Here is a 61,028-nt window from a genome sequence, read left to right as displayed (position 1 = left end):
GGGAGTTTTCAACATTTCACTAACTCCAATGGGCCAGCTCCAGCATAAGTATTATTTTTATCTGTTTCTACCAAGAGAGTACAAAAATTCTAACACTTAATATGTTTAGCAAAGCAATGCTGTAGCTGGAAGCAGCACAAAGGACATAAGGCTTCTCTGTGCTATCCAGGGATTAAAATTGGCAAACGTGTTTCACTAGCCTGGTTTTCCAATAGAGTCACAGAGCAGAAACAAGAGAGGCACTCACTGCACCGAGGTATCTCCCTCTCTGAATGAAGGCTTGCTCCTTACAGAGCGCTTTATGGTGTCAGGGTGAGACCTCACGTAGTGGGATGTCCACCACCTCCCTGGGCGACTGCTGGAGTGCCGAGGATGCTCTACAGTCTAGTAGAGAACTACCTCCAAAAATAAAACCTGGCTTGTGGGTTAGTACAAGGACAGCTTTCTGCGTTGCCTGGGGTACGTAGCCAGGCTCAGCCCGCACCTATGAGGATTTCTAACCACCTCTTCCTACAGTCCCATTAGTGCAGCTAACGTGTTGTAAATGCAGTTTTATGAATCACTCCCTGAAGCTTTTTGGATGTCACTGAAGGGTCACAGTAACAGAAAATAGGGACCATATGGCTTACTCACAACGGCTTACCCTCCTCAGCCCAGAAGAGCAGAGCTGAGACCAACCCCAAACCCTCCAGCGTTTCACAGCCCACACAGAGCCCCCAGGGAGCTGGAGGGGGGGGTCAGAACATGACTTGTCGCCTGTGCTTGTGCCTAAGCTGCCTACTGCAGCAGGAGCTCCTGGACTGACTTTAATGGTACTTATATATGTCTCTGTGCAAGATGTGGGCTGACTCCAAACCCCAGATTACAGCTCTGCAGCATAGCCTCTCATTTGGCCCTCCTTGAAAATCTTCCCCCACAGCCAACAGGTAAGGATCTTCAATGGGATAATAATCCCGGTAATGGGATCTAGGCAGCTGCAGCCAAAAACTAACCCTCTGCTGGCACTTCAGAAGGATTTTCAATAATCTGGAATACAGGTTGAATTTTCTATGTATAAATACTGGATGCAGCGATGTGACTAATGACAAAGTTATCTCCCGTGATGAAACAGGAAAGTTTGGTCCAGAGCCAGCGCTGGGAGGTGAGGGGAGCTGAAGCTCGGGCAGGGAGAAGAGCCATTACAGCTCCTTCTCCCCTGAGCTTGCAGGTCTGACCGAGCACCACTCAGGTCTCAGCGCTTTTTTTAGGCTTTGCCGGTCGAGTTTAGGTCAAATCTCCCTTAGTCCAGCCCAGCATTAGTGGTCGGAGATGGTAGTAGAAGAGATGCTATGGAGAGGCACTACAGAGAGAAACCCTCAGAAAAAACCCAATGCCAAGTGAAGAGTTTCAGAAACTCACGACGATCTTTTTCTAACATATATCAGGCACCTCACATCTGATCCCACAGCAGAGAAAGAGGATGTCACAGCAATTGCCTTCAGACAGAGAGGCTGTCACACCAAGGACCGCCCTTTCCAGACTAGCAATGCGACATGCCCTCTGGTGAGAAACCGGTGGAATAAAACAGAAAAATCCCCAAATTTTGCAGCCCTCCCAGATTCATCAGCCCACTGTTAGGACTGGTGATCTTTTACCCATTTGGTGGAAGACTTAAGGCCAGCCTCTAGCCAGAGGAAGACAAGTCCTTTGGCTGAGCTGGCATGGCACGAGGCTATTTCGTACATCCATGTCACTCTGACCCTGGGGCTCTGCATCTTCCTCTCTCACCGGTTTTTCCCACGGGATCTGCTGAGCCACCAGCTTCTCCACTTGCCTATGTACAAAGAGCTTTCCACCAACCAGGTTCTCCACTTCCTACGTACAAAGCGCTTGCCACCAGCCCTCATGTTTCCTTTGCAACTGTAGAGCCTCCCTCATCCTCCTCTGCTACAAACAACTCCTTTGTGGCTCTGCCACGCCAGGGCAACAGCCTCCAGCCCCAAAAATGGCCTGGTGTGGCCCAAAGCTTCTTCCTAGGCCACTCTGCTCATCTGGTGGCACGGGGGAAGCTGAAGTATGACATGATAAAACCTGTTTGCCAGGGTTGCCAAAGGTAAGTCTGTTTTGCTTCCTTGTTTGCGGCACCTTGACAAGGTCAGGTCGAAGCATCTGGCAATGAGTGACTAACTCAAGGCCGCCTTGTGAGTCTGCAGCGCAGCCTGGCAGGGCTCAGGAATGCCGATTGCCGGGTCTTGCAGTCATCACTAGATCATGCTTTCCCTGTGGTTGCCCTAGCAAAGCTCTCATGGGTGAGTACAGCGCAGAAATATCTCCTGTAATGAGGATTTCCCACTGCAATTCTTGGCAAAGTTGAATTGCTGCAGATTTATGAGCCTCTGTTCAGATCTTCTCTAATTCCTCTTTTGAAACCCCATTACCTCCATCTGTGTTGCCTTTTGCATCAATCAGCCATTTTTACTTGATGGGCTGTTTTTGTGTTTGTTTTGTTTCTTGCAAACTCTGATGGAATTTCGTCAACTGAATTTTGTAGACTCCTTCATTACTCACATCTTGTGTGCAAACAAATGCAGCCTGCATAAGGAAAAAACACAAATCAGCACAATTTTGTTTTTCTAAGAAAGCAGAGAAGTTCTGAGTTCTACCCAAAGCAAAGCAGTTTCATTGCAAAAAGCAGTATTAACTAAGAAAGATGGCAGTACAATATCCAAACAATTCAGAAACATTGCCCAGAAAATCTTTTTCAAGCCCCAGAACTGATTATTTTGCAGCTTCCATTTCAACTGCATTCAATGGCTGAGGGTCAAATTCAGCCTGATGCTGAAGAGTGACCAAACTTAAGCCTAGCAGGGCTGCTGTGGGCCTCCATGCAGGTTAGCGCCCTCTCCTCTGCGCCAGCGCAATTGCTTACATGATTTGGGGGCTAAGTCGGATCATTTCAGTGACCAGCACTGATCTTAATAAGCACGTGTGATGGCACACCCGAGAGGGCGGTGAGCTGAAGTGCGGTGGTGCAGGTGAGGGCTGAAGCGGAGGGGCAAATTTCACAGTGTCAGACAAATATTGTATTTCTTTCTGAAAAATCTTTACTTTATTGAATTACTGCCTATTTTTAGAACTTGCAGGACTTGGTCTATTCATCCAGCAAGTTACATATTTGTTTATTTATAAGAGATGCTGACATCTAGAATAAAAGAAAAATTATGATGTGATCACTTTTGAATTAATTTTGTCTGGTGACATGACTTTTCTGAAGTGTTTTTGTCACCAGACATTACATGGTAAAAATATTCTCGGTCATTTCAGATTATGTGGAAGTGTTAACTTTTGATTGTGGCAACTTTAAACCCCCTTGACAAAGAAGATACTTCTTTTTTTTTTTTCTTTTCCAATTTACAGCAAAACAGTCTGATCACAAAAGCTCCATTCCAGAATCTTTTAGCCAGATTTGATCATGAATTATAGAAATGCATCTCTTTCAAATCAGAACAAAAAATGTAATAGAGTTTTTGTCATGTGTTGTAACAGTAAATGTTATTTTATGATAACTATCAGAAAAAATAATGTCATCTAATGGTCACAGGACATCACTCAGCATCCTGCAGTGCTGCTACTAGTTGTCATCCCTTTTGGGAAGAAGTAACAAGTTGAGACTGAGGTTGAAATCTGAAAGAGCCAAAAAACCTCTCTTTCAAGATGGCTGTGTAGCAGTACCACCATTGTACCCCTTTGATTACACCCTCGTGTTGTAACCACGTGATCATTTGATTCCTTCAGAAAGCACAGCTTAACTAATGCATTTGTCTGTATGCCGCATGAGTTTTGATTGCTTATCCGTTACATTTCTTATGTGCGGGGAAGGGGAGGGACAAGTTCGACAAGCAGTGCCACTTTACTTCATGGGTGCAGTGACAAATCCAGCTTGAAAATGTCCAACATGATGTGTGAATGCATTTTTTTCCTCAAGGATGGCTCCCAGGCATGACAAGCCTTGCTTTCACTCCATAGTAGCAGGCGTTGTGTGGCTCCTACTGATTTGCTCTCTTTGTGTGACTGCTTTTCAGGGCCAGCTTTTCTCTTCCCCTGCTCCTTGGGGTACTGGAGCTACGGGAACCGACTGCAGCCAGCCTTGCACACCACCAGCCCCACTGGAAGCAGTAGCAAAGCCTGGTAGTTTTGCAAAGCTTTGGTCCTTCTCCCTGTCTCTTCTTCCCATGGGTGAAGGGGAACTGGCATTACTGACAACCAGGACTGGCAATGCAGTATTGGAGAAGAAATCTTGCCTTTGCCCTTCAAGCACATAGTAGCGTAGTCAGCTCTGGGTACATCCTTTCTATCCAGCTAATGCAGAGCATCAAGATTTTCACACCTGAACAAATTAAAGAAGTTAGTCAGAAGCCATCTACAGGCTCATCTAATAGAAGTTGGATCCTAACTGTGTCCCAATCTGGGTTCAGGACAAGACATAGGATAGAAAGAGTTTAGATTTTAAGTCAGCGTAATCTAAGAAGCCCCAGCTAGCAGCACTCCTCCTGCAGCTGAGGAGTTGGTTACTCAGCAGCTTTACGTTGGTACAACCTTGAAGTCTGTCATATCATATAGCCCAGCATGGGAACAGTGTCAGGCTGTTCACAAGAGTCACGGGCTGGCCACCCTGGCTTAGATAAATCGGTTTCCATCAGTGCCTTTTGAGCAGACATCCATCCCCCTCCTCTGAGAGTCTGTGCTGATACTGTCAGCAATGAGATGCTGTTACTCTAACTCAGGGAAGCAGCAAGAGTCTTGGTTGCACCAAAACAGTGTAAGCTGTTCCTTGCGAGATGCATCAACTGTGTATTGGTGTGAAACCACACTTCTGTCATTCAGCCCTCCATTTTTTTGCATTCCCCCAAAAGCCAGTGCACTTTACAGCTTTATCCAGCTCCATATGTGGATACTACCAAATTGGACTTGTATGTCAGCAGCGCATTTACATAAAATAATTCTAACTCTCTACAACAGTACCATTGCCATCAGCTTATTCCCACGTCTTGAGAAGAGCAGGTGGAGATAGTTACAAGTGAGTCCTACAACAGAAAGACGTTACGCCATTGTGTGAAGGGAAGAACTCCAGGGACTTTCGTGTAGACTTTGGTTGAAGTTACCAAACCACAGCTGGCACACTGGGTCAGCTGCCTGCAAGAGCTCCAAGGGCTCCTGACAGATGCCAAGCTCTCACTTCCTACCAGACCCCACCGCTTCCAGTTCCAGGACACTTCCTCCCTATTCTGACAGCTGATGACCTGTTCCCCATTATACAAGCTTTTGTCAACTCTTGTCTAGACTAAAGCAATGCCATGTATGTGAGCAAGAAGCCATGAGCCCTTAGGAAATTCCAGCAAGTACAGAAGGCTGCAACACTCCTCACCAGCACAGACTAGGACAAGTACCCTCCTTTAGTGTTTTCATACAATGCTGAGTCCAGCCCAAGTCTCTTGCCTCCAAAGCACTCAGTGGCCTGGGTCCCAAATTCACCTAAAGTTCCTGTGTGAAGACTGTGACAACCAGCTTTGCTCCTCACTTGAAAGAGAACTTCCCATAATGACAAACCTCATCTTACGGGGAATGAACTCCCCCAGGAACTACGAACAAGTACAAGCCTGCATCTTTTGTGCCAAGTGCAAGACCTCTGCTTTAAGCCACACTTTTTCTACTGTACACAAATAGCAGCACGTGCATTTAAAACAAAAATTCTGCCAAAACAAAGTAGTGCACTGCTGGTGTAACTTTCACCTTGGGGAAGGGACAGGAGAGAAAGCACATCGCTCATGGTACGGTTGTCATGATGCTCAGTGTGTGGCTGGAAAACCCGTAACTACCAAACTGCTCTCTCAATAAAAGACGCTAGAGAGCACAGCGCGTGCCCATGCAGCCTATGCTTTGCTATTTATAAGAGCCTAGATTTTGTCGTTTATAAGCATTCGTGGTTATGACATTGTCTCTCGTGAGCTTGATATGAGAATGCTTGAAGGTCGAACAATTATTTTGGTAAGCCAAGTAGGTCCTCTCATCCCTCGTCTGCTGTAGGTAAATGCACGGCAGCCCTATCCACATGGAAAGCTAACCTTAGCAGGGGTCAGTATTGTTCCAAGCAGGGCTCAGGCAGTCAGAAGTCAGCAGACCCCCAGTATCCAGCAGCCTCTCCGTAGATTAAAAGCAGGTAAGAGTGTGGTGTTAACTGCCTTTGTTCACAAGTGGTAGCAATGTTTCTGATTTAGGCCCTGGATAGTCTGATCCATATTCAAATACTTGTAATGTTAAAGTGTGGTGACAAAGCTTTTTTCACATGTGCTCCTGCATACGTCCATGCAGCTGTGACCAAAAGGCACAAGCAAAGGTAACCACTTACAATCCGAAAATTGTTTGCCGCAGGAAGAAGAACCCGTTCAGGGATGTAAAAACAGTTTTAGGTTGTGACCTAAAAGGGATGTGCTCTTTTCTCTTTCTAAAACCCTGGATATCTGGCCCAGTCCTATGGAGACTCCCAAAATACATCCTCCTATTATCCCTACTATTAAAGGGGAAGGGGCAGTTCTGAGAATTGATCATAGAGTCATTAGGGCCTTGTGTTTGCTGAATTAATTTCCCCTACTCAAAGCTGTAGCACCATGTTCTATAAGTGGATGGGCTTTCAATATGTAGCAAAGGAATAAGGGTCAGCATTATTTTTGACCAAAGGAAAAAAATACTTCCTGCTCCTTGATTTTCTGTTTGTATTGTGTATTTTTCCTCCACGGTCTCAAAAGACAAATGTTGACTGAAACCACGAGTGTAACTGAAGATACTGTTCTTAGGATGGGGATTCCTCCGTATTAGTTACTTTAATCAGCCAATTTGATATAGATATATGTGAGGGACAAACAGAGCCAAAACCCATAAATCTTTGCATTTCAAGAACCCCAAAGGCTTGAGCAAGCAAAATGGCAGTCAAGTCTCATTCCCTTCAAATAATCTTTGAACTCTGACCACCATGCAGAAAGATATATTTCATAATATGAGAGATAAACAGTGATATAAAATGGCAGAGAGGGACATGCAGAAGAGCAGCAGGAATGGCTTTTCCGGGGGTAGTTCTGTCCACAAATTGTTATGCTCTCAGCTGTACAATCTGTGCTTCACAACATAATATAATATTTCACGACCAAGAGGGGGTTGATTTTATTCAAATCCCTCCTGTACTTCCATTGAAAAGGAGGCCTTGACAGACAGAAGTAAACATTATCCCACCACTGAAGCTGTTTAGTAAAGCTTGGATTCTGATGATGAAGAAGGATTGGCAGGAAATGTCATTTCATTACGTGTTGGGCTCAAGTTTGCCAGTCTTATACCATTGTCACTGGACAGGGACAATCTCCTCTGGCACAGCAGGGGTTACCAGGCTTCTTCACTACTTAGCACAGATTAGGAAAACAACCTAAGACTAAAGAAACCAGTTGACGAATAAATGCCCTGGCGGTAAGATACTGAAGGTCAAATTCTGAGCCTAGTCTATAGCTCTGTTGTATTTGGATATCCAAGCAGATAGCTGAAGTATGCATGAGTATGCATTCATTCATTAATAAGGGGTTACTGTAGTACATTTTCTCCTGACCCTTTTTTCTCCTCAGCTCAGTACTTTCGCCCATGGTGAGGTCCCCAGAAAGGTTACGCTGATGCAGAATGATAAAGTCGCACTTAGATAATGATGATGAGGCTTTCCAAAGAGCTCAGTTTCATTATGGGCTCATACGTGAAACAATCCAAATTTTGCTGAGGCCTCACCCAGAAACGCTGGCTAAACCCAGTCTCTAAGAGTTGCCAAGTTCTGTGTACTGACAAAAGGACAACTATAAGGGCCTGATTACAAAAACATGGCAAGTCCCAGTTGTTTCAGACCACCAGAAGTTAGTGTAAGAGGCTGTGATTAAAAGCTACGCTGGCTTTGCAGGATGACTAGCAGCACCACTGATGAGGCAAGCATTGAAACTGGCCACAGCATAGGCATTTTATCCTCTCTGCTTCAGAGGCATAAGAACCATTGCTTTTGGGGAGATGCACAAATAGGTCGTTTTTCTCTGCGCTACAAAGCTTGTGGCTAAACCACACTGAGCTGAAAATGTAAAAATCTCGCAAGCCTGCAAAATACTTTTCACTGTCACCTGTAGAATTAGCAACAGTATTTGTGAGGAGGGCTGAACAGACAAAATCTGATGTTGTGTGCGCTGATTATTTCTGCCCTTGAACAAAACTTCCCGGGTCCTTACGCTTCAGGCTTCGTGCTAGAGTTGAAAGCAAGTCTTTTACATCTGTGTTAAGCTGCAGAAAAGTCTTTCTACTTTAGGAGCTCAAGTGGACTTTCCTGTTTTCAACCAAACCTGGATATTGCACCTAATAGACAACACCACCTCTCTATTTATCCAGATATTTTTAATTTCTTAGAAGCAGTCATCCACATTATTAGGTGTTTTATAATTAAAATACACAAAAGAACAGGAATAACTGGCAGAACATGAGCGGCTACCTACCCAACAAAAACAGACAGGGCAAAATACCGCATTTAATAATATTACTAATAAAGAAAAATTACTTTAGATTTAACCATGCACAGCTTATTGCCCAACCTTTTATCAAAGGGCTAAGGGTTTTTAGCATGCACTAATAGTTAACAAATTGGGCTTTGGGAGACTGAAAAAGCTTTGTCATATACACGCTCAAATGATCTTCCTTTCTTTCAAACTAGCAGACAGTGAATACTAACCCCTCTGTCATGAATGTGTTCATCCCTCCCTTATTTGAGGTTCTTCCTAATTCCTTTCATTTCTCCCTGAAGGTGATAATCCACTCTTTAATTTAAGAGTCATGTCTTACTGCATTCATTTTTGCATGAGCAAGAAGAAAACTGAATCAATCGATCAAACCTGTGCAGAGCAACACTAAGCACAGTAACTCTTGATTAAATCTCATTTTCAAAGTAGAATTTGGCCCAAAGAAAGTTAGCATTTCAATAACAATCACAGCACTAAAAAAAACAACTTGTCTTTTTATGTAGTTCTAAGACTGCACTAAATTGCTCGCCTTGAATCAAAGCTGTAGATGTGGCTTTGTTTTTTGCCTGTTAAAATATGACGTTACTCCGGCCATCGCTTGTACGCTTTTAACCCAGCTAAGGAAATGATGTACAAGGAAGAACCCTACAAAGCTTTGCCAATGGCTTCTGGTGTGTTTTGTTGCGATTTTTCAGTGTCTCAACTGAGCAGGGTAGCCCACCGTTTATAGGAGTTGCTCAGGAGAACCCTTACTGGAGGTCCCTGGAAATTTCCAGACAGGTTTGAACAACCTCCACAATTTTATTTCACCAAACGTGATTCAGTTATTTTCTCAATAGAAAAAGGTTGAACTTCTAGCGCTTGCATGAGGAACATTGTAGACCAAGAAATTCTGAAGAGCCATCTCACATTCCCAGAAAGTATTTTATTAAGGATAGTCTGAAGACCCATCCTCACATCCTAGCTTTTTCCCATTTTCACAGCTACTAAGCCTGGTCTGAACTCAAAAGCAGCAGTAGAAAGTATATTTTCTTTTATAAACAGATCTTGGCAAATTGCAGAAACTTGTTAAATACTACACAGATAACAAAGCACTGTGAGTTGTCTACCTGAGGGCAGTAGGAGTGCATTTGAGAGAAAAATATATGAGGTACATTTTCTAAAATGCCCCTTAAAATGAAGTTTTGTCTGTTATTATTCCTATGATTCTGTCTTCCATGCTGGAAGGATGGTCACACTACCACTGGCTGCAGTGGCAATGAGGCTGCCTGAGCAGAGAGCCTGCTTAACGTTAAAGTTGCCTGGTTCCACGTGTTAAGAGTTTAACATTCAGCAGTGGTGTCATTCAAAAGTAAAGGGCAAAACCCATCTCCATACTCTGAAGTGCGGAGGCACTGTGCTCTCCAGGTGGACTCCTGCTTAGTAACTAAGCAACCCCATCCTGCATCTCTAACTCACATGTGCTGATCTTACCACAGGATTTTCTTCGGCAAATTTTACCTTGAATCGCTTGCAGATCTGCAGTTCATGTCTGAAATGTGCTTGTTATAAAATTGCGAATGAATTACTTCAGTGAATAATTGTAGGTCTGAATTTTGTAATCCAGATGACTGAAATTTTCAACTGGGAACATATCTTCTGCAATAAATCAAGTAACGTTAATTTATGCCACATACATCTTTTGATCTACATTGATGCACTTTTTTAAATTAACAAGTAGAGCGTGAATGTTGATTGTCCCACTGATTGTAATATTTTCAAGTTTTGCTTTGCTTTATCCGCAAGGATCGTAACATTTGATTTGAGTAAGTAATCAAAACAAAGTCAATAGAAAATTCTGAACTGCCTTTTGGTGATCCAACATTTCAATTAAATGTTTGCTTCCCATGAGTAAGTCACATGGGAATTCTCACAGACACATATTATGCTAGTAAAGCTCGCATCATCACATATTCATAGAAAATAAATATGAAAGGATTACAACCACAGTTAAATAGAAGTTCCCTTTTGAATACAAATGAATATTTAGGGTATGTATTCACTCAAGTGAATACACTGTAGTCCTTGCTCATGCAAAATTCCATCAGTACTAACCAGAGGGCCAGTCCCGTGTTAGAAACAGCACACAGTCGAAATAAGAAGTTTGCAGTGGTGGAAATGTTTTATGTAAGCCATCTGAGAAATGCTTAGCAGTAAAGAATGTATTTATAAGTGTCAGGAATGATGGAGTGTAGTTCAAGATCAGGACCATAAATCAAGGATGTCGACCGGTCCAGAGACCCACCACGGCCACTCATACTCCAGCCCCCCCAGAGCTCCTTCATGCCAGTGCACAGCTGTAGAAAAAGCTATGGGCTCAGAGTATAAACACACAAGCTGCTCAGATGGGGATTTCGTATCAAATGTTTCACAAAGGTTGATTTTGTAATTCATTCCAATGGAAACAGAAAGTATAAATTAATATAGAAGGCGTCTTCTCATCCTAATCCATATCAGTCTAATCTAATTTGCTAAATTGGGAAAAAGAGACATACTCTCGTTCTACCAGAGCAATTGTTCCCAACCTTTATTCAGCTTCGTGTTTGCTGCTTGCTTCAGATCCAACATGACACGTGTGGGCCCACAATATCTGTATCTATTCTAGCTGCATCAGCTGGCCTAAGAAAAAGATACTATTTCTCTTTATAAAGTTTGTCTTGGCTATATCTTTACACTGCTGCAGCTACAGCAATGCTGCTACTAGCAACATAAATGAATGTTCTACTTATTTGAACAAAAGCCAAACATAGGCAAGTCACAAATGCTTCAGATGCAATTAAGAAAGAGACCATGCAGCAATCATGGAATAATTTCAGTTGCCAGGGATGTCTGGAGGTTTTCTAGTTCACCTCCCTGCTCAAAGCGGGGTCCTGGTGGATCTGAACAACTCACGTGGGTCCTGGGACTTTCAGGTTTCATTATTCCTACAGTGGTTATGTGGTAACGCTTATTAAGTCTGTTAGGGTGTTTTCTCTCTCGAATTTATTGGTAGTCTCAGATACAAGTAGTAAATGAAAATATCATTTATGTAACTATAAGCAAGGCATAAATCATGCTATCTCCTGCTACATTTTCTAGTCTGAAGGATAAAACAAGATTTTAAAAGAATAATAGGAATATAGGGCTTGCAAATATGAAATTTGGAGAACAGTTATACAACTGTATACAGTTTTAATCATATCACCGCTGACACGACATGCACACAATATTTCTTTGATGTGCCACTTTGGTCTAAGACGTTCTAAAGGTGAGAAGATAAAACTACATCACTCGTAACACATGCTTTACCTTCAAAGAACTATTGAGGCAGGATTTTTATTTGTTATAATAAAAGTCATTCTCGGAGGACATTAACTGTTAACTGCATCGTCATTTATTTATGTCAAACTTATTGTGCTGAAGCTTTCAACAAACACTTTCAAGAAAATTATTGCTAAATCTAGCTATTTAAGTGAAACACTTTTACCTGTCATTTTTAATTAAAAAAAAAAAGAAAGCATCTCTTTTCACAGTAAAGTCTGTATTTTTTCTGGTGGAGGAGGGAGATGTTTTCTCTCTTTTCAAAACTTTTGTAGCTGGACTTTACCTTGAGCATATTTCAAAGCTGCCCTTAATGCCATTCCTTCCTTCCAAACTAATTGATTCACTGTGTAAACATTCCTGATGCACAAATACAATCAAGGGTCGTTTGCATGTGGTCTGCAAATCAGGCACAAGATCTAATGTCAGAGCTGCTGTTTGATCCACCAGCCTCTGAGATAGATTAAGCTTTTCTGTATGACTCACCACTGCTTTTATTGTAAAGAAAAAAATATTTTTTCTGTTCAAATTACTGTAACATGCAAAACCAGCATCACTATTTCAGAGTTTATAGCACAGCCGTTAATAATAGATTGTCCTATTAAACAGAAAGATAACTCCAGTATACATCCAGGATGTAGAAAATGAAACAAAAAGCACAAAAAGAATGAATGGGGGAAGCACAATAAAATACCACTTAGACTTGGAGGAGCAAACACAGCATCTTTTGCCAAGCAGAAATGAAGCATTTGCTTTCTCCTGCAAACATTACCGCAGTCACTTCTGGACAGATAGGCTTTTATCCGTATCTCCATCTTCATGAGTCACCATATAAATTGTTTGGCTGCCCTGAGTGGGTCTAAAGAGGGAGAAATATAAAGAGCAGGTGTCATCAGCACATGGTGGAAACCACAGTCCTCAGCTCCGTAGTCACCCTCCTAGAGGCACTGCGTATACAGGGAGCACAAAGGGTGACCAGCAGAGCCCTGTGGGAAGCATTCACACCAGAGTCCCTCAGGATGACGGGGACAGACCTGCTCAGATAAACCCTGCAGGGTTTATCTCGTGGCGGGATCAAACTCGTTTCACTCGTGGCAGGACCAAAGCCAGTCAAAGAACATGGAGACACCTGGAAATGCTCTCATGGTACCCTCGTTCTTCATCCTAGTCAAAAGGAGATCAGTAGCCAACACTGCCCTGGGCAACATCCAAGATTAACATTGCACCAACAGAGATTTAAGTGTTTCAGTTACTGTGTGGAAGAGATTTCCACCCAGTCTCCCCACCAGACACTCCAAAACCAGGTGATTTGAGATGGTGTAAGGACTGGAGCGATTGTCAGTGATTGTCCCCCATCGCAAGTCACCAGACCCTAAGCCTTTCTAATGTCTTCGCATCTTTCAAGAGAACTTAATCATGCAACGATTGCATTGTTTGAAATAGTTCATTCTAGTCCCGACACATCCCGATTTACATACTATTTTGTGTTCCCAGCTCTGTCATTAATGTTTAATGCCTTAATTCAGCCATCAATCCCCACTCAGCAAAATGATTCAGCTAAGTACATATTTAAAATTAAGCTCATTCTTAAATGCTTTGCTGAAACAAAGTGGTCTCACACACATGCTGACACGCTTTGCTGAACTGGGTTTTCATACACAAGAGAGTTGACTTGCCATAGGCACTTAGGAGAGGAGCCTTCCTCTTCCTCATTTGCATCCATGTTGAAGTGTGTGGCATGTGAAGTACACGGAGTTTTCTATAATGTCAAAGCATTATATTCAAGGAGAAGGTGGTTGCAATCCTGTTTGGGTTTTGCTGCTGCTCCAAATGTCATGACACAACCAGATATAATCTTTTGTATTTTCTGAATTCTGTCAAGTTGATTTATTTTAAACTGAAGTTTGAAAGGTAGCTACGACTCTGAAGATCTCTCTTCACAGTAAACTGATCAGATTAAGGTAATGCCTGATCGTTGGCATTATTCAGATCTCAAAGGAAGGAAAAATCAGTAAACCTTTGCACAGATGACATTTCGTCCCTGGTAGGTCAACTAGTAGAGATAAAAAAAAAAAACCAACAAACCAACAAAATGTACTGATTGATTTCTCTAAGCAGGATGTTTACCTTTGTCCACGAGGACTCTTACTCCAACACTGACCAAATTCTTTTTAACTTTTCATATTGAAAATTTGATAGTATGTTGCTCCAGGGCCTTGGTTTGGTGGGTGGCAGGGAGGGATCTGTTTGTTTGTTTTTACTTTTCAACCTCTTTTACCTATTTCTTTCTACAGAAGAATGAATGAAATAAATACCATAGAGGCCTTTTCAACTCTAGGGGAATACAATTTATTACAGTCACATATTTTCATTGCTGCTGGTAGTGGTGGAAGAAGTAGTGGATTCACTTGCTTTCATGACTGTTTTATACATACTTTAGCTTAAGTGCTTAAAAATCTTATAAAGCACTTATTTTAAATATTTTAAGTATTTGAGAGATGTTAGCACTTCACTGTTCCTTTACATGACAGCTGTTTCCAGCAATAGCTCCTACATGGTCCGTTTACCTCTACAGCAAAGAATAACTCACAAGGTATCGAAATTTCCTCTTGAATCCAGGGGGGGCAGTGAGGGGAGGGAGTAATCTGAAGAGGCAATTTTGTGCTAAAGACACTCGTTGCAACATTTTGGAGATGTCTGTTACTGCAAAGTTTGATTTAAATTTGTCCTATTTATGGGTGAAAGTCAGAGGAAAGGAGCTTCTTTAGCATGCCTTTTAATCAGTTCAACCATACTCCTAATTTTAGGTCAAAATTTTGTTCAGTCAAAGGGCATGTTAATTAAATACTCTTTCATTTTATGCAAGGAGGATGTCCATGACAGCAATAAACAGCTTTGCAACTTTCAGCTTATGCAAGAATGAAGACTTACTACAGCTTGACCTGGTGTACATCCACCCAGCCCTATCTGACTGGATTACATTGAAGAAGCAGATTTCAGGTTTTCAATCAAATTCTACTAGCAGCCTGGTATTTAAAGCCAGAATCCCCCTTCTCTCCCACCCCCCCAAAAGTATTAGATTTATGAGAAAGGTTAAAGAGACATTTCCTGAAAAACTGGAAAAACGCTAATCAAATAATAGTAGTGTCAAGATCTGAACAGCACTCAGATCCATCTATCTCATTATTGCGATCTGGAAACTGAGAAGAGCAATTCCGTGACCTACTTTGTATCTCTCAAGCCACGGACAGTAACTGGATAGTTTCTTCGTGCAGCATTTGCTTCCTCTCATCAAAACTTTCCTGAGTAGCAGGCATTGTCCAGGGACTTTCTGATCTGTATGACTCCCCTTGCTTTCAGTCTGTCACCACAGAAATAGTCCATTTATCATTTTTCAGTTTTTGGCAAGTTGTAAAAGTTTTTTTCCTGCTAAGGCATCTTTGGGCCTAGGGAGCTTCACGGACTTTGTGGAGTTTCAGACAGGCCCAGAAAGCCGGTTGTTGGCCATGAACCTTGAGAACTACAACCAAGACTGAGAGGCACCTGCAAACATGTAAGCAAGCCAGTTGTTGGAAGCTGGAGATGAGGTTTTCTCTCCCCCAGGTACATTAAGTGGAAGGCACTGCTATGACTGCTGCGTGGACAGGCACACCTGAATCGGCAGCGGCTGTGCCAGGCATGGGCACAGCTGCAGTCTCGTAGGGGCAGCACAGTCTTCAGCATCTACTGGAAAACCCACCTCAGAAGCTCTGCAAGTACTTACATGGCAAAACCACACAGGTCTTACGGTTGCTGCAGTATGATTGCTGCTGGTTCTTATGACAGCTGTTTTAAAGCAACTTGAATAAGCTTTCACTCTGCAGTATTTGCAGGAGTATTTGCTGTGTAAGCTGACAGTCAGTAGACTATGGAGACACAAAATCAGACAACAACCAAGAACTGTAAACTGAGGGAAGCCTCCATAATAGGTTATTAAGTACAGTTATTGATGACAGATTGTACTGGTTACAATGTGTATACTAGCCTGTGTTTTGGGCAGACATGGAATCAGAGAATAGTTTGGGTTGGAAGGGACCTCTAAAGGTCATCTAGTCCAGCCCCCCTGCCGTGGGCAGGGACATCTTCAACTAGATCAGGTTGCTCAGAGCCCCGTCCAACCTGACCTGGAATGTTTCCAGGGATGGGGCATCCACCACCTCTCTGGGCAACCTGTGCCAGTGTTTCATCACCCTCGGCGTAACAAATTTCTTCCTTGTATCTAGTCTAAATCTAACCCCCTTTAGTTTAAAGCCATTCCCCCTTGTCCTGTCGCAACAGGCCCTGCTAACAAGTCTGTCCCCATCTTTTTTATAAGCCCCCTTTAAGTACTGATCGGCTGCAAGAAGGTCTCCCCGAAGCCTTCTCTTCTCCAGGCTGAACAACCCCAACTCTCTCAGCCTTTCTTCACAGGAGAAGCGTTCCATCCCCCTGATCATTTTCATGACCCTCCTCTGGACCCGCTCCAACAGGTCTGTGTCTTTCTTATGCTGGGGGCTCCAGAGCTGGACGCAGCCCTCCAGGTGGGGTCTCACCAGAGCAGAGTAGAGGGGCAGAATCACCTCCCTCGACCTGCTGGCCACACTGCTTTTGATGCAGCCCAGGGTATGACTGGCCTTCTGGGCTGCGAGCGCACATTGCTGGCTCATGTCCAGCTTTTCATCCACCAGTACCCCCAAGTCCTTCTCGGCAGGGCTGCTCTCAATCCCTTCATCCCCCAGCCTGCATTGATGCCGGGGGTTGCCCTGACATCATTTTCAAGGCTTTGGTTCGGGGCCCTGTGAGTGAATAGCATCTTCCCATGGGGTTCTCAACACAGCACGAGGCTTTACAGATTAAAAGCAACATGTATTATACATGACAGCCGCGTGCACTGCTCCTCAAAAGCAAACTACATTGAGGGACTAGAAAACCAGCAACGCTCCACCGTAAATTCCTCTTTCCTGGTCCCCTGTACCCCCCACCTTTAATGCTGCTGTCTACCGACACGTTGGCTTTGGTCATCTTGTCGTAACAAAGCAAGCAAGCCTGGCTGTGTCATACGTGGGCTTTCAGCAGCTAATTAACATGAGGAAGCCACGGGAGTTTCTGAGAAGCTGAGCTCTGATGTAACCCAATGCCATCCACTGGGAAGCTTTTAGACGCTCCAGCCATACATAATTTATTTTTGCCAGTCACATGGCAGTAAAGCTCATTTTGCATAATGGACACTTGCAATGGAAAAGTGCTTACAGGGTTTCAGTGGAGCAGACAGCCCTTTCATCTATGGGTATTAAAGAGAAATTAAACAATTATGGGAGTTTACAGCATTCTTGTAGAAAACTCCGAAAATGTTTTAAAGGCATGCAAAACCTATTACGACAGCACTTACGCTATTCAAACGTACTGCCGCACAGCTGTTCGCTTACGCCTCTTTCTGGCATCTTTGTACCTCCTGATTTACATATCATCCATTTTCTCACCTCCGGTTCCCATAAAATTCCTATCTGGCCACACAGGGCTCGGGGCCAGGAAAGGCCGGACGGCGGCCGGCGCTCGCCCCCCAGCCGCAGGCCGTCCTGAGCCGTCCCCAGCGCTCGGGTTTGCGCCCACGCCTGAGCGGGCGCAGGACCCACGCCGCCGCCGGGACCCGCCGCCCCCTCTGCAGGGCTGCGGCGGGAAGCGGTGAGGCCGTGCCCGCAAGGCGAGGAGCGCCTCGGCCCTCGGCAGGGCGCTGCGGCGGGCGGGGGCCGGGCTGGGCGCGCCGCCGCCCCGCGACCGGGAACCGGCTCCGACGGCGGGGGCGGCGCGCGGCCACCCGCCGCCCCGCCGGCCGGTACCCAACGGCCCGGCCCGGCCCGGCCCCGCCCGGGATGGCCGAGGGCAGCCCCACCTCCCTCCTGCACCTCTCCATCATCCGCTGGTGCGTGCTGCCCCCTTCCCCGCCGCCGGGGACCGAGCCGGCGGGGGCGGCTGGGGAGGCCCCGGCTGAGGATGGAGGGGAGAGCGCGGGGGGGGGGGGAGGTGGCGAGGCTGGTCCCCCTTCTCGCCGGGGGTCTCGCAGGACCTGCCCGGTGGGCTTGCTACAGGGAGGGCAGGAGTCCGACTGTTAACGCTTACCGCAGTTTCGTAGGAGAAAAGTCTGGTTTGCTGTAAAGGCCCCATCATCACGGCGGTGCATAAACGATGCCATGAAAGCAGGGAAATTTCCCTGAAAATCCGTCTCCCACCACAAGTCTTACTGACGTGGAGGTGGTTTGACGGGGGGGGGGGGAATGGGATTTTGCCTCAGCCTACCCACTCACCGGGATCTGGCCGCCGGGCTGCCATCCACTTGACGTGATGCTGCAGTGCAGATGGCGAGGACCATCCCCGGCTGGACCACTCGCGGCTGGCGTGCTCTTACAGAGCGCCATGGGTGGCTGCGAGGCTGCACGGCCGGTGGCGCGCTGGCATTCGGAGTGATGCTGAGTGGCTGACATTCTCCGAGGTTATGTTTCCTTGAGGTGAAGGTAATAGTTGAACTCCTCAGTGAGATACTTTCTGTGGTGGAGTAAGGTTGTCACCATCATTTTCTTGTGCTTTGAGAAGAGCGTCATCTGCCGTGTGACAGTGAAAGAGAAACCAGGGTTACTTTCCTTCTTTCCCCAAGCACAGCTGAGTCCAGCTAGTAAGCAGTGTTGAAAATTTGTGTGAAACAGTAACAACACATACAAGCAAACTTTTAACTTGAGAGCAACTAATCTTCAAGCTTTTTAGTCCCCCTCTCAGTAATACCTGAGCAGCGGGAGTTAGCCTGTGCTTTTACTGTGATATAGATACCGCTACTCCCATTTTAAAAGGACCGAAGGAAGAGATTCGTCCAAGGTCATCCAACAAGTTTGAGACGCTGCATAAAACTGAACCATAAACAATCCTTGAAAGGATGAACCGACGATTTTTTCATCACAACAACCTTCTGAATCACCTTTTCATGTTTTGAAAATTTTTAGATATTTAGCTTCATTTTACGGTTGGTGCATGGACAATAGCAAACTAGATTTTGGTCCAGAAATGGTTTAACAGCAGACTTGCACATCTGTATAAAGGCCTGGCTGCCAAGGGTTCACATATAATAGGTAGCAAACCCCCAAAACCTGGAGTCCATTTGAGGTCCTAGAACCAATCAGATAACAATCCCAACGGAAAGTGTGGATAGAAAGTAGTAGATAAATGGAGGAGGTCTTTCCCTGTGTGCTTTTTCTTTATCCTCCATCCTCCTCCTTTACCAGTCTGTCTTTCTGATTTTGTTGTCTTTATGAACGGTTTGTTTTGATGCATGGCGTAAACACGCAGGTTTTGAGAACCTCGGGGCTAATAGGCACGAAGATGAGCACTGTGCTCTTTGTGGATTTTTTTTTTTCCTGATAGACAGTATTTTTATATTATGTGTCAGCACTAAGAATGTGTTTGACTTGTTATTTGAAAAAGGCTGGCAGTTTGATAGATGATAAATTCACCAAATGAAATTCCCAAATATTTTGTCACCAAATAGTTAAATGCTGATGCAAAACTATTGGCAGAAACCAGCTACTGAAGCATGAATTAATTTCTGCTGCACTTCAGTGATTCTTGTGGTGTTATATTAAGGATGAATTTGGACTTAGGTTTAATCTCCTCTGGGACTGCTCAATTACGAGGGGTTTTGAGATGGTTGCTCTAGAAGAAACGAGCATTTCTGCCTGCTGGGAGGCAGAGCTCGGTCAGGACTCTTACCTAGAATAAATTTTATTCACCTTTTAGCCCCATGATGGGAAATACCCCATTAACGCAGCAGATCCCCTATCTTTGGTGCAAGTTCCTGCTCATTTCTAGCCGTGAAGCGTTTGCTGTCAGGTGGTGGGGTTGGAGGCGGTGAGGAGCTGGCAGGGAGCCCAGCACAGCTCAGCCCCGGCGCTTGGCAGCCCCAGCCTCTTGGGTTGGTGGGTGAGAAGATGGGCTCCGAGGAGGTAAAAGCAAGGCATTTCGGGGCCTTTTGCTAGGGAGAGGGAAACCTGGGGGAGACAGTCAGCCTTCTTCCCTGGAGAAAGGGGAGGAGGCACGAATAAAAGGTGAGGTAGACATCGTCAGACTGCACAGCGATCATCTTCTTGCTCAGTCTGTTCTAGCAAGCCAGTTTGCTGAAGACCTTGTCCACTATCTACTGCCAATATGCTAATACAGAAAGATAAACACTGGGTCGCCTGGAATCAGGCTGCTAATAAAAGAGAGGATGCCGATTTAAAATCCAACCGGCTTATCTCACCTGGTGATGATGAAAAGTCTGTTTTCCCAACCAACTCGATTATAAGTACAGATGCAGTAACTGGCACTGTGCTGCACTAGCATTCAGCTGATAAATTAATTAAATATGCATAAATCATTTAGTATAACGGAAGCAGAGTCACAGTAAGAAAACACTGTCATACGATCAGTGTGTCATGATTTGAAAACTGATCTCTCTGCTTCTTTGCTCCAGCTTTGCTCCTGTATTTGTACTGCAGGAGGCTATTATCTTCTGACATCGAAACCGTTGGCATTATCTCATAATTAAAGGTCTTTTTTTCTGGTGAAGGTAATACTTCAGGCTCATAAGTAACTAAGTTTACATCTTCCTCACCTTATTCACACAAGTAGTCGCATTTACTTTACTATGACCATTCTGATAAGTAGGATGAGTAAGGGATTTGGCCAAAGGATGACTATTTAAACACCTTAACCAGTTTCAGTCCTGGCAGTTCTGTCACGTAGTAACTGTAAATTAAAATTCTGTTCTCTTATTAAACTTGTGCTAAATTCAGTGAGGTTGTATGAGAACAGGATTTAGTCCTTCATAGTTTGTGGACTCTCCATCCCAAAACACCATATTGCACATTTTAGATGGAAAAATGCTTATATTATTATCTTTGGTATAGTGGAGACCTTTATAATTAGAAGATCAAAGTTACATCCTTTGATGTAACAACAGTTACCGTATGAGAGATGCTAATACTTTCTGTACTGGTGTTAATGTTATAATGATATTACTAAGTTGCATTTCCTTATTTGAAATAATGAGATCTAGTTAATTTCTTAGCAGAGTCTCACATGACCTCTCATACACTTTGGAAACAAGGAAAGTAGAACTTAAAAAGTTAAAAACAAACATAGAATATGTATATATGTATATGTAGGAAGAGGCATCATTTTTTCCCCAGAATACAGATTAACATAAAAGTAGTAGCTCTCTTCTTGATTCTACACTTCTGTAAAATTGGAGTAACTATTACAGAGTTCACTGCAGACCTGATGAACTATTAAAATCACAAGCTAACAATTCTTCTCATTCTGACAGAAACCAATTGATGTTTTTGTTTTAAAGGATAGCTGATAATTTCTATTTGTGTGAAGGATGCACTGTACCCCGTTGGCTACTATATGAGTTGTATATGGAAAGCTGCAGTCCAAATTCCAAGTATCAAGTAAATTCAGCCACCTTTGGAAAGGTACAGAGTAGATCGGATATATAAGATAAGAAGCAGATATACCTAAACAGAAAATGTGACGATCAAATATACACACTGCATATCAAAAGAGATTAAATAACAGAGAAGAATGAATATGTAATGTATTATGCTTGTGTATTTTCTAATATATTTCCGCTAAGCCCTCATGTAGACACAGTTATACTAGAGAAAAGAGTATTGTCTGTGATGGAGTTTATTTTCTTCAGGGAACCAGCGTATATTACACTAGCAAAGATTTCTTTTGCAAGTATATTTTAGAAAGCTTTACCAGGGTAAACAGCTCAAGGTTCATAAACTCGTCCTGAGGAGCTGATTCTTCTGTCTTTAAAAGACCCCTTTGGTTGTCACATAATTTTATACTTTCCTTTTTAAGTATACTTGGGGAGATTTTGCTCCAAACGCACCCTAAAAAAGTTGTTCTAGAATGATCCAAGCAAAACAAATGCAGATGTAAAACCCAACCTCCTTTAAACAGTTCCCCTCTTCTAATATATGGAGGTTGATACAACCCCCAGAGCAATTACCACTTAGAAATCCCAACTGCAACAAACACTCATAGCTATTCAACTTTATTTAACAAATTAAGGAAGATAGAATGCCTTGTGATTATTTGTTGCTCAAGACTTTTTTTTCAGAAGTTCCTATTTTTACCGCTAATATTATTCTATTAGTGCCCATGGTAGAAGCTACTAAGCTTGGTTTAACACAAACCCAAAATAGTTTAAGTAAAAGTTGTGCCTGAAATCAATTTCATTTGTGCGGATAACCTCGTTTTACGAGTCATTTATCTCAATTCTGTTGAATCTAATTTTTTTTACTGGGTAAGTTAAATCACTCTTACTTACAATTAAGATTTGAGTGACTGATCCAGCATGATTTATTACCATAGCTTAATGGATCATCACCCATCAGCCAAGCCCATGGGTAGAACTTGCCTGGCTCAGGGTAGATGCCTGCTGTGAAACTAGTCACCTTAAAATCTCTTGGTAGTCAATGGAGAGAAGTGAGTAGTTACATACGATTCCTCTCGCCCTAAATGAGTCATCTCAGGCAGCTCCGATGAAATGTGCCTCAGAACTGCCTGTTTTTCTCCATTGACTACAGAGTCCGCAGCGACTAGCTTAGACGTCTCTAACTTGTAACCACATAGGTAAGATTAATCCCATCCTGTCTGTACACTTTCAGGTGCTCCAGCATGATTGAGTTACCACCTGTAAGCTAAGCCTTCTTGCGGTTTAAGTTAATGCATTTTACTTTTAAGTTGGGATGGATGAAGCATGAGTCTGGTCACGCAGAAGAGCTTAGCTGATGAGCCATAGCTGCTATAGGTTGGTGCTTGCAACTGTTTGCTCACAGCCTTAACCGACCCAGTGCATTACGGTGCAAGTTAACACATCCCAAGTGAGCGAGCTGGGGTGCAGCTCCCCAGCGGCTTGAAATGGTCTGTCCTTCTGCAGCAGGAGGTGGGACCGTGCAGCAAGAGGCTGAGGAGGGCAGGAACTGCAGCAACGCTGGTTTAAACTAAAGGTGCACATGTCATCGGTTACCACAGCCTAGCTAATGGCCTGAGCTATTAATAATTCATCGAGCTGTAGTAACCTGACTGCATTACATGCGCGCAGACTGTAAGGACTTTTGCAGTCAAGCTCTTTTGAATCAAACTGTGATGATTTAAGACACTACTAATCTCATCTGCCCTATCCCTCTGCCCAAATACACCGCTGTCTCTGTAGAAGAGGCAGTGGGAAGAAGTTATGTGTCTCATGCCACAGAAGCCCCAGTTTCATAGGCTGTCCTTTTAGGAAAATGGGATTACGCCAAAACAGCAGCTTGAGAAAGAGAGCAGCTGGGGTGGGTGCACGCAGAAACGTGCAAAGAACAGGACTACTCCAACACCATTAAAACTGGAGGTTCCCCAAGTGTGAGTTGGGGAAATTTGTCCTTTAGCAGGCCTTTGGACCAGCAAAGTGCACTTTGCATGGAGTCCAAACTTTGCACTGCTGAGTGGAGTCTCCCCTCGCTCCTCACTGATGTTGGGTACTCGGTCCTCTGTTCCTCCTATATAGGGAATGTTAGCTCCAGCTGTCCTGGGTTAGTCTCTCTCTTCACAGGAGAGCTCATGCAGAATAATCATAGTGAAGTGGATTATTACCCTGACAGTATCTTATTACTCTGTAGGGCCTAACCTTGACAGATGCTGCGTGACCTCAGTTCACATTTACCACCACGGTGGTCAAAAGTTTGCTTTGCAGCTTGATGATTCAGGTCCTTTCAAAACAGATAAGTCATGCCCTATCCTGCAAGTACTCCTTGCAAGAATGAGTGGGTAGGCGAAGTCCCTTGTGTGAATAAGTCCTATTTGAATGAGTAAGGCTTGCAGGTCTGGCAGACTACTGGAGAATCACGGCACCTTCGAGTTCCCCTAGCTGATATACCCCACCTGACTGCGGGTGGTCTCCTGATGTGTGCACTGGCTGTGTTTCAGTGCAAGGTAAAACAGACTAGTCTAAAATTTCCTACCTGAGGGAGGTAATCCCTTAAATTACTTAGATTTCGATCCACAAAAGCCTGATTGAGTTCAGTTCAGCAGTTACCATTTGAGAGGTATGTAAGAACAGGTATTAGCCTGCAAACGATGGAAAGCAAAATAAGTGATTAAGGAGAAAAAAATGTAGCAGATACGCTTTTGTGTTTTAGAATGAATTTACCTAGTATCTCTAATTTTCTGTTTGTTTTTTCAGCTTATTCGTTTAGTTTTCCCGGGTCTGGGGACAAGAAGGCTGGGCACAAGAGGGTGTACCAGGTATTGGTTTTGCTACCTTTGTTTAAAAATGTTATTTATAGCTGTTCTAATAAAATTTAAAAATGGCTGAATTTTCAGCTCCACCACTGTAATACAGCAGCTGAATCGTTGGTTGCAAGTCTGTATTACGTCGCAAGATCCAGAGTGATTCGTGATGTCACCAAGTACATTAAAATAGAGTTAATTCCATGAAAATCACCACATCAGAGCTGCTTTGGTAGGGCATGAATTCCAGATCAGACTGGTTTTTAAAAAATCAGCGCTTTGAGTTGTAATAGCTTTTACAGCATGGCTTGCATGAGGCATCTGCCAGACATCACAACCTTACTCAGAGCTTTTGAGACACCGGGTCAGGAAAGCCTGGCTCCGGGACGCACGGGGGTGGCAGCCGTGATTAATGTCTGTGTTGTGTTTTTCATCCTTGCACGTATCTGTGGAGTGACCCAGCATGTACTGGTGGTCAATGGAAATGTTGTAAACAGTTTTAAACCATTTAAATCAGGCCACCTCAGATCCTCCTCCTGCATGTCCTTTCTTTTCCTTTCCCTCTCTCTTCTAGAGCACAGAGAGTTTGATACTCGTTCATCGATTCAATGTCCAAACTTAAAATCACACTCTGAACATCCAGACTGGAAAAAGGGACGTTTTAAGGGCATTGAGACACTGTACTTTTACAAGCGTTTTGAGTAGCTGTCAAGTACAGGCTTTGAGACTGACATGCCCTTACTTGATCTGCGACTTTTCTCCACTAGTCTGGACTTGCTATCAGCTTGATCCAGCGAGATCCTTTATTTTGGGAGTGCCTCACCGCAGACACTCCCAGGCTTCTCCTCATAGCTGGCAGGATTTGGGACGGTGCGTGATAGCCCCCAGCCTCCGCGCTCTCTCTTCCCATCAGCAGAAGGTTACCCTCTGCTGGCTGCTGGTGGCCCGAAACCAGGGCACTGCTCCCCTGGCTTCCCAGTGACCCAGCCTGGCGAGAGCCAGCTGGTAGCACCTGGGTAGCAGTGATGGCGACTCCGCTGCTCACCGAGGTTGGGATAAACCTTAGAGAAGGTCTGGCGGGTTTCTTGGGTTTTAGCTTGCCATGACCACCGATGGGCCACCCGGTCCCTAAGCTACCGTGAATGGCTGCACTAAATCCTTCAACTTCCATGGGGATACGGGGTCCTCTTCCAGCTGGGACTCTGGTCCCTGATTTCACAAGGTGTCCTGTACAAATCTGTTGCACCCCATGCCCCAGCTTATGCTTGTTCGTTTAGAAGAAGGTATCATTCCAGGGCAAAAAGTGTTAAAAAGAGTTTGTAGAGTTTGTGCAATTATCTTCTGTTGGGAAAAATACATTTTCAAGAGAATTTAAAAAAAACAAATGTAGCTTTTTTTACTTGGTCTTTTCTTGTTTAAATAGGATGATCATCTGCTTTCAGAGGAGGAATATGAATTATTTGCTGACTTGTTGAAAATCATATGCTTGTCAGTTCATAATTTTTTTTTTATTTCCTAGGTATCATTATGATGGAATAGCTATCAAGAAGAATTCTTCCTTTTATGCACGTTATTTCTCTCTTCTGTCTGAAAAAAATTATCACAGGTTTGGGTTTTTAAATGTTTTAATGATATGTTTTAATCATAAAATGTCACATGACAGTCTACATATTGTCTGTGTATAAAAGTCTGTAAATCATCTGTTGAACATTGACAACAGTATTATATTTTTCTTATTATTATACACACTATAAAAGTGCTGTACCATTAAGTGCTGTGCCCTAATAGAGAAGCTCCATTTTGAAAACATGCCCTGCCTAATCAGACTTCCTTGAATTGGACAGTTTAGCCATGTAGACCTTAAGAGCAGGAGCTCGTGCCAAACCTAAAAGAGGAGTTTAATATATTGAGACTCTAAATGGGAGCTCAAATAAACATACTGACAGTTGCTTCATGACATTGTAGCACCTTCTGTATTAAACAGTAGGCTGAAGAGACATGTATTAAAGTACAAATGCACTGTTTTGAACAGTCCTACATGCAATCATGTTATCTGGGTTTTTTTACTACTTGAAACAATGAGGCATATTACTTTGAAAATACTTCCTTTACTTTGTTTTAAAATTTCAGATTTTAAAATCACCTCTTGTAAGGAAACAACAATTAGAAAATGTATAAGATGAGTATAAATTCATTGCAAAAAGTAAAAGTCTGAAAATAATTGATGAATGTAGGATACTTCGGCAGACTAAACTGTAGACATGAGCACGTTCCAGCTGTAGGCAGGCGAGGAAGAGTTCTCATGGTTAAGCTCATGGTTGAGATAAAGAAACCACAGGCCTGCGTTTCTCTCCAGAAAAAAGGAAGGGAAATGCTGCCACCGCTTAGCAGCTTTACACTCCTTTTAAATGCACAGAAGAAAAATAGGTGCAGCCTATGCCTTGGACTTTGGAGACCAGGCTCATAACCTCACTCTCTTACAGACTTGTACATGAATTTAATGTGTATATGGATAAATTCTGTACTTTGGTTTCCATTCTTTAAAATGGAGATACGGCATTTTTTTATAGCGTGAAAGTTAGAGGGATACAAGTCAGGCTATTAAGCATCCAGATATCCTGGTGATGATGAAAGCTGTTTCAGTGTCTGTGATATTTTACGTGATAGTTAATTGAATGCATGCTCTGCGAGAGAACGGAAAAATTATACCCAAAGGTTTGTTGCCCTTCTCCACGGGTCTTACAGCAGAGTAAAGTTGCAGAAGTCCATAGAGTGACGACGCTAAAGAATGGGACAGGGCAGAGGATCAGGTTCTGCAGATGATCAAGTGGCAATCGGTTATTGTGAGACCAAACAAATTATTCATAGGCATCTCGAGGCTCGTTTCCCATGAGACCCTTACTGAAGTGATATCCCTTGCTACCCGTGCACCCAGTATAACCAGAAGAGGCCTAAGATTTTACATTTGTAACGAGGAAAGGTCTTGGCCACTGTTCAAGGAACTTTGCAGGTCTGTGGCTGCCTCTCTGCTGGTATTTCTTCTTCAGGGAAAGGAAGGTGTTTCCCTGCAGCGACACTTGAAAACAGCAATCTCGCTGGCTGTAGTAGAAGAGCTGCTAGTTCTGGTTGTAGAAGAGATGAGAGAGAGAACAGAACAATTTGAATTGTTGCTCTTTTCCCTCCCAGCATAGAAACATGCTACATAGAAACTACAAAAAAGTAGGAGGAATCAAAGAAGCGATGTTGGCCAAGTCCAGGCCAGGTGCAGAAACAAAGCCTTTAGCCACTGCTGGGAGCCAGAAGCACCACGTATGCCAGCATAGCTTGTGTCCTTGGCCCCCCTCATGGAAACGAGCCATGTTCCCTGACCAGCTGGGGAACACACTATAGCCCATGCTTAACCGTAGGGGAGCTGCTGCACTGGCTGCAGGCCTCCCTCTCCTTCTCCGTCAGCTGCCAGAGGTGCCTGCCTGGACACCTACTCCTAAAAAACTATATTTAATTTGGTCAAACCAAGGAAAAGAAGGTGTATTCGAGGGAAAGTGCTGACATCAACCAGCCATCTAATGATCTTGATAAGAGTTTCTTGGGATAACTTTTCAGATTTAAAAAAAAATCAAAATATAAAGATCATATTCAGACAAAGATCATCTTTCTAGTTGCAATAGAAAAGTCTCTTAACTACAAAATTATCTTGTCTGATGCTTCTTTCATTTAAGATAGTTATAAGAAGTCACTAAGCTGTTGTGTGAAGCCCGACAGCTGAAATCAGAACAGCTTCCACTCTAAATGCAGCCACACGTCCCTGTCCCGAGCCGACATGCACACCCGCAACACCTGGGCGGCTGGGTGGGTGTCACAGTTACTTCTTAGCGTCTGATAAAGGACGGCAGGAAAAAATGGAGAGAAAGCAGTAAAAAAAGCACAAAACACAGCCAGAGAAGCATGGGTAGCACATAACTGTGCTAATAATTAGGCCACGTGCAAAATAAGCAGAAGCTTCGACCAAATAAGCAAGTTTGTTTCCATCTGTTTTCAGAGTTTTGTACATTCTTTGCAAATAAATAGGAACGCATCAAGGAAATACCTTATCTTTAGTGTCCCCTCAGTAGGGTTCAGTACTTTTTGAAATCAGAATTAATTTTTCATGATCCAATGAAGTTGATAAAACCAGCAATGGCAAATTCTAGATTTTTTTTTAATTGGAAAATGGAAATTTAGGAAAAGAGTAATGAAAACTTGAAGACTTTTCTGCCCGCAAGAACAAATTTTGTTCTCGCAGAGGTAATCGTATAGCTGCAGCAGGGGTATTTGACCCATAACATCTCAATTTTTGAGAGTGCGTTGGTGTGGAAATTTCCAAATTACAGTGAAGAAGATTTTTAATATACCATTTCAGTGCAGTCCAAATGCTGGTGTGTGGACCAGACCCAGCTAATGGGATATACTTCTCTGGCTTGTTGCCACTTCCCTCTGGCAGACAGGGGATGTCTGTTTGAGTAGGGAATGTCCTAAATAACTGTTGCTCCCTCCCATGCCTGAACAGAGTCCAACATGCAGATACTTTTTCTGGTGCATCTACCTGAGGGGAAGATGGAGCCGGGAGCCCAGTTGAGAGACCAACACATCCACCCAACCTGCGGGTTGGTGAAGAAAGGGATGGTTTCAAAACTATGATCCACTCTCTCCAATTACTGAAAAGAATATTTCTTGACCGTATTAAGATAGTCGGCGATTGACATGGTGCTGGTAGTGAGGAACTGGGCCTGTGAAGGCTCTGGCAGGTTGGGAGCTTTGCTTGTCGGTGTAATAGAAATGGCAGTAAGATTTTAATGGTTTGCCTTTGACTACAAAGAAGGCATTTGCATTTTGATAGTCAGCGGGGTCTCGGATGTGTCTGTTGGCTGAGTTGGAGTGATGAGGATGCTCTTATACAGCACCTGTGAGTTGGTTCGTTTAGAAATCTTGGATTTTTTGAAGATACGTGTACTGCAACTCTGATGATGATGTTGTGAAAGTAGCGTAAATAAACACAACTGTACCCAATGAGGTCTCCAAATGTATTACAGAGATTTAAGGGAATCTGGTATTTTACTGATTTGTGTTACAATAGGGTAACCTCTAGGAATGAGAGCTTTGAGGACAAGCTCTCCCTAAAATGGTACTTGCTCTGGCAGATCAAGGAGGCTTGGAGTACGGCAGTGTTAAAAAAATGCCAGTGAGTTCTGGCTTCGTAAGAGTTACTTTTTGGTTCTAGTAATAGGGAAGGTTTGGGCTTCTGACTTTCTAGTGAAGCAAACCCATGACTTTTTAATTAAAAAAAAATCTGATATGATTCTAGCAAATTAGCTTTTCTAATCTCAGTGTAATCTGACAGTCAACAGCATGTACGTTCACCACCCTCCCTCCTTTCATTTTTCCTTTGTCCTTCCCGTTCGCCTCCTCTGTTAGTCTTTTTGTCATCCCCACCATTGTATTTCCCATTTTAGCTCTAGTTCCCACCCCATAGCATCATCCAAACTCTGCAAGAGACGCGGTGAAACTCCGTGTGATTTTGCTGACACCCATTTTCCCCTTCTCCCACCCACCTCCTCTTTTGTGTGTCCTGTCTTTACCCAGGCACCGCTCTCCAGGGGAAGCGAGCAGCTCTGCCTGGCAGCCGAGCACCTCTACGGGCACCGGGTGAGTCCGAACCCCCGTGGCTAACAGCGGGACCACATAGATGTTTCCGTAGGTGGTTGCACTTAATCGTCACCAAGCTCCCGGCTGGCTGCTGGGGCGCAGGAGGATCCACGCAGCACCCCTTCTCGCACCTTGCCGTCCCTGCGTGGGGGGGAGCGGGAACCCAGCCTGCCGCCGGGAGCCAGCCCACCAGAGGAGAGAGATGCTGATACGTGTTGCCATAGCAGCAGCAGCAGAAGATACAGCTGGCCGCCTTCTCGGGGAGAGCAGGAGCTGGAAAATATTCATTAATTTTGTTTCACAGTCTTTAGAAATCTGCAGGAAGGACCCATTTGAAAGAAGCGTTATGAAACATCTCTACTTGCTTACACATTCGTCCCTTTGTCCAGCCACCAACTCTAAAATGTCTGGGGGAAAGAGTCAATAGTGTTACCAAACATACCCAACGTGAATGTTGTGCCCTGTCTTGGGCAGCCAGTTTGGTTGTTTCGCTGGAGCACCGCCTTCATGGCAGAGAGTAGTGGCAGAGGGAAAGGTAATTTTTCAGGTGGCAAGGGTCGGTCCTGTGGACAGCAGAGGAGCGAGAGGAGGCATTTTCAGTGGCTTGAGTTTCCAAGCAGATAAGCTGTCACGTTTTGTCCTCTGTCCCTTCAGGACGTATGGTGGTACCCTGGTTTATAATACATCACAGCAGTGAAACCCAGCAGCCAGGTTCTGATTAGATAGCCTGAGTGTTGGCAGTCACCAGTGGAAGCACATTTTCTACAAAGCCCCTGCCTCTCACCCTTCAAAATGGCCGAGTCCAAAAGGACCCTGGAGTTTGAAATGCCTTCACTGACAGTGAGCAGGTGTCAGCAGCAGATGGGGGCTTGACTGCAGGAATCCAACTCTCACAGCATGTCCCTTTTGCTAGCAACATTGCCTCTCCCTCCCGTAGGATTAGCCTCAGCAAAACAGGCAGGGAGAGAGGTAGGGGGTGGCAAAGCGAGAAAGCAGCCTGTTGTGCCTGCATCCCTGGCTTTCCAGCCAAAAGCCAGTGGTCGAGCCTCTGCAGGTCCTGGTGAATTCTGACCGCGTGGAACATCACGGCAGGCTTGCAAAGTAAATGGGGGAAAGTCAGAAACAAAATGCCATCTAAACTGATATAGGGTGCACAAAATGTAATTACTGTGAAATCAAAGTACAAGGATGATTATGCTTTCATTATTTGCATGTTTATAATTATTATTATCATTCCAAACGAACTGCAACTACAAATACAAACCCACGATTTTGTTGCAAGAAGTTGGAAGACATTGCACTGTTAAACGGCTAATACCTTGCCGTCTTTATAATGAATGGTTCAGTTTTATCTTAAAATTAAGAAATTGGTCTTCAGACTCGTTAGAAAATCGTGGGGCTGCTGAATGACAGGAAAGAGAGCGGGGTTTGTTTCCCCAACACAGTGCTCCAACCTAGTGCACTCTATCCAGTTTGAGCTCATTTTCTTACTAAATACAGACTAAATTGGTGAGCTTTTTAAAGGGTTTTTTTCTGTTGTATATTTTACCACAGTGGAAATGCCTGCAGTTATGGAGATGCAGCTGGTTACAAGAGCAATAGCAAAAAAAAAAGAACAGTGAGTTTCAGATACATTAGACTTATAACAAAATGTCTATCTCTGTGTTTAATTAGAACTGCTATAGAATATGTGTGATGAAATACGGTTAACCCATCATCTTCTTCAAAATAATCTTTGTCTGCGTAATCTCACTAAATGCTTATTTCCCCCACTCCTATTTCACCTGGTAGCTAAATATTTTTGTTGTCTTAACGTCGGCTCAAATAATTTTATCTGTGCTGAGAGCGGAAATTGTGGCTGACAGCCCAGGTTTTGAGTATTAGGGGAGCTAGTGGGGCACGGCCTTCCTTGCCTGAGGCCCACGGTAACAGACCCTCCTGCTGCTGAGCCGGTGTCTTTTCAGTGCGCTCAGAGTTTATTGGCACGATAAGTATTTAAATGCTAGGAAATGATTAAGAAAAAAGAGCGCAACCCCCGCTCACCGAAAAGGGCAGACGCGAGGCTAACCTGGGGCAGTTCTCCCATACGCGTGCTGTCGTGGGACGGCTTGACGCCGGGGTTGTTGGGAGTCAGCCAGCCGAGCACGAGCAACAAACTTATGTGGAGCGAAGTGAGGAAAAAAGGAGAGACTGGATGTCTGTCTTCTTTTTAGCGAGCACTCGGGTGCGGGAATGAGTACTCTGAAGTGGATGTAATGACAGCTGATGAGAAATGTTCTGTCACCCCGACAGCACAGCCAACTATCTGCAGCCTTATTTAGAAGGTTACAACTGTGACATGAGTGCTATAGAAAATATATGTGGAAGATATGTATAGCATTAAATATTCACTGGTTTTGAAAAGAAATTCACGTGCTGTTTAGGATTTAAATATTTAGTCAGCCATGCTTGTTTCTTTCATCCACCCCTACTTTCTAAAAAAAAGGACAAGCATTCCTCTAAAGAAATACATCTTATTAAAAAGTCATGTTATACAATTTCAAGAAAGTACTTAATACCTTTAACAGAACTGACAAGATAATTGTGATTTTTTTTTTTTATTGTTCAAAATAAATTCTGATGCATTGAGAGCAAGAATTTGCACTGTTCTCCATCTGTCGTTTATCTGAAGACTGAACAAGAGAGATTTCAGTACCCTTGGCCTGAATTCAGCAGATTCTATCTTTGGGAGAAAGAGCTAGGGAAGAAATACCCCTACCAAATGGTACGTTCAAGTGTTTGGTCATCAAACGAGTTAGCTCTTTGCCTGTGTGATCTTTTTGTACCCTCTTTTTGGTCACCTTCTCCAGGTTGCACTGCTTGCCAATGAGTACTACAGCCATTGTCAAGATATTTTACATATGGTGAGAAAGAGCGAGCTTGACAAGGTATGCCTTTGCTTTAATACCACTCATTCTGATGACAGCAAACAACTCGAAGGATAAAATTGTTTCTGTGTAGCTTATTTACTTGATGGTTTGATCTAAGGTAGGTGATCATTTATAGACAAAAGGAGCATTCAGTCAAATTATTCGGGAATTCTTAACTAACACAACATGCTCTGAGAGTCTGAGTTTGTAGGCATATCCTGAGCACTCCTGGCACATCAACAGGTCCGAGCCCAGCACAAAACACAAGGCCATGGACACATATCTTTCATTATCTCCCCATATCCATGGCACAATTCTTTCCTTCCTCTTTCTTACGCTGCCTTGTGAGGTTCAGCTTGTTTCCCCAGGATGCTTCCACTTATGCTGGAGCCCGGCCAGGATGGGGCCAGGCAAAGAGCCCAGCTCCACGGTCATTCTTTTGCTTCTGTGCTTATGGGTGTTGTCTTACTGACTTACACTTCACATTTCACAAGTGTAAAATCAGTGAAAATTCATAAAGGACTTTGTGCGACAGGTGGAAGACTGTATCATGTCATTCTGGAGGTCTCTGCAGCCTGAAAGAATAGCGCTTATGTCCTTGCCAGATGTATGCCAGCTGTTCAAAAGCTATGACAGGCAGCTATTCAAGGTACTGTAGACAGACTTCTTTGTTGCAATTATGTTATTATGTGTTTGTGTCTTTTTGGTAGTTCTACCTGAGGAGAAGGGCCAGCTGTTTCTTGTGTGCTGTACAGTGGGATTTTCATTCGTACCTCGAGTCTGTTCTTTGGCTTCTTCTGAGACAGCACAGTATGGATTTTGAAAGGAGCCAGTGGAATTTGAGATAACTTCCATTTTACTGCTATATATTCCTTGGAAAGTCCCTAATATCAGTGGAGTATGCTGTTATAAATGTGGCCTGTGGTTCTGGCATGAGGTGATGTGACAAATGTTGACTGATAACTGTTTTCCAAATTACGAGAGTTATTTTTCCTTTGAGAACACTACTGCATTTCTCGGGACATTCCACAAAGAAATATGCAGTTTTCTGATCAAAATAATTTGCTTCTTATTTACAGCAGCTCATTAAGTAGTGTCTAGTAATTAATTCAGGAAACGACGTTTATTGTTAGGATCTTTTTCCTTCTGCTAATAAATGTAGCTTAGCTATTGCTTAATTGGAAGAAAAAAATGAGCTGCTGTACATTGACATTTAAGTTACCAATACAATTTTGTTTCATGCTGCTGTAAATATCTGTAGTACACCAATCGTGTGTGTATGAATCAATCACGAATTTGTATTCTAGGAAATGGAGAACATCCTCCTTCACGATTTCCTGGAGGAGGTGCCTGTGCAACACATGAAGTCAATCAGAGTGTTCAGTAAAAATGTTGAACTTTGGCTGCTTAATGCCTTGGAAGAGTTTCCATTACCGCTCCAAACATCCAAATCTAAAGGTATGTTTCAGTAATAGAGAGATTTTCATAAAATAACCTTTGCTTAAACTGCAGAGAAGATTGTGTTACAAGACTCACAGAAATTATTTTGAAAACTTTTTTAGCTGATGTAACTTCGATAGTAGTGAGGACTAGAGTTAGTGGGGATACAGTTAAAAATAAATAGTCTCAGATAACGTGTGAGAACAAATTTAAGCCAAAATTATTCCCAATTCATGGTAAATTAAAGTGTACTTGAATCTTTTTAAAGATCTGCCTCTTGTCATGATTGCTTTGGCTGTGTAGATGACCGAATAATATGCAGTCTGACCTCTGAAATTTAGGTATTGTTCTGTCTCTTCACCTTACAAGTGGTTTTATGCAGATAAATTAATTAATGGCTGTAGCGCAGTTCAATATAAAGGGAAAAAAAGCCATAGACCCATAGGGAAACTATGACTCTGTCATTAGAGGAGGATTTGAAAAAATCTCTACTATACAAAGGTGTGTGTATATGTGTGTGTTTGTAAATATGTACGTACATACATATATTTATAAATGATGCTGAAGGTTCTGACTAAAACGTAACGTTGCTCAGTTGCTCACTGAGTGAAGACCAACTCCTCAGTGGCAAAGCAGGGCTCCTGTGTAGACAAAAGATTGCATTAGCATTCATATGCTCAGGGAAGACTTGCAGACAGTCTTAATTCTGGCATTTCTTACATTTGAATGCTTGACAGAGCAAACCTAGTAATGTGTTTTTAACATGTGTGTGCATGGAAGTATCTGTAATCATTCAGCTGTGACCCTTTGTATATGCATCCTGGTCTTTCTGGTTTGTACAAACTTCAGAGAAACAGAAATTTTCACTTGAAAACCATTATCCGTCTACAGAAGTTTGTAAGTTGCTTTATACTCAATTTTCCTGTAACTATGAATGAATTATTTTATTTTTTATTCTTAAAAAATATATTCTTGGACCATGCTTGTCATAATTACAACACGTTATAAACAGGAGAAAATAGAACCAAAGAAACTCCTATTAACAGTGCTGCAGAATTACAGACGCATAAAGGTGGGAATGTAAACTTTCATCAAAATACAGGAGGTTTAGAATTAACGTTACTTTCGTTCACCTTAAACCATACATGTAAAAGGGTATTAGTCTTGATTAAGAAGTATTTCATGTAAAAAATATTAGGAGTATTTTTCCTGTCTGTTATGGGTTCACAGATTTGCAGTGAACTAGGAGTGGTGACCTGGGCAGCTTCTGCTTGCAAGCTTTGAACTGCGAGGGTCCCCAGCCCAGCCCATAATGCTGGCTCAGTGCCCCCGCTGTGCCCTCCATTGGCCTCTTGCTCCCCTAGGGATCTACTTTCTAACTTAAAGGATCTGCCTTCATTAACATCTTTTAGACTGTAAAATATTAAGGATATGAAACATCTGCCTCTTTTTCTTTAACAGAAGTTACAGTGTTTATAAAAAGACTCAGGAGAAAGACAGACCTTTCTAACATGGCCAAGGTATGTTCCAGAATCCGTGAAACAAAAAAGCTGGGCATCTCATTCACTCAAGAAGCCCATCTGCAGTTTGGACTATTTATGAGATGCCCCATTGTAGGACAACAGCAGCAGCACAGGTGTTATTAGCTGCATACTGACCGTGGTCCAAACCATGCTCCCCCTCCTACCCATCTCTTCCCACACTGTAAGTATGCTGAGGGGGCCTTTTGCTCCCTGTGGATTCGTGAAAGCCTCTGAGATATGGTCAATGGTCCCCCATGGAGAGGAGAACATCACAGAAGCTGGAAGGGTCAGATGACAGTTTCCAGTATCTTCGCTCAGCCATGCAAGAGCCAGTCAGATAGCACATGCTGGAGTTATTCTAAAATTGGTTCTACGTAGCGCCCTGACCACTCTCTGACGAGTGCTGCAGCAGCCTGCACAAGGGAAATCGCTAATATGCCGGCTGCAGAGAAGCTGCGAGGTCAGGGAGCAGGGTGTGAGGTCTGTAAGGGCACGAGACCCTGACTTTTTCATGGATCCCAGGGATCAGCTGGCAAAATCTTCTCCATCCTCTGACCGGACGGTGTTGGAAGGAGTGCTGTAGGGAAGCATCCTCTGAACTTTCCTCCTCAGGGTCATCACTCAGACTGGCTTTTTTCCTTGGGAAGACAAAAATCTCTCTAACAATTAATATCTCTGCCTGCTTTTTGCTCTACAATATCATTCAGCTACAGTGACAAAGGAGATGCATCCAGGAGCTGCATATTTTTAACCCTTTGAACACTGCAAAGTACATTGTTTCATTAGCCTGTACTTACTCAGTGCTGCATAATTATAATGTACCCTCCCTGCAGCCTTCCTTCCATTGGTGTCCTTGGATGCTTCCAAAACCTTGGGTTTTGAGGTGGTCCGGGCCACGACAGAACAGATAGGTCACAAATGGAGAGGAAAGCAGAAGGGAACAGGTGGTATACTGCCTTCTCTTCTTCAAACACCAAGTACCAGATTTTCCCAACTTGCCACCTGGCTCAAGTCACTACACCGTGTCCCCAAAATAAAGGGGAGGGAGGAAGGGAAGTGTGGCTTCTTGGACTGCACAGCAGTGTCACGTTCTTCCTTAGTAAATGTAGCTTGTCTTTATGGGAAAACTTCATCACCAGCAACATACAAAAGACACACCTCACTCTTAAAAAGTTTTTAAAAATAATAATAATGCACAAACATGCATCGGTGCACTAACATGGGCAGAAGGTTGACTTCTGTGAGGTGCTGAGCACTCGCAGTTCCCATTTACTGCAGCAGCCCTTGGAGATACTAAATACTTGAAAAGCTCAGCTCCATGTGCTTCTAAACAGTGCTTCTTATGCATCAAAGAACGTGATCCAGCAAGACTGCAAGTGCCAGCTATTTCCAGTCATTTGATTTGCGCACTCAGGCTTTGCACCATTCTTCTTGTGCTCGAGCATTGATATCAAGGGGCTGGCTGTAGCTTTTTGCTTCTTTCCTACCTATTCCTAACATGTGGAAATGCTGCAGAGTCAACACTGAATTTACACCCTCAAGATTTAGGGCAAGAGAATTTCAGCCTAGTCGGGGGGAATTCCCTAGCAGCAGCCTCTGGCTGCTCTACGTCCCCTTTACGCTGTTTAACCAGCACAAAGCAAACCTCGCAGATCTGAGAATCTGGGTCAGATCTATGCTTACAGCCGAGCACATTCTGAGCCTGGCTCCTGTTCATGCTAACGAGCTCTTGGCACTGTTCGCACAAGTAAATGATGTTTGCACCTTCTCTAGAGCCTCTTTAAAATACAAGGGAAGGACAAAGGAGTTCCAGTGTACCTGATGATTAGTCCCATTGCAATTTAAAAACAATAGTTTCAATAAGTGAAATTATGCAAGTCTTGTAAATGAGCATCCCCATAGTCTTTCAGCGGTCACATAGCCTCTATTACAACTTCTGTTAGAGACCTTGCCAAAGCCATGGATACCGGGCTCCAGCAAAACAGGGTAGGAAATAAACACCGCCTAAACATTCTCCTGCAAATGCACCCTCCTGTCCAACACACACCAGAAAATGGTTAGCTGAACACCGCAAGTGTGAACATCACAATTTGCAGCTTGTGAGAAACATGCAGATGCTTCATGGGGAGGTGCACATCCCTCAGAAAGGACCGCTGAGTGTTTTAGTCGGTCAGACCCGATCCTAGGCTTGTGTGGACTCGTATCCCGTTTCCCCTGGTGGCCCTCAGCAGATGCTCACGTGAAGGAGGTGTGAGTAGAGCAAGTGATACCTCGCTCCTCCTCCATTGTACTCTCCTGGCTTCCAGCAATCTGAGATGAAGGTTATACCACATCTTGGTATTTAATAGCTTGATTTTGGCATCCACAACATCTTGGGGTAGTGAGTTCCAGGGCTTGATTATTTGCTGTGTCAAAAAATACTCTCATTATTTTAAAATTTCTACCCTTCTTCATGCAGTTCTCCCTGCAAACCTCCACCACATCCTTCCTCAGTTATTTCTATCCGAAGCTGAAGTTTATCTCATCTTCTCACACAGGAGTCATTTGATATTTCTAATCATCATTCTCAGTTTTCTCTGTCTAAAACGCACCTGAATTTCAACTAGAGGCTGATGGTCAAAGCAGGTGAGAGCTCTCCTACTGAGAAGTACTACTGAGGAGCGATGCAGCTGCAGCCTCTGAGCGGTGTAACCACACCGTCCCTTGTAGAGTACTTTGCAATCATTTAGCCACCTGGTGAGAAAATACAAACAATTTTGGCAGGGTCAGCATTCAAAAGAAAAAAAAGTAACTTTCCCATCATGTGCAGATAAAGCAGGCTGACAGCTGCTACTACCTGAACATGCAGAAGTAATTAGAGCATAAAAAGGTGCAAATTCCCTGCGAGAAAGGAATGTGAATATGCTGCTTGGCATTCCCTGGGGCTGATTCCCGCCTCTAGTAAGCTGTATTTAAGTGTTGCCTGAGCTGGCTCTCAGTCATTTAGAGAATTATATTTAGTATAGTGAAGTGCAACGGCTAAAAGGACCAGCCTAAAACACTGGGGCATGGAGTCGGGTGCTAGCAGTGTACTGAAGGTACTGCCCCAGTACCTCCCAGCCTTTGGGTCGTGTGTTCTCGTTGCAAGCAGCAGCTCTTCTTCTGACACTGGAAACTCCAAGTAAAATAAGAAAAAAGACTTTGTCTTTAACTTAGCTAAGGGGATTACTGAGTGAGAATCAGAGTGCTTTTGGTATTTCAGTAAAGCTAGCAGAATGATGAAAAAGAAAAATTGCTAGATTGGGAATTACGTTTGCAAACAAACGGTCAGCTGCATTCACTGCTGCTTGTGGGGTCATGGTAAGCACCTGGTGAATGGGATTTGTTAGAATGATTATGAATCCTGAAGTTTTTCTGAATTTTACAAAAAATATTTTCCTTCTGCAAAGCCCATCTGGACATGGATTATTCATATAAAAGCCCAAAATTCAACGAAGGCTTTAGGATATTACTGATTTCAGTATGGAAGTGAGAGACTAAATGTATGGATTAACAAATTTTAACGGATTCAGGTTTAACTTCCTTCACTGTTTTCATCATTTCATCAAGAATCTGAAGCAATACCATGTGATATTAGCAATTAATTAAAAAAAAAGTGAAGACATGAGGATCAAATGTTAGGCTGAAAACTGTTTGCAGTATCTGTGTGAGTAATACTTTTTGGGACAAATATGAAGCCAGATTCATTCACAAATGACTCATAAGCAGATAAATGGGATAAAATCCCAACTAATATTATTTTAACTAATACCATATTTCTAATGTTATTTTTACCTTCTCAAAGGTTTGGGCAATTTGAGAAAACTTGCCTCTGAACTTAATTGAAACATGTATGAAGGACAGGTACCATCGAGGGAAAGTCGGCCCTGATACACCATTCCAGATTTTAGACAAAATACCGTTATTTGGCGTAACTATAATAACTCTAGGCAAAACCAATTGCCCAGGCAATTGCCCAGATACTTCAAGCATGTTAGCCTTGTCTGCTCCGCCACAGACAACAACACAGAGTGTCATTGAAAAGAGTATCTCCCAGAACAAAAAACTCTTTGAAGACAACTTAAGATTCATCTCCTTTATTTTTTTTTTTTCCCCCAATTTGGAGACTGGTTATATAAAGTCTAGTGTTGAATAAGGGAAGCTTTTTGACTGAGTTAAGGGCTTGAGAAAATGAAAGGCATTAACTGTTTTCTTATTCTCTATAGACAATGAGAACAGTCTTGAACAGCAACAGCAAAGTCACTGTTCTGCGATCAGACTTGCATGCTGTCATCGATCAGGGATTTCTGGATGCGCCTGGAAACCTCTTTCAAAAGAAGTTTAGGAATCGGGAGGAGCTGCAGAATGACATAGAACTCAAATGTAGTATTTTTTTGCTGAAATCCACTGAAGCCCTTGCTTGCCATTGTTAAAGCTCCAGTATTTCCTCTTGTTTATTCATGGCATCTGCCCTAATGGGAATTACAGTTTTGCCGTAACCCGAAGTACTGGAAAAGAGCCAATAAAAATGAGAATGCAGCATGTAATATTATCCTTTTAATTTTAAAGGTTAAGAATGAAAGGCTTTCCCTTCTGACTCTCTCTTAAAGCCTTCTGTGGCAGCAGGAGTGGGGTTTGTGTTACTAAATGATGTATCTTCTAGAAGAAGGTTGACAAAGAGGCATGTTCATTTTTTATCGTTTTGACAAAAAGAAGTTTCCAAGAGTTGCATTTCGCATTTTCCACTGTTATTAATCGAAGTACACAAAATCATTTCTTGTGGCCAGATTTTAATATTGTATGCTGAACTGGACGAGGACTATTGGCCTTTCAGCTTTCGTGTCCTTTTGCTGTATTGCGGCCTGTGGGATCGATGTGCTGCTGTAAACAATAAAATACACAGTTTGTATGCAGCCATGACATAATGCATTTGCCAGCTTAATGAAAAAGGATGGGAACATAATGGCAAGTTAATTTTTAGATTAATGGGCTGCCATTTAAATTATTAGCAAGAGACGGCCAAGTTGGACGAGGCTGTGCACAGAACTGATGGGGGAAACCTCGGCTCTTTGTTCCTGGCCCGCCACCGACTTGCTTGCTGACAAGGGATGCGCCACAGCCTTTCCGTTGACTGCTTTCAGTAGGAATATTAATTTGCCCTCTTCACAGAACCATCAGGACAACCATTTAAATAATATTTATATACGGCTTAAAATCAAAAACGCTGCGCAGAACGCTTTTATTACATTTGCTCGTTATGTTAATGATGGTTGTATTCTTTCCAAGGGGGATTTATTGCATTCTCTGTTTTCGATGATTTTCCAAATTGTTATTTATAATAAGCACGGTTTCACAGACCCTATCCATCTGCCTTCTTGAAGGAAGACATCTCAGTTAGAAGGGTATAAATTCAGAGAGGTGCAATAGTGTTGTACCGTCTGGCACGGAGTGGCAGGTTCCAAGCTTTTGGGGTAACAGCTGCATTGGTATGTGGCAATATAATTTACATTTCTGATGGTCTACAGAATATTCTGTATTTTCTGTTATTGTTTTAAAACTGTTTTCTCCCCCTCAACAGATAAAACAAGATTTTTTTTTTTCTCAACCACATAAAATCTCAGATAAATAAGTTGGTATTGCATATAACCAAATTCCAGCTTTTGCATTTGAAGTGTTTATTCTTGCCATGATGACTAGGTCAGTGTAGATATGGTGGAAATGGACAAAAATATGAATTCTGACTGATTTCAAAGTAGGGTACTATTCCTCACTTAAGGAACAGTATGATTATATTGATCATAACGCTATAAACAGATGTCTTAATATATTTTAAACTAAAGATAAAAGGAAAAAAGCTAAAAAATGAAGAAACAAACCAAAAAGCAAGCCAATCACTTCAAGTAATGATCTCCCTTCTATATTTCATAGGTTTGAATGACTTAATGTCTTTGCTGGCACCTTCCACAGATATTCGTGTTCTCCTGAACTGTGTGTCTTCAAATCTTCAGGCTTTTGTCATTCAGGTATAAAATTTAGTAATTTCAGAAAAGAAAGAGTAACCACATCATTTATCCTGCTACATGCTGACTGTCACTAGTCTGCAGGAGCTACATTGTACACTAGCAACCTGACCAGACTGCAGATTTGCAGAAATACCATTTATGCATGCTGCAGTAAAAGGGAGAATTAATTGTCACACAAAAATTCCATCTGTGCAAACAACTACAAGCATATTTCTGCGCGTATATCCACTTGGGCGGTTTCAGTATCTGCTCTCATTTTGTAGACACGTATTATAACAGTCCCTAATAAACCAAATTTCAGAAGAAAAATGAAGTGTAAAATGGAAGAGTAAAAATGAAGAGAACACTTCATGATTCCTGAAATCGTTGATTCATGAAACTGTTGACTTTTAGCAGGTAGTAGGAGAGCGATAATTTCTAGTACAATGTCTCTAGCTCTTGTGAAAGATTCAAGTATGATCGTCCTCGCATATGCACTTTCCCATCGGTTACCAACTCTACCACCCCTGTTCCATCACTGACTCAGAATTAGCAGTAGCTTGATGGCACCACTGCATCTGGTTGGTTGCCAGACCAATTAATTTGGGTCTGGGCAGTGGTTAAAGTATTCCCCCCCCCCCCTTTCTGAAGAAGCAGGGTAAACTGTACTTCTTTAGCTTAATTATTTCTTTTTTTTTTTTTTTAAATTAAGAATAGTACTTTGCAGCTCTGTGGTGCCTTCATCTCATAGAACCCTCAGCTACCTCATGGGATGATATAGAGAAGATGGAGCGGAACTTTTCCTGGGGGTTGACAGTTACAGGGCATAAGGCAATAGACACAAGTTGCAGCAAAGAAAATTTCCAATAGATAAAAAGAAAAAGAAATTACTGTGAGAGTAGTTAAGCATGGGAAGAGGTTACCTGGAAAGGCTGTGGAATCTCCGTCCTGGAGGTATTCAGAACTTGGCTGGACAAGGCCTGAACAAAGCTGGCCATGCTTTGAGCGAGAGGTTGGATTAGATGATGTCCAAAGATCCCTTTCAACCTAAGTTATTTTAGGATTCTAACAAAAAAACCTGCTTGTTCCACCTTTGTATGCAGTTTGTACAGGGAAATACTCCGCAACACAATAAGGAATTCTTTTAACCAACTTGATCATAAAGCAATTTTTTCCTCTATCTGCAGCCAAGCAGGAGTAAAGAGGAGTTTAGAAAACTGGCATCGGATTTCCAGTTGAGATGGAACTTCCTACTGAGTGCAGTAAGCAAGGCTATGACCCTCAACTATGCAGACAGTTTTGGTAAGTAGGATCTTTGTGACTCTCATCTGACGCGCCCCTTTCTGCCCTGAGACGGCAGAGGCACCAGATCATTTTAACTGACATAAATTCACGCTACAGTCAATAAGGGCATCACTTCTTCCTACTCCCTTCCTTGCATCAAGCAGCACCATTTGCCTGGTGATGTAGCTAGCCAGGTCAGGGAAATGAAACAGTTAAGTTTTCAACCAGATTTGTTTTCTGATCCAAACTGTAGGATGAGCAGAGGGGAGGAAAGTAGGAGCATGCAGCTGGAGATGGTGGGAAGGGCAGGACTCCCTCTTTCTGCAGAAGCCATCATTTGTCTGTGGAAATATGGGGAACAGCAGCCTGAGGTGTGAGCCTCTGCTCTCCCTCCCTGCAAGAGCTGCACATCCCAGCAGAAGGGTGTGATGAAGAGCTGGGGCCACTAATATCCCACACCATAAAACCTCCAGATCTCTCAAGTGATAGAAATAATCAATAGTCCTTCAGATTCTTTCTGTATAATACAGCCAGAGCAGAGCCACTGCGGCAACTACTTGCCAAAAAGGCAGTCAGTTCCTCTGACAACAGCTATATGCTCCTTTTCCTTATGCCTTACACTGACGTAAGTGCTTGCCTAGCCAGCAGCAAGCCTGTTCAAGGTGTTAAACTGACTGAAAGCTAGTCACTCCTTTAGCTGGGTTAGTTTTCTCTCTGTTTTAGGGCTCTGAGCTGTCAAGCATCAAATCCATCCCACACTAGTGCAAGGCAAGAGAAGCGAAGGCACTGTGCAGTCACATTCACTCGAAGTGGCTTGAAGTGGTACAACCACGCCTTGAATCAGTTCAGTCTCTTCCCTTTCTACATTGCATCAACCCTACCTGCCTTTCTCTTCATTTGTAAAACCTTTCAGAGGCTCTCTCTATTATTTATTCTGCAGAAATGCACCATCTCCTGTGAGTAGCATCTGATCCCAAACTGTATCAACTGCTTTTTAGATTTTCAAAGGAGCACCTTCATATTTTTTCCTCTTCTGTTGGATGGGGCTTCACACAAATAGCCAAAGAAAACCTCATTATCTTCTTTGAAATTCCCCTTCAAAACCGTACTTTCATGTGTTTCCTACAAAGACATAACAAAGGGGTATGTTAAGGTTGTTGCCTTTTGTATTCTTCAGTATTCTTCCCCCGCTAATGTCAGTGTTTGTGCATGTATGTGCGCACCCCTTTTCCACATCTAGCTGCTACCTTTTGCCTTATATTTAGATTGCAAACTCTCTGGAGCGGGACCCCAGTTTTGTTCTGAGTCTGCGGGGAACACAGCACAGTGGGGTCCCTTGTCCATCAGCCGCTGCATTACAGTAATAATAAAATAATCGTTCCTTTCTCTCCCTCCAGAAGAGTTCTGCACAAAACTCTCCGATGTTACATGCAGTATTTTGGGCAATGAGGAAATTAGGAATTAATTCCAAGTACAGCACTGGAAGCATAATGTTTATTGAAATTCCCCATGATGATGAAATCCTCTTCCCTCTTTCAGACACAAGAAGAGTTTACTGAATTGCCTCCTGCAATTGTCGGTGGTTGGGGACGCAACTGATGGAGAGCATCTCTTCCTCTGCTGAGCCTTCCTTAAACTAGTTACAAATGATATTTTTATCCATTTATGACAGTCTTCCTACTATACATCAGTAACACTAGGATTAAATTTATTCTCACGTATGAGAGAGTTAAAAAATGTCTTTTAATCCTTCTCTGTGATGCTCCAATTAATTTGATCATTATTATCTTCTTTCTTAATACCCTTGGTTCCTTAAGATGTTGGGCTATATGACCTATCAATGTCCCTTCTTTCCCAGCTTTCTATTCCAGTAGGATTTTGAGTTTTAGTGGACAAGGCTGAAGCCATTATGTTAACAAGCCATCTGGTGTAGAAGTTCTGTACTCAGGGTCATTGCTTTTCAGAAATTTCTTAAATCTCAGCATTTCTTTCAGGAATGGAGGGCATCCTGCAAGTCGAAATATGCAGCAACCACACTGAGGAAACACAGTTACTTAGGGAAATGTGTGAGCGTCATGTTAATGCAGTGTGCCTCCCCCCAAAATAAACCACATACCAGTACCAAAACCAAACACTTCTGAATTTAGGATTGACTTTTACCCTTTTCCAGCCCAGCCTCCACATAGGCGATGCCCAAGTGTGATCGGAGGAACCGTGCTACCTGTAAGGCAGCAGGGAGCAAGTGTGCTACAGCGGTCAGGGCTAATGGGACCTCTACAGCTCTTTCAGCTCCACCTCCTCTCCAGCAAATGTGCCTCTACATATCTCCATCACAGAGCTTCACGTCAGCTGGTACACCTCCATTTCCTTACCGGTCTGCCTTCCGAGGCATTCAGGGATGTATTGCTGAGCCACGCTGGCTGGACAGTGACCTGTACATTCCTCTTTCGCAAGCAAGCTGCTTCAGCCTACTCCCTCTTCAAACCTGTGTCCCTCTGTATTATCCCAAGGGACAGCTAGAGTGGTAGCTTTTGTTTCATGCTTAGTCTTATTGAATATATTGAAGACACCTGTAAGACTGTTAGAAACACTCATGGACTACTAGTGTCAGGTCTGTACAGTTTGAACTCCAAGTATAAAAGTCCCTTTCCTTGTCCCGTAGATAAACAAGTACTTCCACTTCCTTTGCTATAATTTAAAGATGCGCAAAAGGACAAACAGCAGAAGCAGCAGCTTCTCAGACACATATAACATCAAAAGAGGCAGTATTTTTCATTTTTAAAGCTCTGTAAACCTTGGTCGTTCACATAAATTGTGGTATCTCCTTGTTGATGTCCATGTAAACGTGTTTGTGGGACGCAGAGGTTATGAATTGCTTGATGAATTCCTACGCAGATCTATGGCATGGAAGAAGACCTACTCTTTACTGTAAGGGCTTTCAACCAAGGTATGATTCAAAAGCCAATGGCCTCAGTGAGTCTCTCTTGGCTTTCAGCACTTATGCCCCAAGCTGCAAGGTAGGCCATTTAATGTCATAGATACAAGACATACAGATGTCTGTAGGAGAGTTTGCTTGGGAAGAGGTGGAATTATTTATCTGACCGAGGGGAGAATGGGGATGATATGTGGTTGTTGATAAGCCCTGTAGTAGCAGTGAATGTGGGGGAAGAACTTGAACAGGAAAGCGAATAAACACAAGTACACTTTCCTCTCTAGCTAAAATAAGGGGAAAAGGCTTTTGTTTAAAATCTGCAGTTGGTGCCTATTTTGCTGTGATATTTGGAAGTACATAATTTTGTAAGTACTATTTGATGATTGCTAGTCTGGTACTTTGTCTAGCCTGTTGCTATAATGAAGCCCTTCAAAAAAGAACACATCACGAAGATAAGCAAATGAAGAGGTTGGTAAAATTATTTTTGTTTTTCTTTAAACCTAGGATCCTGGCATTTGTTTAATTTGCTACTCATGGATTTTGTGGCTCACATTTTCCTGTCCTATATAGAGGAAGAGGGAGATGAAAGTTTCTGCGTCGCAAAGCACAATGAGTCCCCTGTTCTGTGGGTTTATGAGCCCAGCCATCTCTGGGGCTATTTTGCAGAAGAGCAACCTCAAGCCAATGCTCCACAGACAGCTCTCATAACTTTGATGCAGAGCCAGAGTAACTTCGGATTAAGCAATGTTTTTCCAGAGTTCTGAGTTGTTCGGTGGACACAGCCACAGGCAGCAAGGTGAAATAAACATGGACTTTAAAGAACATTACCAAAAAAAAAAAAAGTTATAAATTGGGTAGATCGGGAGGGATCGGGAGGGGTGTGGTTGTTTGGGGGGTTTTGTGTGTGTAAAGTAGAACTAATGAAATCTAGGTTTGCACGGAGCTGTGTCCAATGTCACCTAACCCTCAAGCCACAAAGCATCCTCCACATCCCGCCCCCACCCCATGATCCTAACAAGGGATCGTAATGGCCACACCACCCACCTCCCCATCACCGCAGTTCCCTGATTCTTTCCTTAGGTTTCCAGCAGACCTTTGGCGCTCCTTCAGATTCCCCGAGCATTGTCTAAGCAAGAGCAGCGCTGTTCTGGTGGGCTGGGAGCAGCTTGTGGGCTAGCTGACAAACAGGCTGCATGGATTTATTCATCAGAACAGAGACCACATGGTGTGGTCTTTTCTCGCTGCTGAAAGCACCGAGAGGCTCTTTTTCCTCCACCCACCTGGTAGTTTTACCAAAAGATGCAGAAGTATGAAATCCTTGAGACCTTTCTGCTCCACCAGACTTTCTTGCAGTCGGTCCACTGCTTCAAACTTACTAGCATAAGGGATGACGTACAGGTAGAAAACAAGACAGACTCTAAGTCTTCCTGAGATACAAGGCTAAATATAAGGACGTACAGGAACACGGATCAAGCCTCTGTGCTTAATACAAATGCTGAAGTAGACATTCAGCTGTTTTCAGATTTCTCTTCCATGCAGTAACAGCACGTCTTAAATCTCAGAGAACACTGTGTTTTCCAGAAAACAGTGCTGGACAAATGTTAATGGCACCAAGACTCACAAAGAAAATTACATTTTGGGGGTGATCCTGCTATAGTTATTTTACTCCCAAGATGTATTCAGCTTCCATAAGCTAGGACCAGGACTGGAAATGGACTGTTTTAAAAACATCTTTATTAGTTATAAAGACCCTTGGTGGACCCTTGTTTTTTAAATATAAGATATGCTAAAACTAGTTCAGCAATGAAAATTGGAGGGGAGAAAGAAGACACAAAGGGGACAAACCAAGAATGACTTATACATGTGATGGGCATGTTTGACAGCTTTTGTTATTTTTCAAATGTAATATAATGACCTACCCTGCCATACCACCTTAATGTCCAAAACCGAACTGAGCTGGGTGCAGGCTACGAGCAAGGAATCTCTAAACCACTGATGGTCAGAAATTAGGAGGTAAACCAGTAGAAATCTTATTCAGTATCTGCCCTGCTTCCTATGCTCTTTCACTGTGCTGCCCATATGGGCTTTTGTATGGCCCACTATGCCCATTGCGATGCTCTTATGCAGGTGTCGGCAGACAAGGGTTTGACCCAGATTTTGTCTGGGTAAGTGATGTGCCTATAAATACATCTTATCAGTTCTGCGTATTTTGTACATGATGTCAAGAAGAGAGCAAGGCTGATTAGAGTGAGGGACGAGGGGTGTCAGAGTGAGAGAGGAAGGGTATAAAATGTGAGATGGGGAGTATGATGACTTGAGAGAAGGTACGGAGGGAAGGAGACAGTGAAGGATTGGGAGAGTGTAGAAAGAGCTTAGAGATTAAAGATCCCAACAGCCGATGGATTCTACCAGTCCACGTGCAAGATGCTGATAATGGTGGGATGAAAAAGAGATTCTAGTAAGAGCCTGTTGATGCTGGGTTCAAGTGTTTGCAGTTTGTGAGGGAGCTGAAAGACTTGAACCTGCAGCTCAAAAGGGTTTCAGGAGCTGTGACAGAGTGAGCACTTCTGCCTACTTGTGTCCTTCAAACGGGTGGTAGCTCCCACCTGAACCATCGCAGGCTCCTTCTTTTTGGGTGCCAATACTAATTCCACAGGTTGCTGAAAAACACAGCTGCCAAAAGCATCTCCATCACCCACCACTTTGTTTGTACCGCCATCTCTGTAGATCCTCTGAATAGATCCCCATTGCATGAGGATTTGCGTTCCGTGACTTTTGATCACCAAAAATCATCATCATGCTCCCAAGCAACCATCTGTCCCTGCTCCTGACTAATCCCCCTTTGGCCACAACCCGTTCTGCGGGGTATCTAAACCCTCAGCAGCCTTAGCAGCATCCACCAGCCACGCTGCTGTTTCCTGGACCGCATTTCTGCTGCCTGACATACCGCTCTGTGCATCACGGGTGTATTTCATAATTTTTTCCTTTTAACTCCTTTACCTCACGCAGCCTCTGCAGCTCTCTGCGACCCAGTGTCTTTCGTCAGTTCCCATCCTCCAGTCCATCCTCTGCCAACACCACCAACCTCCGTATCTTTTTCATCTTGTCCCACAAGGCATTTCTATGCCTTCTCTACAGCCTGTTATGCTTGGGAAAAAAATCTGTTCATCGCACCTCCACCCTCATCTCATTGACATCAGTGCTAAAAACTCAGTTTTGCTATGAAACACTGGAAAAACAAGAAGGAGGACTGGTAACAGAAATCAGAAAAGAATCTCCCAACCTTGCCCTGATAGCAGCAGCATCACTATGTGCCCGTGGCTTAGCATATCCCTTCATGATCTTTTCGTTGTCACCTTCATTCTTCCTCTTCCTTCCCCATCTGTTTTTGGTCCTCCATTCCTAGTTCATGCTGAACATAAATTACACTCCTCGGCAGAGAGACTGTGTTTTTCCATTTATTTTGAACAGCGCAGCACATTTCTGAATCTTTTTTTTATATAATTTGAAGCATGAAAATAATTGTTAATAATCCTGAAAACCAAGTTGGTGACATCTCCCGAGGAAAACATTATTTTTCGATGAAAAAATGCAGAGGGCGGGGAGTGAGACAATAGAAGATTTGAACACAGTGGCTTAACGGGGAGTGTGGCAGATGAAATGTGGTATAGCCAAACGCACGTAGTATGAACCAAGAATTGTTGAAACCGGTGGCAGTCACGAAGATGCTCTGAGTGAGCCGTAATCTATAGAAGTACAGCTCAGGGAGCATTGGCGCAATCTTTATTCCTTATCACACAGCTTGCAGTTGCCTTCTCTCAGCACGAATAGCATTTTTTGATCTAGAAAATCCCATTCTAGGCTTCCTCTCTTTGTTCACTTGTTACCAAATTAAAATCCTATTAAACTGCACACCTGCAATGGGTTTATCCGCAGAGCACCGTGCTGTAGCTTTTAATCCAATTCCACACCTCCGTAACATACAATATACTGCAAATCAGGGTGCAGAGAGACGGAGGTTACACTGTTCGTAGCTCTGTCGGCAGAGAGCAAATCAAACACTTTGATTTGTTAAAAGGGGAGAAAAAAATAAGGACATCGTTAACTACTTCACTTAAAGGAACAATGAGTGTTCATCTGAGTGGTCTGTATAATCCCGGATACAGAGATCAAGTGAAATCATTAACTAAAATGATCAAAAAATGAGAGTAAATTCTTGACCCTGCTTACATTCAGTAGCAAAACTTCCGCTGATTTTAAAAAAGCCAGGATGTCAGCATGAAAAAGCAGTCCCCATCAGGGGGAGAGACAGGCTGAGACTATTTGTTTTGAAAAAGAATAGAAGGGCTTAATGCACACATATAAAGTGTGAATGATGTATCAGAAAGTGGATGTGGCCTCCCATCAGACTTTTGCCACCCTATGAGGAAACCCAGTTGTAGCTCCTCTTGTTGGGTTAATTGATGTAAAAGAAGGTTGGGTATCTGCAAAATACCTCGGGTTCAGCAGGAAGGAAGAGAGAATACTTTCTTTATTCAATGAAGGGAGAAACAATGATTTGCAGTCCCTACAGTCAAAACATTGCCATGTTTCTTTCTAATTTTCAGCTCATCCAGGTCATTTTGGAAGAGAGAATTACTAAAACTTCTACTAAGTTGGATCTTCCAGTTGGAAGGGAAGCACTTCTTACTCAAAAAGATGGACGGACACGTTTTATTTTTGCCTCTGATGAACAGCAAATCTTCAGAGAAAACCAGCCTGACTTGAAAATTCTTTATGCTAGATCATTCTTACTTTTTGATACAACTTTAAGAAAGACTGTTTTCATTCTCTTAAATTTAGGATCTTTTTCTGGAAATACTAAATGCAAAACTGTGCTAGCAACGCAGTTATTTTAAGTTGTCACGTGATTTGGTTGTTTGACTTCATTTGAATAAATCTTCCGAAGAAAAAGGTGAAATATTTGTGGTTTGGTTTTATCTATTTCTTGTACTTTTTGTCGTCAGTATAGCTGGAGGCCTACCTGAAGTCATTGTGGTAAATTTATCTGGAAGCTACAGAATAGATGACTGACTCTGTGTCAATGCTGCTTTGTGTCTGCAGTGCGTAATCTAAAAAGGGTATTTATTGCGTATAGACCTTAGCACTAATTCCCATGTCTTGAAAAATTCCTGCGTTGTTTCCCATTTCTGCAGGATACACGAGCCAATATCTCACATATAATTCTATTAACTGAAATATAATAGGTTGTATATAATGTTATTGATTTATGTCAGGTTGTTTGAACTTTTTCTATAAGCAAAGTACAAGCAAAGACTCTATAAAGAGAAACCCTGGCATAAATTTGTATTAAATAGTAAATACAGAGTATGAAATTTGTCTCTCGCATGCATCAGATTGCATGAGGAAATTCCCTGAAACATCGGGGAACTGGGTTTTTAAATATTTGCGAAGAGCTTGTCTGCAGGGAGTTGACTGGGCCTGGTCGTTATTCCAAGAAGGGACAACTGCTTCGTTATTTCAAGAAGGGACACTTCCTGAACTAGAGAAGAACACTTGTCAGGAGCTTAGCAAGCTTTCACTCGTTTTGGCTTTGGAAATCTACATTTATTTTCCACTTGCATCTACAATCTTCTGTCTCAGCTCAAGCACTGAAGTGGGAATCGATATTCAAAAGGGTGGTATTACAGCAGATGTAGACAGGGCCACGTGCTAAAGGGAAACGTAGTCGTGTCTTTGATTTTGCTGATAAGATTAAGAGTTTGGTGGTGAAATTACATACTCTGGGGAAGTCTCTTCACAGTCTGAAAAATTCATTTGGGCCTTAAGGCCCATTATACCCATTTTCACCATTCCTTTGGGTTTTTTATGGTGAAGATAAAAAACAAAACGGAGGGTCTAGGAAAAATATAAGCTAAAAATACTCAGTATTTCAGTCCACTTTTATTTATAAAAGTTTATATTCTAGATTAGATATGCAGCATATTCTCACGGAGCAATTAAGCGGAAGTTGTAACAGCAGACCGACCTTGTGATCTGTGCTTCACAGCTACGGAAAGGAAAGGTCTGTTAGATGTATCTGAGAACCTTGTGAAAGGCAAAGGCTCCCGTGAGACTCATTCCTCCCTGTCTCCTGTTGAACCTGTACTCCTTAAATAATGTGCATGACTGCAATGAAAGTTTACAAGCATGTATTTTAAAGAATTGTAAGTTTGTATTGCCATACTGAAGGAGTCTACTGCCAAGAACAGAGAAAGAGCAGGGATGCAAAAGCACCTTTACTAAATAGGGCCACTGATATCAACTCAAATATACATTCAAATCTTTGCCTAATTAAAACCTTGCCTGGGAAACATGTAATTTCACAGCAGCTCTACGTACTTACATGTCAAAACGAATCCCACGAGCACCGCAACTAATGAGGTCTGCCTTCCTAGGGCTTGGGATCTCGCTGTCGCTCGACCCCCGTGTCCAAATGAAGCTTTGCCACGCGAGCATTCACGCGGGCACGCTCCCTCGTGGATTCTCCCTTTTCTAACAAACGGAGAGATGGCACCGCCGCTGCCTAGGCGGTTTCGTGTGCCTGGTTTTGCACGTGACGTACATGTAGAGAATTACTTCACGGAACACCTGCCCGGCTGCACACCTGACCGAGGCGGTCCGGCAACCTCCCAAGCGCCCAGCAAACGACACGCAAACACAGGGTACACCCGCAGTGAGACCCACGTCCCGGCCTCAGCCCTGCGCGGCCGGCGAGCCGAGAGGGGCCGAGTGCCGGCCCCCGGCTGCGCTCCCTGCGAGCCCACGCCGCGGGCGGCTGTCCCACGGCTGTCCCCGGCAGGCGCGGGCAGAGCCAACGCCGCAGCTTGCCCTCGCCGCACGGGGTCGGGGAGGGGGCAGGAAACGAGCGCGTGACGCCCGGCCGAACGGGGGCTGCCGCAAACATTTGGGGCTACCGGGGCGGGGGCGTTGCGGGGCGGGCTGCGGGCGAAGCGGCCGGCGGCCGCAGGAGGGTGCTGCGGGAGCGGCGCGGCGCGGGCGCTGCGGCAGAAGATGTCGGCGGGGCGGCGGCTGCCGGCGTGGTGGTGGCTGCCGGCGCTGCTGTGGGGCGGCGCGGGGGGCTACGTGGTGGTCAGCTCGGTGTCCTGGCCGCTGCCCGAGGGGGGGGCGGCGGCGGACGAGCTGCACAGCTCCTCCACCGAGGAGGCCCTCCCCGCGCTGCTGGAGGAGGCGGGCGGCCTCTGGAAGCAGAGCTACCCGGCCTCGGCTTACCGGGAGGACGCGGCCCTGGGCTCCGGGCCGGCGGCAAGGCGGTCGGGGCAGGGGGCCGCCCCCTCCAGGATGTTCTCCTACCGACGGGAGGGCGGCGGGGCGCCGGGCCGCGCCGGGACCGCCCGCTTCCTCGCCCGCTACAACACCTGGGGCTTCGTGGCTACGCGGGCCGCGCAAGGAAAGGTACGGTGCCCCCCGGTGCCCGCGCCCGCGGGCTGCCGCGGTCACGCGTTACCCGCTGAGGAGCACCAGTCCCCCCCCGCGGCCGCCCGGGGCTGTCGCCGGGAGCGGCGTTTTGGTCTGTTCCGCCGTCAGCAGCGCCGAGGTCGGCAGCCACCAAATGCGCGGAGAAAATAGTAAAAACTCTTTCTAGGAAGAGAAGTCGGTGTTTGGAGTACAGTGAGGGAGGCGCGCCAAAAAACCACACCAGAGAGGCACAGAAAAAGCAAAATCTTTACGCCAGAACCAGAGCTACAACGTTGGGTTTGGGGAGAGGATTTTTCATTCCTTGCAGCACCCTCCAGCCCGCTCCCCGCCACGCTGCCTGCCCCTGCCCCCCTGGGGTGAGCGGGGCCCCAGCCCCCTCTGCCTCCCCTGGGCTCCGGCTGTCACCCGGCGGGGGGGGGGGAGGAGGAGGAGGAGGAGGAGGAGAAGGAGGAGGAGGAGGACGAGGAGGAGGAGAGCCTCCTGGGCTACCACAAAATCTGTCCGTCCCGCTGCGGTCCAGCTATACCGGCTTAAAGGACGATTTCTCTGTCGGGAGCATTAAGCAAAATAGCTGCGCTGCACCGGAGAATCGGGGTCATTATTTTTTTCCAGCATTAAAATATTTCCCTTTCTAAAATGAAAGGTTGGAATCAGACACGGCGTCCAATACCACTCAGGGGAAAAAAAAAAAAAAGCAGCTGTAACTTTTTCTTGAAAGTATTCACAGATTGATTAATGTACAATTTAAAAAATAGACAAAGTTAGAAGCACATTAATCTTCAGAAAGCTTGGCCAAGTTAGTGGCAGTTTATGTTACTGTGAAATACAAAGCAACAAGTTAAAAAAAGATACCGTTAAATAAATATATATGTACACACAAGAGGCCTGTAATTCTACCTAAGTTTGTCAGAAATCCTGTTAAATCGTATGATCTTAACTCTTCTGGTTTATGGTCTCGCCAGAAACCCTCGGTGGAATTGCAGCCACAATATAGCCTGCAGTTAACTGTCTCTAGTTACAACACAGAAGTAATACAGAAAAGTCCGATTCGTAATAAAATTTGGAATTGATGAGGGGGGTGTTGCTGCTGTGAGTGGTGAGTTACGCTGCCTGTGATCCCAATTCTTTTTGAGAATCCACTGTAACATTAACCATGCATGACAGACTGAGCATTTTACACACTGGAAACATGTCCTGCAATATTACTGACAGCTACTATTTTTTTTACATTGTAACTCTTAATAATAAGCAAGTATTTTTAGTTTCTAAGTTATGTAGCTTCATTAAAGCATTCCTTCTAAGGAATGCTAACAAGGACCATTTATAAGCACTGTAAGCACACTAAATTTTAGAGGCATATAAACATTAAAAATCAGAAAGCATGCAATCCAGGTAATAACATCATCCAGAGTTTTCTAATTAACTATTCATACTTGATTTTGCTGTAAAGGATTTACCAGTTACATTGAATTAATGTATTGACTGATAAATTTACTATTTAACATCTAATTGACCATGAGGGAATAAATATCTGAAGACATGAAAAAATAGTAATTCATTAAGTATCTGTCATGGCAATTTATAATGGGATGAAAAGCACAGTAGGAGTATAAATCATTATGGGGAATATTAATGTGTGTCAATACTGGGCAAGGACATTTTTGCGTGCGTTATATCCACTGTGTGTCAGTGGATGGGAGAAAACTTTTTGAAAACTTGGCTCCCTCGCGTCCCTCCTCTGACATGGGAGGAAGGTTTGCTCTGGCTGGCTTGGTGGTTGGGACACCCCCCCACCCCACCCCCCATAGCTGTGGTTCCTGCCCAGGCAGCTGAGCTGATGTCCAGCTTGACTTTAAACACAACTCTAGCCAAAACGCCTTCCCCTCTCTCTTGGCAAACCGATGCAATCACATTGCAAATCAAGGCCAAAAGGGGAGGCAAAATTAGCATAAAAAGCAGGTTGAATCAAGGCTAAACTGGGCTCTGTATCCATTCGGGTTTGAGAAGAGGTATCAGCACTGTTTCGGAGTAAACATTTCTTGACACTGATGGCATTGGTTTTAATGCACTTAAACATTTTTAATTTGGTGGAAGAGAAAATGTCCTCTATAGTCTTATGGACAGGACTGGAAAGAAGAAATAGAGGAGAGGTCTGTTTTCATAGAAGCATGATAGATCTAATTTAGAAGAAGGTCTGTCTCATGATGACAACAGAAAGGAGACCGAGCAACTGGGGGTTGCTGTCCTCTCTGCTGGAGCCCTTGAGGGAATCCCCGACATTGTAAACCGTCTATGTGCAAAGATGTAACCAGCTGCTTATCTGGATTTTGCAGATCCAAGGTATGCCCTATGGGAACTGTTTACTTCTCAGCGACGGTCCCGTCGATAACAGCACTGGAATCCCTTTCTTTTACGTGACACCGAAGGATAACGCTGTGGCAGATCTCCTGAAGAATCCCGTGGCTTCTCTGACCCTGCCAGAGGCAGACGGAAATTTCTGCAGGTAACAGAGTTTTATCTGCCTACTATCACCTTCAGTGAGAACAGAGTCCTCAGAACAAAATGCTGGGTCCCCACATTTTGCATTTGCATTTATTTTTGGCTCTCACCATCAGCTACAAGCTCCTCCTTAGCTTTGCTTTGCATTAAGTTCCCCCAATAAAGCATGGTAAAGAAAAGCAGAAGTGTCACTGAAGTATATTGTAGCATCAACAGCTGCAGTGGCTTTCAGCTCGCACATTAACATACCTAAATTTTAATCTCTTCTTGGAGGTGGCAGATAAAATCTAGGTGTTCAAGATCCCGTTATAGGCCATGGCGATCCTGTCAATAAAGTCCATATTGTTTCAAGGGCTATCCAAGTCGCGGTAAAGCAGACGCCCTTGCTCTGCTGAACAGCTCTGGAGGCCCTGCTGATTGCCTTGACAAGGCGTTAGCTCTCCAGGGTCTGTAAGGGGATCTCAGGCTTTCAGTTCAAAAGTTATACACTCAGGACCACGCCACTGAGTATGATTTCCACCTCTTTAGAGGGTACGATTGAATATGATATCATCACAAATTTTTGTATATCACAAACAGTCAGTAAACGATCCCCCACATAAAGGAAGCCGGGTCTGAGATTTGCTGATCTACAGCCAGCCCCAGGTTTGTCTCTCCAGAGACAGCAGTGAGTTGACTTCTTTCTTCCTCATCGTATGTACAGTGAGTAACTCCAGATCACTGAAGCTTTACGTGTGTGAAATGTATGTATATAAACTCGAAGATGATTCAGTTCCCCCCCCCATGCTTGTCTCCTTGAAAAAGACATATCTCTGCCATATGTTTGTTTACAGTCCAACATGTGGCAAACTTGGCTGGGTCACCCTTGTGTGAAGTGTTATTTCCAAAGGCCTCTTTACGTGACGAGGTATGTGACAGGACTCCGTTACCAAAGCAGATCTTAGCTGATATTCCAAGGAGAGAGAGAGAACTGGAAATTACAGGCTGCTTCAGAAAGAACCAGGATTGGAAGTTTTTATCCCAACTTAAGGTCCTCTTTGGGGGAGGAGGGGTTTATCTTAAGAACTGGATCCCAGATTTCCCCAGCTGGGGATTGCGTTGGGGATCATCCCACCTCTAAAGCCCGCTAGCTGAGCAACACTGGAAAAAGCAGTGAATGGCAAATATGAAGCACGTTACTGTTGCACTTGTCTGTATTCCCCTCCAGAACATAACCGTTTTCTTAAGAGTTATATGGTGGCAGAATGAAATGTTTCTTAGTGCTAAGCAGTACAAGCGATTTCAGGCTGACATCCCATTCCCAAGGAATGGAAATCATGGCTTCCTCTTGCAACGTCAAACACCTAATAGGAACCTTCTATCGCAACATCTGTTAAGGTAGTTCAGCTTCAAATGCTTGAGAAGGTCAACAGAGTGGTGAAGTTGAGACTGGAATGGTTCTGCTTGTTCCTTAAAATTATTTCATTAAATATTTTTAATTAATCGTTTCAAATTTAAGTAAATGTATCAGTTATTTCGTAACAGGCTAATGGAACTTAGTGCTGCTTTCTAAGCGTTTTCATTCAATCAAATAGTGAGCTGAACATCTAGACCAAGTGCTTAAAAATGTATGTTAAGCCCGATGTCCTAGCACCTACCCAATGCCCTATTTTCAGAGGCTCAAGACTCAGAGCAGCTTCCATTGATGATAACTGCTGGTGTTGAGTAATTCTGAAAACTACACACCCATTTAGGCACTTAAGTGTGGCCTTTCATCCCTGACTTTAAACATCCACTCTTGAAAGTCTTCGCCTTTTATGTTTTAGCAACATCACCGCCTGATTTACCTATTTGGAAAGCGCCGATTCACCAACAAAAGAGAAATGCTGCATGATTTGTAGAAATATGAAATTCATATACATCACAACCCTTCGAGAATATTTATTTGCTGTCTTTCTATTAAGTAACTATTAATTTCCAAACCAAACCGCTACATTTTTGTTCCGTGTGCCAGAACGAACTGCCGTTTGTCTTGCAGCCAGGGCAACCTGGATTCTGCCACCTGACTCTCTGGTTCCCTCCGCAGCCCGAGACCATGGTCTCTGGGGAGAAGAGCTCTCTGGGCACCACCAAGGAGCTAAACCTGGATTTCCAAGACAGCTTAGGCCAAACTAATTACCAGTGGCCACATCCCTACTCTCCCTCCCTACCAGCAGTCGCGTGGTGTCTCCCCGTCCCTCTCTCTCACATCAGCTCTGGGCTTTGCCTGACCCTGAGTTGAAACATAAATCTGAAGAAAATTAACCTGATGATGAGAGTAAGGTTTTCTGCCAGTCCTTCTTTTCTTCCCATGGCCGCTGCTCCTCCTGGCCATGCAGTCCACCTCCTCCCTTCAGCTGACTATATGGTGGGCCTATTTTAGCTCAGTAACTGAGCAGAAACCTCTTCCTTTTTTTTGCTGGATTAGATTTCTGCAGGGTTAGTAACTTGAATCAGCCCCCCAAGAGCCAGAGGAGTGCAAAGGAGAGGGGAAAGGAGAAGGTGGAGGAAAACAGGACATCCTCATTTTAGCATGTGTTGTGGTTTAACCTCAGCCGGCAACTGAGCACCACACAGCTGCTCGCTCGCTTGCTCCCCCCCTCCCCGGTGGGATGGGGGAGAGAATTGGAACGGTAGAAGTGAGAAAACTCGTGGGTTGAGATAAAAACAGTTTAATAATTGAAATAAAATAATGATAACAATAATAATAATGTAATAATAATAATATACAAAGCAAGTGATGCACAGTGCAATTGCTCACCACCTGCTGACCGATGCCCAGCCAGTCCCCGAGCAGCGGCCCCCCCGGCCAGCTTTCCCCAGTTTATGTACTGAGCATGACGTCACATGGTATGGAATGTCCCTCGGGCCAGTTTGGGTCGGCTGTCCCGGCTGTGCCCCCTCCCAGCTTCTTGTGCACCTCCAGCCTTCTCAGTCGGTAGAGCACGGGAAGCTGAAAAGTCCTTGACTTGCTTGTGTAAGCACTGCTTAGCAACAACTAAAACATCAGTGTGTTATCAACACTATTCTGGTACTAAATCCAAAACACAGCACTGTACCAGCTACTAGGAAGAAAATTAACTCTATCCCAGCCGAAACCAGGAGAGCATGTAACCATACTCTAAATATTGAGCTTACTACTGAATTGAGTACACAGATTCAGAGTCTGATCAGTGCTCCTTGCATTATTTATTTTGTTCTTACATTCAGTTTGTTTTTCATTATTTCTAGAGTTCTCATCTGGAACAGATGATGGCTGGCATTAGTGCAAAGAACAAACAATATGGAGAATGAAAAGCTGGGGTATTTGTTGAGCTGCAGTTTGTGGTTTTGATGATAGCTAGGAGAATGTGAGCAAGCTTTGGGGCTGTCTCACAGCCAGGACACATATGGGCACTAGGACTTTAGCCTTCTTCCTTCCCTTCCCTCTGTAACCAGGGTCAGAAAATTTACATTTTAAAATTTACATTTTAAACTAGCAACCCGTGAGTGATTTTTACATTTTAAACTAGCAACATCTTAAACTGCAGCCCTGTACAGCATCCTACCGTTACCCCACAGAAAGGTGGGCAGTGCAACAGTGAAGAAAACAAGCAGCGTGTCCGGACCCTGCTGCCAGTGCTTGGGGTTGCCTGTCCCCAGCGCTGCCTGCAGCACTGGATGCGCTGCTGGTAACACAGCCAGCTTGCTGCCTCCTGCCGCAGGCAGCCCAAGCATCCCTTTCGGGGTGCGCTCCGCCTGCTGAGATAGCCAGGCGGTGCCACGCAAACAGCGCGTAGCATCCTTAGTGCAGAGCTTTATGTGGTGGCTCAGGTTTTGTACAGCAGGTTTCTTCCGCTCCTTTACTCACGCCGTACGAGAGGCAAGACCTTTTACTCAGAGTGACCTCAGGTCCTGCTCGTATTAAGACTGTATCTGTGGGGTTTCCTTCACAAAGGGAAGTGTCATTTATAGATGGTTTTAATACCAGAAGTGCTCTTGGTCAAGGGCATCATTAATTGTTTTGGCTTCAAAATAATTATATGAAATAGCTAAATGAATAACGCTCTACATGAGAAAGTTCATGTCCTTGTACGCCAGCAATGAATCTGTAGCTTGTTTTCATGTGGAATTTTATTAGAATTTCATTATTAACCTACTCTGAGTTGTAAGAATTAAAATAAATGTGAAAGCTGGTCGATGCCTGTAGTCAATGCTCCTGGGAGTATGTGGCACTCTCCTGAAAAATGCTTCTGACCTATTGCATGCAAAAGAAATCTCTGGCCTTTAGAAAGAAAACATAGCTGACATTTCAATAGTCTTCTTGTATCTAATGAGTATCAAGTGACTTGTGTGCGTGTACATCAGTTTGATATTAAATTTATTTAGTAGCGAATTTCATTTGTTTTGTTTCTGAACAGACTCAAGTTTCAAACCTTGATAATAAATATTTTCAATTTTGGGGATGTGAGGAATACAGAGCGGCCTTTTTGGTGCTGCAGCCTTAATATTTAATCAGCTGGAGAGGACATGTGAAAAGCCTAAACTAGTAAGAGACGTAACATTTAATAATGAAAGAAAGAGAGCTGCGATGCATCTGAATAGGCACTAATTGCAAGACATTAGAATGCTGCAGCTACAGTCTGGATTCCTCATCTCTGACCTAGAGATTGCCATTTCCCAGAGGGAGACAGGCTGCACTTCTCTGAGGCGGCTCTCTGATGGCCAGGCTACAGAAAGCATTCGTTAGTAGCTACACTGCATCCTATCTGACGGCTGATAAATGGATAATAGAGGCAAGAAAAATTAAATGGTTCAGGGCTATAAATAGACTAAGCTGGCATGTGTATGCCACAGACAAGCTGAAAAGATTGAGTCCCATTCTTACAGCTTTCAGAGGGAGCAAGACCGAGCCCGACGCTAAAGAATAGAGCAGCTATTGTTCTAAACGCATTTCCCAACACACAGGCTGCTCAGAGGATCTCCCTTTCCAAGTAAGCTCCTGGGCCTGCCTCATTACAGCTGCAGTCTGGAAA

At 43.7% G+C, this 61,028-nt stretch overlaps 2 protein-coding genes across 2 annotated transcripts in view; both read left to right on the top strand.

Moving 5' to 3' along the window:
• Nucleotides 1-17,788: 17,788 nt before the first annotated feature.
• RFX8 (regulatory factor X8) lies at nucleotides 17,789-50,684 on the top strand. Its single transcript, XM_076359698.1, has 16 exons — nucleotides 17,789-17,838; nucleotides 21,295-21,418; nucleotides 24,181-24,242; nucleotides 25,747-25,833; nucleotides 29,847-29,909; nucleotides 31,464-31,527; nucleotides 32,539-32,673; nucleotides 32,759-32,836; nucleotides 33,354-33,467; nucleotides 34,126-34,276; nucleotides 35,720-35,778; nucleotides 40,026-40,182; nucleotides 41,728-41,822; nucleotides 42,989-43,103; nucleotides 46,522-46,813; nucleotides 50,625-50,684. The coding sequence occupies exons 1-15, from the start codon at nucleotides 17,789-17,791 to the stop codon at nucleotides 46,779-46,781; spliced, it is 1,614 nt and encodes a 537-aa protein (XP_076215813.1). The 3' UTR covers nucleotides 46,782-46,813; nucleotides 50,625-50,684.
• Nucleotides 50,685-53,070: 2,386 nt separating this feature from the next.
• The window catches only part of CREG2 (cellular repressor of E1A stimulated genes 2), a 19,891-nt gene continuing 11,933 nt past the window's right edge, over nucleotides 53,071-61,028 (top strand). Inside the window, exons 1-2 of the mRNA XM_076359703.1 lie at nucleotides 53,071-53,472; nucleotides 55,830-55,999. Coding sequence (XP_076215818.1) covers nucleotides 53,071-53,472; nucleotides 55,830-55,999 — 572 coding nt within the window. The remainder of the gene's footprint in view (nucleotides 53,473-55,829; nucleotides 56,000-61,028) is intronic.

The sequence above is a fragment of the Aptenodytes patagonicus genome, chromosome 1 (assembly GCF_965638725.1).
Source record: "Aptenodytes patagonicus chromosome 1, bAptPat1.pri.cur, whole genome shotgun sequence".
Classification (NCBI taxonomy): Eukaryota; Metazoa; Chordata; class Aves; order Sphenisciformes; family Spheniscidae; genus Aptenodytes; species Aptenodytes patagonicus.
Note: the sequence above shows the minus strand (reverse complement) of the source record. Positions and strands in the feature narration are given on the sequence as shown.

Excerpts from the sequence above, each read along its gene's own strand:
- RFX8 (XM_076359698.1), top strand. The coding sequence starts at position 17,789 with ATGGCCGAGGGCAGCCCCACCTCCCTCCTGCACCTCTCCATCATCCGC. Across the intron at positions 31,528-32,538 it reads ATAGCAAAAAAAAAAGAACA|AGCAAGAATTTGCACTGTTC; the intron begins GTGAGTTTCAGA and ends TGATGCATTGAG. Across the intron at positions 34,277-35,719 it reads CCAAACATCCAAATCTAAAG|AAGTTACAGTGTTTATAAAA; the intron begins GTATGTTTCAGT and ends TTTCTTTAACAG.